The sequence below is a fragment of the Rhamphochromis sp. 'chilingali' genome (genome assembly GCF_963969265.1).
Source record: "Rhamphochromis sp. 'chilingali' genome assembly, chromosome: 21".
Taxonomy (NCBI): domain Eukaryota; kingdom Metazoa; phylum Chordata; class Actinopteri; order Cichliformes; family Cichlidae; genus Rhamphochromis; species Rhamphochromis sp. 'chilingali'.
Window position 1 is genome coordinate 17453032 of NC_137949.1, and position 68327 is coordinate 17521358.

Sequence of the window (68327 nt, forward strand, 5' to 3'; positions counted from 1 at the left end):
GTAAACAGTTGCCGGATTTGTACAAAAATGCATCTTTAATCACCATCAGTATGCTGCTGTTTGTGGTCATCTGGATTATCTTCCTCCCAATTTATCTGACCTTAACAGGGAAGTACAAACCTGCCGTACAAAGTGCAGCCATCCTCACTTTATGCTTCAGCGTTCTCGGCTGTCACTTGGCTCCCAAGTGTTATATTATGTTGTTCAGGAAAGAGCTTAATCATGAGAGCGCCATCACTGAGTACATTAGGAAGCATTATGAACGGAAGGGCATATCTGTGGTGCAGTCATAGACTCACACTTTCATGTAGGAGTTATAAATAATACTGATCTGCAAAAGAATCTGTCCTCCTATGATGAAATCATGACTTTCTTGGTTGGATGGAAATAAAGTATTTCATCTCATTCACATACACGGGAGTTTTCACTGTGTAGGCCAATAAAATGCTGCAGAACTAAAAAAAAAACCTCAAACAGTTGTTTTTTTTAACTAGTTGTTAGATATATAGTCATATACATCTAGCAGAAAAACTTTAGGTTTGGTAACTTTGGGTGAAGAAATCATAGCTCTTAAAATCTGCTAACATGGATGAGTTTGTATAGTTGCCATTTTATAGGCTAAATGTATAGTTTTAATCCTATTTTCCTTAAAAATCCAAAATAAATTCAAATTTGTGCACTTAATTGTTTTCTACAATCATTAAAGATGTATGCTGTGCAATCGCAAGGAACTGTTTAAAGAAATAATGAAAAGTGCATTGCCATGATGTTCAAATATTTATATAAACACACGTGTGTTTAGTCCTTAACAAATTTGTTAGACCACCACCCAATGTAAGTTCTCTAGCATATTGAGACGATCTCTCCACACAGTTACATATTCCATATGTACAGGTACGATCCCCATTGGTCATGGCGTGTGGATATTTCTCTTAGACACTCCGCACGCCCCACAGCTCACACATAAAACAGCTGCGCAACACGTAAAAATGGCCAACTTCCTGAAAAAGACAATGTTGACTCATACTGTTAAACTGGTGGGTGGGAGGGGGCAGTGGAGTTTCAGGGGATCATCCTCTATCACTACTCCTATTAACTGCATGCAAAGTTAAAGTAAAACTCTTCCCCCCCCTCAGCCACTAAATGGTTTTTCATTTATATTTGTGCAAAAGGAGAAGAAAACGACAAACACTAAGGTGGTCATTTATTTATTTAAAAAAATACAAAACTTCAGTTTCCATAGGAAAGCGTTATGAATATGCATTCCCATCTCTTTCATATCCATTTCAAATGTATAGTTAAAACACTGCTTCTGCTCATTAATACGATAACTGGAAAACAAATTAAATTTAACAAAAAAAAAAAAAAAAAAGAGGAGAAGGGCAGTCTGCTTTGAGTCCCTGTGCTCAAGTGTTAATCTTTAAGATTGATGTTGACTTTTGGGTAGTCTCTGAAGTCTGTTGTGTATATACATTATATATGCTGTTTCAACATGCAGAGTATGATTCATGCATATATCATGCCATGTGAGTCATATTCAAAATGTATACAGGAAATACAGGTTATAGTCAAAATCTACAGAGAAGCTTTGATAGAACAAGCACTAAATAACTGCTGACAAATAAATAAGCTTTGTCATCTTGAGGATTAACACTCTTGGGGTGGGGGGTATGTTCTTTACAGGAGTCGAGATCATGGAAAACTTAAATAATATAGCAGCCACTTTTGAGGAATTTAAAACCACACACCATTGCCTCTGTGCAAGTTACCAGCTGAGGATGTTCCTTCAGCTGTAGACAGAACAGCAGTTTAACAAAAGGGTGCACATTCCCTGACTTCTTATAAATATAATAAATAAATGAGAACTTGATATTGAATACTAAAAATCCAGATTGAATTTGAGTACTACAGAAAGAAGGCTACCAGAGGGCTCACTTAAGATAAAGGAGACAGAAATTCATTTCCCCCAGTTAACCCACAAAAAGATATATTTAATAAAACATAATTACCACACAAAACAGTGCACCAAATCGAAGCCTCTGGATCTTTAATAAATCTGCCTTCTTACACTGTGCTGTCAAGTCTGCTCAAAAAATTTGTTTCCAAATCAGGTTCCAGTGCTGCAAGTCCATACAAATTCCCTCCCTATACTATTCCAGTTTAAATAGGTTCATTGTGAACTACAGTACTCAAGCGCTTACAGACTCTGCTGGGAAACCTACAGCAGCAAATTCAAGTACAGAGCTTTGCACTGTACCTGGAACCAACAGAGACACAGAGTGTGATTCAGCCTCATTTCATTCAGGATTGATCTCGAGCTTCCATAAAGAACTGAAATGTCTGCGACACATCCCTCTCATTCTGTTAAGTAACTGGCCTGGAAAAGTTCACATACAGTGCTTAAAAAGTTTAGAGCACCATCCAGTGGAAGGTTTATGCCACAGCTGCCCTAATTAATACTAGTGCAAGTGCCAAAGATAATTTGTTTCTGTAATGTTTCATCTACCAGTATGTGTAATCTGTTTAATCAAAATATTTAATGCCAAGAGGTAATTATTGCCATCATGGAGCAGAAGGGAAAAAAATAAAAAATAAAAAGGCTATATTGTTAAAATGACAAATGTCAGTCATTCACTTGAATTCCTGAACGGAAAGGTTTCAGTGGTTAAATATTAGGTTTGATTACCTCGGACTCAGACTGGCACGGTGGAATCTGCCTGATAAATGTGACAGTAAGGATCTGTGCTTGGTTTTTATGACTAGTGGTGTGATAAATTTGTTAAGCACTGTACATTTTAGGTAACAGGGAAGAAAAACAAGAAAATAAAACTCCTTATACACAGAACCCTTGTCCATAAACTGATGCTAAATGTGACAAACATACTGCATATTTAAATCACATGGGCCTGGCAAGGCTCAGCAGACAGATCCAAGCTGCTCTCTCTGCCACAACAGGCAGGCACTTCAAACAGGTATGACTCTTCTGCAGGTGCTGGGATGCCCTGTGAACAGATCTGCTGCACAAGTTTCCTGAAAGACAATAATAAATGTTACATTAAAGCTGCAAAATTTCCCTCTTATGAATCATTTAGCCACACTTTGAGCCCTTGTGATACCGACTCACCAGGTAGGACGTGACATGACGTAGTGAATGTCGGGTCTCTGGAAGCCGTTGAAGGTGGAGGCTGCCGCCACTGTGTAGGCGCCCATGTTCTCAAACACCAACCAGTCGCCCACCTGCATGTCAGGCAGGCTACACTGCTCGACAATGCGGTCCAGACCGTCACATGTTGGGCCCCAGATGCTGCAGGGGTACATCACTTCATCTGGCTTTGGCTTCTAAAACAGGAATATACATGTGTTACACAGGTTTCACCTTTTTTATATTTAAAGATTAACTAATGCCTTTTTATATACCTTATGCAGGGTTGGCAGACAGTGAGCGTGGTCATAAAGAATGCAATTGAAAGATCCATACACTCCATCGTTGACATAGTACATAAGAGTCCTGTCACTGGTCCCTTCATCTTCCTCTGTGGAGGTAAAATTAATTTCATCACATCAGTATAACCAGTAAGAAACTTTTTTTTTTTTTTTTTTATAAAATCAAAGGATGATGCTAGTAGAAAGCATAATCTTTACCATCAGAGGCAAACTCCTCATCCATGATGACTTTCTTGGCAATGATGTTCACAACCAGTGTGTAAGCAGAGGCCACATAGAAGCGCCCAGGCTCGGCAATTATGTTAACACCACAGTCAACAGGAAAATACTTATCCAGGGCTGGGTTGATTACTCCTGTGATCTAAGAGAAGTATCCACATCTACATGTTAAACTTTTGCATTTTCTGAATATGACATTTAAAAAAAGTTCAAATGCATAAATGTGACCCATACCATTTATTATAATAAAGCAGTTACCTCTTCAAATTTAAGCTCTGTATTGTCTGACCCAGGAAAACCACCTCCAATGTCCAGGAGATCCATGTTGAAGCCCAACTCAGCCTAGAGTTCACAACAAACAGGGTTAAGTTGGCTTTATAAAAATCCACATAATTGCAGCTGTGTGTGCATTTCAGTCAAAACCTACCCCTGTATCAAACACACAGCGTGCATCTGCGATAGCCTGGGTATAGGTTTCCGGGTCGGTGCAGCCACTGCCAACATGGAAGCTGACACCAATCACGTCAAGCCCCAGCTCTTTGGCATGCTCCAAGAGACCTCGACAAGCTTTGAGAGGGGCCCCAAACTTCACGCTCAGACGGCAAACTGCCTTCGAGTCATCTGTGGCAATACGGAGAACCAACCTGAACACAAAGAGTTAAGAGGTGAGAAATAAATAAACAAAGACAAAGACTCTTTGTTGGAGACAGAAAAAGTCTTACTTGGCATTGTCATGGCAGCGCGCCACCTTCATGAGTTCCACCTCACTATCAAAGGTCATCATCTGGACCCCGTGGGCAGATGCATATTTTATCTGAGAAACCTGCTTGCAGGGGTTAGCATAGATTATTCTGCTTGGATCGACTCCCAGAGACTGAACCAGCTGAATCTCCGTCTAGAGGGCAGCAAAGTCAACAATGAGACAGTGCCAACTTAAAAATACAAGCTGCCAATGCAATTTCAGCTAATCTTCAGGAGTGCTTTGTACTGCATTGTTGTGAGATCATCTAATGCTATGAAAGCAGTTTCAAAGCCTACCTTGCTTGCACAGTCAAAGCCTGTTCCGAGGGTCGCCAGTGTCATCACCACAGCCCGGCTGTCGTTGCATTTGACAGCATAGAAAGGTCTAACACGAGGCAAAGCCCGAGCCCAGCGCAGGTGTTTCTTTACCACGTCCCCCAAGTCGCAGACATAAAAGGCATCCCTGTCATCCTGTAACAGGTGGGGAAAATAAAAAATAAAAATCAATACATGATTAATTACACAATAAACTAGACTGTACTTTTAATATTAGTGCATCAGTGCCAGCACAGGATGCTTACCGTCATGGACGACTCATTGATCTTCTGCTCAACAATGTCACGAGCAGAGAAACCCTCATCGAGGAAAGACAAGTCAAAGTCAGTGGGCGTGGCAGTGTTCATGGTTGCAAGAAGTCCTTTAGAATGGTCACTGGTGAACTGGAAAAAAGAAACTATACTGAGATTACATGCCACTTTGAGAACACCATGTCCTCTATGTTTTCAGTTACTAAAGTCCCCTTCATATTCCACAGATGAGTAATAAGATAAGATAACCTTTATTAGTCCCACGTGTGGGAAATTTGTTTTGTTACAGCAGTGGACAGTGCAAAGTTACATAAAAAAAAATTAGGAAAAAAAAATTCTCAAAGCACCAAGTGAACAGGTGTTTTTGATACAATATTATCTGAAAGTCATGCCCAGATGACAACGCAGTGTTTCAAATAACCAGATGTGGAACACTTACTTTGATATGAAAGAAATGGAATTTGGTGTTGTTGTCACTCAGGTGCAGAGAAGCCAAGGTGGCTCACCAGTGAAGTTAAACCCTTTCAAATAAGACTCAAGGCCAGGGCCTGCTGAGTAGCCAGTGTGTGATTTCCTTGAGTGAAGATTCTGCAAACAGGAGCAGTTGACAGTTTAACAAAAAGCTCATTAATGAAATGATGACACTTCAGTTTAACACATGACTACCAGTTATTCTATTAAAACTAGCATTTCTGAGACTTCAGGCATGTTTAAAATACACGCACTTAACTTTAGTCTCTAATGGCACTGGGTTTCATAATTCAGGATATTGCACAGGAAAAAGTCATTCAAAGAAAAGAGTGTTCCGCCTATTCAAGAATTTACCCAATTACAAAAACGTCCCTGCTCTAAGTTACATGAAGAGCACGAAAAGTAGCCAATCAGTGACTAACATTTAACGCCGACGTCACTATACCGGTTCCGCTTAGCCACATTCGTGCCATGAGGCAATTTTTGGTTATCATTAACTAACGCGCTTTGTTACATGAATAACAGGCAAGACAGTTTAACTTTACTCACCTAAAGTCTCGCAACCAAACATAAAGGACCCAAAAAAAAAAAACATCCATCACAAGCCAACCTCTCGGAGGGTACTTTTATTGTTCAGGCACACACACAAAAAGGATAATGCTAACAAGCTAACCACCCCATCTGTTTCGCTGGCCACGTAGTGCTGTTTGTTAACACTCTAAGATCCACAGCAACACAGTTTGGAATTAAACCAACATTTCAATTACTATAAAATAACATAGGAATACATAACATGTCAAAACTGTTCATGTGTTCGCGACAACTAAAAAAACCCTGCCATTTAATCTAAGCTAAAGACTATTTAGTCAAAGAAAAAAAAAAAAGACTTCCATTGAAGGATAATTCACCAAAAGACCCTTACTTACCTTAAAAAGCATTTACAAAGAGTTTGTCCATTAGACCCAAAAGCTGGGATAAAAAAAAGAAATAAAGCAGTTCCCCTTTACGACGAAGCTCGTTGCCAGAAGCGCAACCTCTCAAATACAGATGGAACTGAGTGTAAGCCGGCACGAGAGCCCGGCAGTATTTATAGAGCGCGCGTTTCCGCGGCAACGCAGCCAGCTGGAACCGGCCTCGCATCCACATAGGAACCGGTTTAGTCTTGTCCCCTTCATCCACATGGTGGGAAAGACAAACTTGGTTTATGACACACACATCATTAACAAAGGTAACTAAAGCTTTTGTAATAGCGTGCATATATACTATATATTAAATAACCTCTCCATGAGACATTAAAAACAAAACACACAACCATGGAAAACTATAGATGTAAATGAATTCTTACATAGATTTAGACACAAGACACAATAGATTTGAATTAAACCTCAAATTTAAATTTACTGGCTCGTTCCATATAAAATATGTCAAATCCGGGAAAAACTGATCAAACACACACATTTCAACTAATCAAACACACACATCCACACATATGCAATAACACTAAGTGCAATACTCATTTTCTGGCATCGTTGTATTTTTTACTCAGTTGTATACAGCATTTGTATTCTATTTTTATCCTATTGTATATTTTATTCTATTTTATTCTACTGTATATAGTATTTTATTTATTCGATTCTGTACAGTTGTGTATTGTATTTATTCATAACTTCATAACTTTTGCACTGTCCACTTCCTGCTGTGACAAAACAAATCTCCCACATGTGGAACTAATAAAGGTTATCTTGTCTTATCTTATCTTATCTTATCTTATCTTAAAAAAAACCTCAGCAGAAGCAGCTGTTTTGTTTGTTTTTTGTACAATAATTTAGTAATTTCCTTTATGAAGCCATTCAAAATTTTAATATTTTACAAGTTTAACAACCTTAGAGGATATTGCAGTGTGCCAAAACGTGGCACATTGTAACCCTCCATTTATTTTATTTATATGTTATTGTTTACAGCACTTTCAGTCCCACATAACTTATGAGGTGCACTGCTTGAAATCTTCAGGGTTAAAATCTATATTTAAGCTCTGTTAGAAAGTGCAACCAAATCAATTTATACAACCAGTCCAAAGGCAAATTCAAATTTTTTGTTCAGCATGATTTTTCCTTAACTCTGAGCATCAATTGCATGGCATACATCACAGTTGAAGCAGCAAATTGATTGTTCTACAGTAACAGAAACACAAGTAACCTGTGTGTTTTAATGATTCCCATAATGATTTACTGGAGAAAAAAAGAGTAAACTCTCAAGTCTCATATCACTCTCATATCACTACACGAGATAAGTGGCTGGTCAAAACAATTATAGCATTTAAAAGGTCTCCTTTTTGCCTGCTTTGTTATAACAGGTTTATATTTAACCATGATTCATTATGTGCCGAAGGAATTTTCTAATAAAGTGGAAAGGACTTTGGCATCATCATCACATGTAAATGTTTTAGAAGACTGTTTGGAAGAGTCCATACTAGATGAAAGCCTTGTATCACTTTCAGGGCCCAGAGAGCATAGGCCAAAGACAGGATACAACTCACGGACGTAGATTTGAGGTCTTAAAAGTGACGCCTTAAACCTGTATTCATTTTACTGGTTAGCAGTGGGCGAATCATCTTGTTCCAAAAAGACTTTCAGTTGTATAAAAAAACAATCTACCGCTCTCTTCATCTTTGAGCTAGGTAAACAATTTTCTGGTGACGTTTGGGCTCAATCACTAATATTAGGTCATGTCGACTAAAACCTGCTTTTAATTTTGTAAATTATAGTCCATCAGTGCAGGATAAACCTGGGTGTACTCACTGGTTGACAATTGTAAGCTTGTTAGCCATTAGGTTTAAAGTGCTAACATAGCAAGCTGGGGTTTTCTTTTAAATAAATTTATGTTATCTTTGTTTTTATGATTCAAAATGGGGAATGAATAACAATAAAAGCAAATAAACAAATCCACTAGCATTATGCCTTAACTTTTAATGTTAGTAAGACAAGCTAGGCTGATGAGTTACTGATCTGTGTCTAATATACTAATAAACTGATACTCGGAGATACTAATATATTCTTGTCATATATCGTACACTTGATTTTGTGTTAATCACAGAGATGCTCATTTATGCTGCCAGACTGCAGCAGTGTGTTGTGTCTCATTGGCAGTACAATCTCAGACCGTGACCTGACGGCAGTCTGTTTAGACGCACTCTGACGTCCTGACCTGTATAATGAGATTAAAGGAGATCACAGGATGACTCAGAAGTGTCAACACAAGCACAGATGCCAGAGCAGCTCTGTGAAGTCAGGTGTTGTGTGTATATATATATATGCAATTGGGTGAATAAGTATTTAGACAGTGAGACAATATTTGTGTAATTTTCCCTTTGTACAGCACCACAGTGGTAATTGTAACAGTGTAATTACAGCTGCTGTTTACGTAATCCCCCATTTTCACAGAATGATGGCACATTTTTATGTCCAGCTTAGTTCAGAAAAAAACTTTCTGTGAATAGAAAAATACACATCCCACTAAAAATAGTGTTCAGGATTGAAAAGAATACTTTCATGAAGCTTCTACTTCAAGGCAGTAAAATGCTTTTTAGCCAGACTCCAGACATTTTCCCCTCATTGCACAGTCTAATCAGTCCAAAGGTTGCTTTCATAGACATTTGGTTTGCAAGCAGACATTACTAAATGGAGGAAAACGAAGGATTTGGTTAGTGTGACCCAATAGTACATGTGGAAATGTTGCACAGGCATTTTGCAGGAAACTTTAGGACTTCGTGAGGACCACATACTGTTTCTGTGGGCTTAAGTTAATATCTTTTCCAGGTCTTGAGGCTGTAATCAGGACAGTATTTTACTCTTTGCACTACAGAGTTTCCTTTCAAATCTTCTACAGGGCTGGTGAATGATGTAAGTTATTCCAAAAACCTACAAAGTGAAGCCCTTTGTGGATTGGTCAGAAAGTTAAAGTGAGGTTTAGCAGCAACCTTGCATGATGACATAATCTTCAGTTATTTTCATACACGGCAGTTTTCCTTATAGTCGTGCCCTGAATCTGAACTTCCAGTAGGCATGCAGGGAGGACTCACGTCCTTTTCAGCCCCATGCCTGTCAGGCAGGAAGTGGGCACACATGGGGACAAATTAATTTTCAGGAGATGTTTATCAGCTTCTTCAAAATCACAAGATCAAAAACAAAAGAACATTAAAGCAACATTTATAGCAAACTACTTCCATGCACTCCAGCTATTCATTTCTTGTAATTTTTTTTCCCACAAATTGCCCATGATTCTCCCCTCTCCTTCTCCTCTTCCTGTAATGTCTGTATCTCGCTTTGTCTGGACTTTCCGTTAGCACGTCTGTGTACCAGTGTGGCCTCTCCCCCACATTTCCAAGGCCTTACCAAAAACAAGGAGCATAATTGTTACTGGCCACCCACAAGATACAGCACAGTGTTAAGGGCTTTGGTGCCTGCGTGGATCGCTGTATCTGGCTTTGTTATTTCTCTTCATTTCTTTTGCTTTTCGTTGTGCACAGATCAGCTGACAGACTGACAGTTTTAGAGTTTCTGTGTATGTTTCTGCAGCAAATTCAAATTCAAATTTTATTTGTCACACACACACAACCATACACAGTATGACATGGGGGTGAAATGCTTGTAGCTGTACAATGCCCGACCATTAAATGACAGAAGAAAAGTTTTACAATATTTACAATTTACAGTTTACTACAAAAATTTACAAATTAACTTAGGAATTTACAGTAAAGAATGTGCAAATAGCAGAAGAAATTATAAAGATAAGGATTATAAATTATAGGAATTATAGGATTATAGGAAATGTGTGGTGGTGCGTGTGGTGACGTGTGTGAGAGTCCAGTCTTATAGTGACGTGTTTGGGAGAGTCCAGTCCTACACCTGGTTCAGGGCCCGAATAGCCTGGGGGAAGAAGCTCCTCCTCATTCTCTCTGTTTTGGCCTTAAGGGAGCGGAAGCGCTTCCCAGACCTCAACAGTGAGAAGAGTCCATTGTTGGGATGGGAGAATAATAAGCAGTTGAGAATAAGAAAAGAATTTTCAGTTTTCTCACAAGAATGGACTGCAGTCTGGTTTGAACTAGTGTTACAGTTTGAGAGCATTTCTATTAAAAAGGCCAAGACAACATACATTTATTTGGATCCTTTACAGGGAGCCAAATCATTTTTGTATGGGTGCCATAAGGATAAATCCAAACATAATTTTTTTAATATAAATTATAAAAACAAAATAATATAAAAAATGTAAAGGAAATATTTTTAGTTCTAATATCTGTCAGCTTGGTAAAAAAAAAAAATGTTATTACAACTTGCCTGATGAGTCATTGATAGAGACTGGATGTCTACTGTCTACTGGAAAGTCCACCTATAGTCCACCTACATCTTGCCTCTGATGCATGCCCTCCATACAGTAATAATTAAAAAAAACCTAAAACTAATAGGGAAACTAATAAAAGCTAAACTGAAATAAAAAAAAACTACTCTGAAAACTAAATGGAGCTAGACTGAATTAAAAACAAAAAGTAAAAATAAATAAATCAAATACTGCTGTCAAAATTAACGCGTTAACGCAAATTAATCTGCCATCACGGTCAATGTGATTAAAATTTTTAACGCAATTAACGCATCTGAAGTGCAGAATGACTCAAAATACCTGAAATGTTTCTGTCAAAGCATTTAGAGCAGTTTGTCCAAGTAGAGTTACCATCGCACATGCGCAAATGGGCAGTTGATCTTGTAGTGACTGGCAGTTGAACTGAACCAGTCAACTCAATAGGGAAGATGATAAACGCATACTGGCCCTCTCAATGGGAAATTTGAGTTTAAAAAAACCAAACAAGACGGAACAATCAACCGACATAAAGTATTATGCACATTGTGCAAGAAGGAATTTTCTTTTCATCGAAGCACTTCCAGCTTCAAATATCACATTGACACGAAGCATACGTTAGTCTGCGATGCTGCTAGGACTTTGGCTAATGCGTCAGCCTGCTCAGTACTGACACAATACCAAGTGAATTGCAACAAACGGCAGACCTATTAATACACCTCTTATTAGTTTCACTATTAGTTTTAGTTTTTCGCCTCTGTCAGTGCGCCCCAGGGCAGCTGTGGCTACAGTGTAGCTTGCCATCAACAGTGTGTGAATGTGTGAGTGAATGGGTGAATGACTGAATGTGTAAAGCGCTTTGGGGTTCTTAGGGACTAGTAAAGCGCTATACAAATACAGGCCATTTTAATATTGTTGAGAACATGCACTTTACATAGCTTTGGTTCCTCATTTCAAGGACTTGAAGTGCTTCCCCCAAGAGTGACAGAGAGAGAGTGGATAAATGTTTACAGAGTTTTTTGTTAAGATAAATGTTCATGATGTTCAATAAACATGTTAAGAGCGCATATTTTCCCTTTTTTCGTGAGTCTGCAAAAAGCAAAAATAAATATAGAATAATATAGAATAAAAATGAATGATATTTAATCGTGATTAATCAAAATTAATCCACAGTAACGCTGCGATGAATCTGATTAAACATTTTAATTTTTTAAAGTTGTATTTCACAGGAGAGACCCTGTGTTAAAAGATTTAAGAAAACTATTCAAATTCTTTTTGAATTAGAGCATACATTCTTTGTATTTATTCTGCATTTACTTCAAATGTCAGTTACAAGCTTAAATATAAAGTTGAAAAAAATCTAAATGCAACCAAGCTATTAATCAAGTATTTGCGATTCATCGCGATTATATTACAGAAAATTATGTGATTAATTAGTTATTTTTTTAAATCTATTGACAGCACTAAAATAAAAACTAATTAGAAAATACAGAACTTTATTAACTCTTCAATTTTAATTGTTGATAAAGCTTTAAAGATAACTTAATATTTAAATAAAATAAAAATGTAAAACTCTGCGATAAACTGGAGACCTGTCCTGGGTGTAACCTTCCTCTTGCCCAAGGTTTAAGAGAAACAGGTTTAAGAGGAAGTATTTCTGTCACCAAGGTTCCAAAGTTCCACTTGAATTAAGTTGTTACTAGATGTAACACTGGTTCTATGAATATTACTGATGCGTGACAGCTGAATGGGCCACCCCTTGTCTCCTCGCCAGCAAGCATTCTCAGTAGTTCTTAATAGTCGAGAATTTGAGCTACTAATTGCTCTCATGGTTCTGGAATATTTTGTTTCTGATTCCATCCATCTATCACTTTGCCTTCTGTGCTCTTGCCTAAGTACTTTTTTTAGGTTCTGAAGCAAAATATATAACTTTGTTTTTTCACAAGAAAAAGAAGAATTATTCTTCTTTCAGGTCATGCTTGAACTGCTTTTGTCTTTTGAGCTTTGACCAGAGTTGCAACTGCAGTTATTAATTATGACTTGACAAAAATAAAAAAAAATAAAGAACAGGATAACAAGCGAATGTACATTCACTTTGTATAAATCTGTTGTCTAAAGCAACAGCTAATTCACTCATCCATTTAAATGGACTCGACCTTTCCGGCTCAGACTGAGGATCAGACCGGGAATCTTAATGTTTCCCTGCATACCATTTGGTGTAGTGGATGGTACCTGCGGTGTTTGTTTACATTGCTTCATTTCAGATTAGACAGTGTGACTTGCAACAAAACATGCAGATAATTTAATTAACTTAAAGCTCAGGTGAGACCACAGAATCCAACCCGACCGCTGCCTAGAGCTAAAACGATTGCAACACAACTAGGCACCTTTTACAGGAGGAGTGAGGTTACACACCCTACTGTCAGAACTAGTTTTATTACAGTATTGCATACTGAAATAAAGCAAGATAAAACAAGAATGGGACTACTGAGTATGACTAAGAAATTCCAGTGAAAGAATGTATTTGCATTTCCATTAAATCCACAGGCATGGAGAGGCTTGTAATTTAGGTTTGACTTTAAAGTGAGGCGTGTTACCACAATACATTAAAAAAAAAAGGCAATTAAAGGTTTGTTCTTGTGAGTGCTTGCTGACTGGCTGTTCATTGACAAGAATCACTGATGTGATCCTATTCCTGCATTCCAGGCAAGCTGTGTCAACTCGTAGATGAATGTACTCAAGATTAAATCTTAATCGTTTTTAGTGGACACCACTCAGTGAATTTGTAGCTGCAGGTTGATTTTGGAATTATTCAAATGGAGGAGAAGTAAAAAAAGTATCATGAAAAAAGTGATCTGAAAGATGAAGACTGTTATGTCTTTCCAGAGCTGCTGGTTCCATGAAGTTCTAGCTCGTAGGAATCCAGTAAGGACAGGTGGATCTCTAACGTCGAAGTATGTGAGAAAGACACACAAGGGGCAAGATGGTTTTGCAGAGTCCCCATAAAATAATGTCTGCCACCTAGGACATATCGAGGTGTCACATTGGCACATCACAGCCAAAGACTGTATATAAAAGATGACAGTGTCCACTGTATTTGAAGTCTCGCAAAATAAGCATTTTTGTCTCCATCATGTTAAATGTTTGGAGCCAGAAATTACCATGTTTGGATAAAGTATTGGTCCATACCGTACTTTGGAGCTAGGCGTTGCCAAGTGGTGGAAGGCTTTCACTTGGGTGGTCTCAGGATCTCATCCCTGCTTTTTGCAGATGATGTGGTTCTGTTGGCTTCATCAGGTAATGGCCTCCAGCTCGCCTTGCAGCCAACTGTGAAACAGCGGGAATGAGAATCAGTACCTCCAAATCTGAGGCCATGGTCCTCAGCCGGAAAAGGGTGGAGTGCCCACTCCGGGTCAGGGACGAGTTCCTGCCCCAAGTGGAGGAGTGTAAGTATCTTGGGGTCTTGTTCACGAGTGACTGAAAAAGGGAGCCGGAGATCGACAGACGGATTGGTGCTGCCGGTGCAGTGATGCGGATGCTGTACCGGTCTGTTGTGGTGAAGAGAGAGCTGAGTGTAAAAGCGAAGCTCTCAATTTACCAGTCGATCTATATCCCTGCCCTCACCTATGGTCACGAGCTGTGGGTAGTGACCGAAAGAACGAGATCACGGATACAAGGATGGAAATTGGCTTCCCCCGAAGGCTGGCTGCCTTCTCCCTTAGAGATAGGGCGAGAATTTCAGCCATTCGGGAGGGGCTCAGAGAGCCGCTGCACCTTCACATTGAAAGGAGCCAGTTGAGGTGGTTCAGGCATCAGACAAGGATGCCTCCTGGGCACCTGTACGCTGGAGAGATTATATCTCTTGGCTGGCCTGGGAACGCCTTAGTGTTAGAGGAGCTAGAGGAGGTGGCTGGGGAGAGGAAGGTCTGGGCTTCTCTGCTTGAGCTGCTGCACCTGCAACCTGGCCTCGGATAAGTGTAAGAAAATGGATGGATGGATGGATGGATGGATGGATGGATGGATGGATGGATGGATGGATGGATGGACCATTATGCAGAAGGTGCAACATGTTTTTGTTTTATGTATTAATACATGACTATGCACGAAGACAACACAGTGAGTCAAAATATTTGGAGGGTTACACTTTTATTCACTGATTAGCTTCGGACAACCAGCAAGACTGTGGTTTGGGGTAAAACATGTCCTTATAACAGTAAGCTTCATTGTTGAGACAAGTCGGCAGTTATAGCGATGTGTCATTATTGGCATAGCTGAGTGAATCATGCGCAGCAGCCCAATAACTTGTGCCTAACTTAGTCTCACTGTCAGCTTTGACATAACATTGTTATTTGGACCAGGAATGAGAACAGTCTGGTAAAATCTGAGAGCTGTTCATGATTTCCAGAATACAAAAAGTCGCAATAAAAGGACGTTTCTTATCTTAAACATGTCAAATTTACAAAATTACCACAACCAATTAAGAAATAATTTCAAATCTAATTTCAAAATCCAGTATAATAAAAAACATTATTATCATGCCTTTGAACATATTTATGCTCTACTTGCCCACTTGTCAGTGGGTTGTTTCAGCTTGTTCTCTGCTGACTCATCAATTTTTCTTCTTTCAGGGTTGAGTTGCTCGGCGTTTGTTCGCATGGTGGTGTGAGGACTGAGACCTCGAAAAAGAAAAAAAAGAGTGTAGGTATTGTCACTGCAAGATTTTTTTTATGCGTCCTGGGTTGGCCTGAAGCTCTGCGGACAGGCTGCTGCATCAGCACATTTCACTCCTTTGATCCTTTCGCAGAAAAAGTCCCAGACTGAAGAGAAGGCTTAAAGCTTTACACTTCATGCATCACAGTTTTACTATTTAGTCTATGAAACTTAGGATGAAAGTACAAAATGTTGCATAAATAATAAGCCACCTACTGAGGCCTGCAGAATCACACCGAGTTGGCATGTAATAAATTTAAAGAAAAATGGCACTATTGTACATCTAATTGATTTTCACATCCCCGCTGACCATGTAAGAGTTGCAGTTGGTGCTGTGAAGCCTTGGTTGTTTGGTGAAGATGGACAACTGGCACCAGGATCTAGAAGTGGATTTCATACCTAACTGCACACCTAACTGTACTACTGAGGGCCAAATTTACTAAGCAGTTCAAATTACTGAGATTCCTGGCTGGATGAGAGCAGAAGGTTTTGCATGTAATCTAGTAACAATGTGTAAATTTATGACCACTATCATAGCCACTTCATTTCAATAATGACCAACACAGTTCATACAAAGAGGAATGCAACTTATTAAGTTAAGAAGACCCAACAAGAACGCAAGCAATATAGAACAAAAACACTGCAGTGCAAGTGCAGGTTTTACACATGCATGTCTCTCCAGAAACAGTATGTCAGTTGAGATCAATGTGAGGTTGTAGAAGGAGAACCTGTATATTTTAATATATGGGCAAAATCCTGTGTTAATAAACCACTAATCTGTGTCCAACAGCTGACATGTGGGATTTATAGAACAGCACAAAGCATTATTTATAATCAAATCCTAATAATCATAAAATGAATGAAGTTAATGTTATTTTGTCACATGTACCGCATGTCTAAGCGCACACATTTGTACTGCATGCCATGAAGATGCAGGTATCTGAAGGAAAAATTCTGACTCACATTTCCCTGTGCAACAATGATTTCTTCAAAATCCCGAATTACATTCAAGAACACCTGAATTACACATTGGTAAGATTTACGCAGTATTCTAACATGAATCACATTATTACGCATTTCTATAGGCAGGTCAACGTGATATGTAAAAGAATAATGGAGTATTAAAAAAAATTATACATAAAAGCCAAATTGTGATGTTACAGAGCTGTGTGTGCACACTGCTGATTAAAAACATGCAAGGGCTTTTGTACTCTGCAGATTTCAGTGTGGAGCAATGTCTTTGTTGGGTATTTGTAGCTGAAGCGGTAGAGCAGGTCATCTACTAATCGGAAGGTTGGTGGTTTGATCCCTGGCTGCTCCAGTTTGCATGTCAAATATCCTTGGGCAAGTTACTAACCCAAAGTTGCTCTCCGATACATCCATCGGAGTATGAATGTTAGATAGAAAGCACTTACGTATAGAAAAAAGTGCTTGTATGAATGCACAGGTAGAGTAGAAGACTACAATATGAGAACCAGTACATTTACCGTTTGTAAAAATGTAATTAAAAACCTGAAACACTACAAACTCCTCTGTTGAGCGTGAAAGGTACGTTTATGGTATGTAATGCATCCATGGCTACTACGAATCTTGTTTTGGGCAAATATTCTTCCCTTTCATCCATCGCTCTTTGTTACTTTCTACATTGTTTCATAAAAAGTAGTACTGAGACCAGAAACATGTTGGGGCTCTGCTCTAAACATGGTGGTGAGGATACAGAGAGCTATAGTCTTTGGCAAAGCACTCACAGCTTTAAACAGTCCCGCATCCTAGTACTAATAAATTCAACGATCATAATACAGTTCTGTCAGGAGAAAAATATAACATGGTTTTCTTTGTTGTGGGTTCAACTTTACCCCACAAAATGTTTTGCAATCTGAGAGGGAAAATCCTACATATACATATTCAGTATTGACAGCTGTAGAAATGCCCCTGTTCACACCATTTAATAGCTAAACTGACAGGTTCTTGAGTTGTCCACCAATACAGACTGTAAATCTGGCTTTTAGCATGAACACACACTTTTCTTAATAGCTTTCCTCAATTCCTCTTTAGTAATCCTGATCCACCCTCCTTTCTTATTTTCTTCATGAACTCCTTCCGTCTTCTCAACACTCTCTTCACTCATTAGTACCTTTCCATTGCTGTCCTTAACCACTGGATGCACAAATATTTATCAGAAATGTAAAACATAAAATTAAATCGGAAACAAACAAGGGGCCACTATTCTACAACCAATCTGAGATTTTCATTGATCATTACATGGAAAAACCAGAGAAGTCTGAGGCTTTTAAGTCCAGCATGCATAAAGTCCCCAGATTAGTTTATGATATTTTCTATATCTTCTATACAGCGAAACAAAAAAATTAACCACACACATAACTTTTCTAGCAGATGTAAAAATACCTTCCATAACCCAAAATTAAATTCACACCTCATGATGACCTGCATGATGTTTCATCTTACATTCAGGTTCTTTTTTCTCTCTGCTGGCACTGGCTGACCCAGTTCTTGTGGCCTAATTGCCAGTAGTCATGGTGAAGCCAAAGCATTGTGAAAAAAAAATGAGGCCAATCTGGCTGGTACTACACCAGATGACATAAAAAAAAAATGTTTATTTGTTCAACGAGAAACGTTAGCAGTGTCCCCAAACAAAGGGGTCTCGTCACAAAGCCTTTATTGCACACTTACACAAGCCTAAAGCTTCCCGTTCACCCTGGAAAAGTTTTAAAAGTATATTACACCTGGATCTATTTACAAATTGAGAGGATTAAAGGAGCACGTCCTCATTTCGAGTAAAGGGAAAACTTAAGATTAAAATCATAATTTGATATCTTGGGGAGGTATGGGGGGGAGGTAGATGTGGAAGCACTGATAAAATTTGTCATATGGGTAGAGAAAAGAAAACCATCTCCATACTAAGGCATTAAAACACCCTTAAAACACCTCTGGACCTATTAACAATTCATATATAGTTTGACTTAAGAGTAAATGGATTGGATTTATATAGCGCTTTTCTAGGCACCCAAAGCGCTTTACAATACCACTATTCATTCACAATGAATAGTGGAGGCAAGCTACAGTTGTAGCCACAGCTGCCCTGGGGCAGACTGACAGAAGCGAGGCTGCCATATCGCGCCATCGGCCCCTCTGGCCAACACCAGTAGGCAAGTAGGGTAAAGTGTCTTGCCCAGGGACACAACGACCAGGACAGAGAGCCCAGGGATCGAACCGGCGACCTTCCGGTTACAGATGCGATTCCAAAAAAAATAAAAAATAAAACAAAAATGTGTCTTTTATTGAGTTTCAGCCTCCTTCACCAGGGCTTCTGTCTGCAGCAAAAAAAAAAAAACTGCTTATAAAAAGCTCTGAGTCAGTGAATCAAATTGCTGGATGTTGACCCAGATTCTAAACAAGCCTGATCCACATACACCCCATCCTGTACCACTACCTTAGTGGTAGACAACTAGAGACCCAACGTCCATGCCTACAGTGCTGTGAAAAAGTATTTATCACCTTCCTTATTTCTAATTTCTTTTATATTTGTCATGCCTAAACAAATTTTAATATTAGACAAATATCATTCGTGAATATAATGATTTTATTCATTAAGAAGAAACCGCTATCCAAACCTACCTGACCTTGTGTGAAAAAGTAAAGGCTGCGCCTTGTTAAATCACAAATAAAGATCTGAAAAGGGTTTCCAAGACATTTCTACGGTTTTGCGACTCAAGTGAACGACAGTGAGAATCATGATCCACAAATGGAGAAAACTTTCAAGCTTGGTGGACCTTTCCAGGGGTGGCCGTCCAACCGAAATCACTCAAAGACCACAATGATGATTCATTCAGGAGATCACAAAAGAATCCAGACCAACATCTAGAGCACGGCAGGCCTCACGTGCTTCAGTTAGGGTCAGTGTTCACGGTTCAACAAGAAAAGAGAGACTGGTCGAAAATGGCACCCATGGGAAAGTTCCAAGGAGAAAACCACTGCTGACCACAAAGGACACAAAAGTTTCTGTCATATTTGCCAAAAACATCTTGATGATCCCTGAGAACTCCTACCCTAAAGTTCAACTGCACTTGAGTTATGCAGGAGCAGTGATTGAGGTGCTTTGGTTTGACCTTAAAAAGGATGTTTAGGGTCATGCAACAGTGAGCCAAAACTCCTCCACAGCCATGTGAAAGACTCAGTGCCAGTTTATCGCAAACGCTTGATTGCAGTTCTTGCTGCCAACGGTGAAACAACCAGTTATTAGGTTTAGAGGACAGTTACTTTTTTCACACAGGGCCAGGTAGGTTTGGATGTTTTTTTTTTCCCTTAGAAAATGAAAACTTCATTTAAAAACTGCACTTTGTGCAGTTGTGTTTTTAGAAATCAATCCTGTTTCTCCCTCCAAGTAAGAAAACATTTGATTCATGCAACTTTTTTATCTTTATTAGATTATGGTGACCTGCTTTTAATGAATGCATCCGCCCACTACCTAAAGAGGCTGGATACTGTGTACCATTGTGCTGTACGTTTTATTACTGGTTATGGAAATCGTGTACATCATTGTTCTTTGTATGCTGCTGCTAAATGTCCATCTTTGCATATTCGAAGATTCTCCCATTGGTTGATCTTTATCTATAAATCTCTCCTTGGGCTGGTTCCATCTTATTTATGTGTTTATATGTGTAAAAACCACAACCAATACAGCCTTCGTTCTCACAATATCATACAATTGATTGTATTAAATACGGCTTTTAAATACGCTGCCCCTGCTTCCTGGAATAATCTGCAGAAGGAACTGAAATGATCAGAATTGGTTACCTTGAGGGAGTTTAAGTCCATTAAAGGAACAAGAAAATAACTCTTTTACTTTTGTTCTTAAAGTCACTCTTAATTTGATCTGTTATTTTATTTTTCACATTTGTACATAATATTGTATTTGTTTTAAATGTTATATACTTATGTGGTATTTGTATTTTGACTTTTGTTGCCATGATGCCAGGTCTCTCTTGGAAATTAGATTTTTAATCTCAATGGGATTTTTTTTACCTGGATAAATAAAGGACTGAGATAACTCAGGTTATCTTTGTTTAATAACAAAATCCCCATGTTACGTTTAATCATGTAAATACAATATTAATGTTTAGGTGTATTTTTTCTCACTTACATTTTGTTCATTTTAAACTATTCGTCTATACAGAGTACAGATTATGAGGCTTCTGCAGCAACTTTTCAGGGTGAAGTATGTGTCTGAAATGGATTTCTCCTGCATGAGATACTATCCACGCTGTCACAAACCTGATGGATTGTGGTGCAGAGGCGTGGTAACATCAAATGGTTGGGGTTACCACGCCGAGTGCAGAAAACAGCCCCCTTTCACATTTGAAAAGAGCCACTGCTGGAATAGAGGGGGTTCACACCATCAGCAGGTTGGAGGATGGGAAGGACTGATGGGAAGGCCTCCAGTTTCCAAGAACTGCAGTTGTATTTGGGGAAGGGGAAGAAGGTCTCCTCATTCATTTGTTCTCCTCTTCTCTCACACAAGTAGGGAGTGATCTGCTGCAAAGGAGGGAGGCTCCAATATTCTGGCAGATTATTTTATATTTTGATTTTCAACAGTAAAAACAATGGAGACAGGCAAATGTACCAAATATAATATAATGTAGTACAAATGTTTCTAATTCAGTGTTGGCTTAACAATGTTTCTGCATTAATAAAAAAACAATTACATTTTCATTCCACACATTCCATTCTTCTTTAGCTGAAGCAGGCTCCACCACGGAGCCACTTTAAGAAACGACGCCACAGAAAGCAGCTACATGCCAAGTCCTCTCAGCTCTCTGTGTTTAATTTCTCCTGGGCCCTCCTGCTAAAATATATGCAGTCAGGGTACTTATGGATAATGGCCTGGCATTATATTCATACAGACAGCGACATGGGTAATCTCTCTTTTTTTAATATGCTCTGAATTAGCAGAGAACAGGTAAACACATGACCCAGACCACCCAGGAGAGGGACGGGCTCGTCTGTGCAGCAGTACCAGTCTCTGCAGCACGTCTCCAGCCTTCCCACCACTGATTAAAAGCTTAAAGTCAGTACAATACTTCTACTCTTGAAGACGACTGCCAGAGCTGAGTTAATGGAACAAACTATTCAACTCTGACTTCAGGGCAAGGTTTCTGCCAGTTAGGCGTCAGTCAATGGCGGCCTCGTCCTCTGCCGCCCCAGCCTCTCCCGCGGCCCCTGATGCTGCTCAAGTGTCCGGCGGAGCGCCTCAGCTTCTTCCTCTCTTCGTGGTGCTCCCGCTCCGCTTGCTGCTGCTTCTTCTGCTGCTCCGACTGCAGAGGAGGACAGGAGGATGGATGTTAAACAAATGCAAGTGCTGCGATTCTACCTGCAGATTGATGATGTATTTACTGACTTGTTTAAGGTGAAGAACCAATCATATACCAACAATCCTCTCTGCATTTTCTCTAAAAGCGCTTTAGCTTGCTTTGTCTGACAATGAGATGACTTCAGACCAGCGAAATGTCATCCAGACATGGGCGAATTTGACATTAAGTAATGCTCAATTGAGGAGAGGGATTGTTCTTCTTAAGGATTATCCAAGTAACCTTACATTTATACATTTATCTCACTGGGAGATAAATGTATAGAGTCAGTGGTTAAATCTCTCTTTTTTTTAAAAAAAACCTTCATCTTATGAACATTTTCCAGATTTAAGTTCTGGATCCTGGAGACATCATAAGTGTCTCCATTATTTGCTCCTTTGTGAGGGATTGTGATGATTAAGTAAGCAGTGTACCTTTTTGAGAGTGAAGGTCAGCTGTTTGCTGCCCACTGCGGTGTCAGCCGTGCCACTGGTTTCGGAGTGCTCCTCTAACTTTAGCCGCTCCTCCAGAGAAGTCCTAGAAGAAGGAACGCATGATCGTCAGGCACAATATACAAAACAGTACAGACAGAGCGTTGTCATAAAGCGTTAGGACACAGACTATTAATACTTTACAGGTGGGGTGATTCTCTGCCTTTAACAGCTGCAAACCCTGAAGCAATTTGGGTTTCAAAGAGTGTCTCAAACAATAAGTCATGTAACACAGGGTACATTTCCAAAGACATACTTCTGTAGTTTCTGCTTGCGGGCCATGTCATTAAAACTTCTGAACTCCTCGCCAGCTTTGATCTGATAAAACTGCGGCTGACTCGTCTTCTTGCTCTCAGCCACATTTGAGCATTCTTCTCCTCCGTTCTGCTCCCTCTCCACAAGGACAGTGTTGCGGTCTGCGTCCTTCCTCTCCTGCCGCCGGCGGTCTCTGTCCTCCTGCCGAAGCAACCTCCGCTGCTCCCTCACCTCCTCCACCCAGCTTTTGTCATCGTCAGAGCTCTCCTCCTCGGAGCTGGCTCGCCCCTCTGGCTCCTCGTCGTTATCTTCAGGCACCTGCAGGGAGATGAAGCAGAGCAACAAAAAAATCACTGATGTGATCTGCTTCCTGGGCCCTCATCTTCCAATATATCAAGAAAACACAGCACGTGTATACACAGCTGGCTCAGTGAGGCTTGTAAACAACAGAAAAACATGTGATCATGTCCAGAGGGATTAGTAATGCGCTGGTTCTAATAATGGAAATAAATCTGAAAAGCCACTGTTTAGTTACACCCCCCCTTTTTCTTTTGTGCAAAAGTTTCAGCACATACTTGCTTTCTAAAAGGCCTGAACACTGCACATACACCAGTCTGCTGGTGACTGGGATCAGCTGGTTTTTCAGCTGATCGTCCATTGTTGCACACCAAATTAGCCATAGCTGTATCTGATTTTGTGCCCATCTGATTAGCCCATCCTTTCGGCTCTCAAGCACTTCTGTAAGAGTTTGAACCACATTTCTGTGGTGCAGATTGAAACAAACGAGATATGACAACCACCTGAACCTGTGTAAACATGGCATATGACCAGTGAGTAGTTGAAATTGATATCAGTCCCATTGCTGCTCTAAAAGCTCTAATTATGCATGCAGGTCTATGTTGTGTCTTTACATTGCCTCATGTCATCAGTAAGAGAGCCAACATGGCATTGAGGAAGCTAACAGTAAAGGTTCAGGGCTATTAAGGTATTTTACACCTACAACAAACAATTGTTCTTCTTTGGATGCTTGGGGGGTTTAAATGTAACTGCAATCACTCCCTCGCTTTTGTGTTTTCTGTTACATATGTGTGTATATGTGTTATCCTCCAATCAATGAACTCTTTAGCTGTTTTTGTCTTATTTCTCTCCATGAGTATTAAGATGTAATCATAATGAGACTGAGAGCAGGGCAGGGAGAAACCAGTTGATCATAAATAAAAGGTCCTTTTCATTTATTTTATTTTAACAAATTAGGACACCGTTTTTTTAAGTTGAGCCAAATGCTGACATCCTTAAAGTGAGGAATATATTTAACACAGTTATAGATCAACACTTGGTAACTGTGCAAAAAAGCCCTTTAACCTATTTTAGAAATAATGTTGTTAAATAGTTAAACTTTTATTGTGAACATAAATAATTGGTAAGCCAGAGTTAGAAAATACTGGCGGTGGCCAGTGGTACCCTCAGCCTCCTAGTAAATGTACCCAAGTTATGAATTTTGAAATCCTACATCACCTTGTTTTCGAGTTATCATTTTCACAAAATTTGCAAAAAAACCTGCCCGCTAACCTTAAGGTCAAGGTCACCGAGACTCAGACTCGTTTAAATTTTTAGTAGATGCACCTGTGGTGCTTGAAACTCCTAGGTTGCTTCATTCTCAAGTTATCGCATCCACAAATTTGGGTGTCAGTGTTGCACACCCACCTGACTGATGGGCTATTGCCAGCCTTTTATGGCTGAGGGGTAAAAACTAAAATAGGAACTGGTCAAAAAAAACTTTGAATTCCATGGCCTCCACACACAACAGGCCATCTCAGTAAAACGATGCAGTGTTACCTGCTCGTGCAGTAAAACACTGTGTCGTTTACCTGCTTGGAAACCATTTTACCTGCTCGGAAACAGCAGCCTGCTGAGCTAGCAGCCGCAGCTTCTTCTTCCTTTTCTGGCCGACTTTGGAGACGATGGGGTTGAGCAGGCGGAACTCCTCGCTCTGCTCATCCACCTGGTAGTCTGAGTTTTCGAACATCACCTTGAAACGGTCGTCTCCCAGGATGCTGGGGAGAGCCTGCGGTTTGGAAAAAGTCAACAAAGAGGAACATTACGTCATGAATTCTACGAAGCTGCCTGGAAGAACATTATGATCTCTGAATACACCGTGTACATTCACAATTAATCAAAAACATTGATGTTGTAATCTTGTTTTTCTACCTTGCCCTTCTTTTTCCTGGAAACCACCTCTGCTTCGTCATCACCCTCCTCCATCAGTTTAAGAGCTAACTCCTTGTTCACCTTCGGCAGTTTCTGTTTCAGAGAGAACAAATTGTACTTAGCACACACGAGAACGGAGAGAAAATGATCCAATCAGTTTGAAGAGTGAATCACACATTCCTCAAATTAACCTACCATTTATTAGCTTTTGCACTTAGTGTGACAGGATGTGAGTAAAGTTTTGAACTTCAATCCAGTACAATCCAGTTTAATGGGTATTTTAACTCTGTGGAATTCTTTTTATGTAGCTGATTCAACAGGTTATCGGGATTTTTAGCTCTGAATCTTATTTATTCAGGTCATATTTTCAAAAACAGATTGATCATAATAAATACTACACAGAAAAGTGTTGTATGAGGGCATGGAGGGAAAAGATAAACACAGACTGTCACAGGAGTCACACGCTGACATTGTAAGAAGGAGATGAATTATGTTTATTCTGCTACAGCTGTTGCACCAAACCAGTCAAATATGGACTAAATGGACTTAAATCTGAATGTTTGCTCGACCATAATGAAATTCAGAGGCTATAGCTGTTTCTTAGACAGCAAATGCTGATTGTTGATTCATCTTCTAACTATGATGTTTCAGTACTGAACATGAAAAAGCCAGTAAAATGAGACCTGACATTTCCATAGCAACTAGCAGAAAAACTAAACTCTCACCTTAACCTGAACTCTCTGTGTTCGGGCCTCCTCGATCTTCTGGCGAATCTTATCCTTGCGATATTCCTCGTACGCAAAAGGATTGACCATACCTTTAACCTACGGCCAAGCAAATAAACATTTGCAGTTTAGGTTTAGTGTGTCACGTTAGGATCAGTTTGAATTGAACAAGTCCTGACAAAAGTCTGAGATGTACACAAAAAGGATGATACCTTATGATAAAGTCTTATGTCCATGAAGAAACCGTGCATGTAAGCTCTCAGGAGGGATGATCCGATCAGGTGAGTCAAACCTGGCCATGAAATTAAAAAAAATAAATAAACACACACATTTTTTGCAAATACAATCTGCTGTAGTTATACATCTACTAAATGTAACGCTAAAAAATATGTCTACCGATATTCCATATACTGATTGCCACATAATGCGACTGAGACATTGACAGTAACCAGAGAATAAATTCTAATGACGTGTGTCACTGACTGACTTCCTGTGTCACCATCAAGAGGAGAAACTTTGTGGTTTAGTATGAAATCTTTCAGTAAATACACGTTCATGGTGCCCAGAAGATGAACCCAAATGATTTTATTGAACGTGAGAAGAAAAGAAAAAAGAAAAGCAAACCAGAAAATTTAAATTTGTTTACAACAACAATACCTGTTTACCTAAACACTGGTTAAGATATACATCTATTCCTCCCGTCCCCATCCGTCTTAAGATTTGTAACACTGACTGGCTCTAAATGTAGTAAGATGAGGGCTTTCGTGCTTTCCCCTTCTCCTAACGAGAGGTGACTGTTTGTGGATCAGTGAAATGTCTCAGGTACTGGATCGAATTTCACACATTCATCTTCCCTTCAGGATGAACTGCAAAAATCTTTGTGACCTACCTCTATACTATTCTGTATTACGATTACAACAGATCTGCACTTTAGTCCTTTTTTAAACATTAACATATTTTTACTTCATAAAATTATATATCTAAAAACTTTGGTTTTGTCACATTTCAAGACTTCTCAATAAATTTTTCAGACCCCAGTGAACGTGTGAGTAAATGAATATGGAAATGGTCAATATTGACCTTCTTTCCACGCCTGACTTCACCTTAAAAGTTGCACAAATACTCCCATGATGGGAGTATTTGTGCAACTTTTAAGGTGTGCAACTTTTTTATTACACACTTCCTGTGATGGGCCATCACAGGAAGTGTGTAATAGCGTGTGTAGACAAGGACACACTCTTACAAGCTGAATGATGAGGAACTTGCTCTTCTCAGAAACTTTCACAAGTGTGCTGTACTCAATATGGACATGTTACATAACAGGGCCGCATTACATGGCTCCTGTATACCAACAGTGCTGTTCCCCTGCCTACTCCCTCCTCTTCTTTTATCACACATCAGCCAATCATCTTTCTACTTCTTGTCATTTGATCTCTTTCCTGCTGAGCCTGCATTCCAGTGTTCATTCAACCCATCCAATATCCACTCCTTTGACCCTTCATGCTCCCCCTCTCTTACCCCTACACCCTACTTCTCTTACCTAAAGCATTTCAATCATTCCCGTGGCCTCTACTTAGACAGTCTAGCCACTCAAACTAACCCCCCTAGGCAGCGAAGTGGCTCACACTGATTCATAGTTTTGGATATAACTATCAGGGCTGGTATTAAAGTCACTCTTTGTGTAAAGATCTCTTGAGCTCTCTTTGCTTTCTAACCAAAAGAGCCAAAGCAAAAATTGCACACTTAGATTGAGGATTTTTTTTTTGCTTTAAAAGTGCTCAAATTTGGGCTGATTTACTCCAAGTGCTCTGCAGTTTCATGAGGTACAATTAAGGTAATGAGGTCTCACCCAGATTTTCCAGGTCCTTCCGAGTGACAAACTTGTAGTCATCATACACCGTGCTCTCCGGGCTCTCCTCCAGCTCCTCTGTTAGGTTGTCTAGGAAGGAGCACCATCGAGGTGCTGGGCCCAGAGCCTAAACACACACACAAAAACACATCCACCCGCTTGGTTCAGATTTAGACTGTTGAGTACTGTTTGTTGTTAGAAAAAAACTCAGCCAGGTCATGTTTCCATTACAGCAGAAAATAAATGTCCTTAAGGGTTTTCAGGGAATTGTAACGACTTGCAATGCAACACTGGTGATACAGGAAATGCAGAGTAGCAAAAGGTCGAGAAATCGCTTTTTGAGTATGTAGTTTTAAAAACAATCCTTTTGTGTGTTCACAAAAGTAAAGAAGAAGAAGAAGAAGAAGAAGAAGAAGAAGAAGAAGAAGAAGAAGAAGAAGAAGAAAAAATCACCCAAGAAACCCAAATTGGTCATCAGAATATGAACTTGTTTAAATGTTAGACAGAAAGGACTTGGGTATAGGAAAAAAAGTGTATGAATCGGTGCTCCACTAGAATAGAAAAGCACTAAGAACCAGCTGCTTCCTTCTTACCCCAAGGGGTTGCCACAGCGTGTGGACACGCACATTGATTTGGCACCAATTTTACATTGGATGCCCTTACGGAGACAGCTTTGTCAATTATTTGAGTTTGGGACCAGCAGTAGACGTAGACTAGCTTGTGACTCCCATGAAGATGGATTTATGTGTCTCCACCACAGAACCTCTGTTCCAAGCATTTCTCAGTAAAGTTTTCATAAACATTGATTTTGAAGACAATCAGTTAAAGCTGATGTTAGTTAAAGCATATATGTTGGTTGTAGTACAAGTCTCAGGGTCCAAACACCAGACACCCCCCTGTTAGGTAAAACTTCCTGGTATCCAAAAAGTGGAAATTGGCAGTACTGTCACTAACTTGCAGAACTCTTTTACTATGAACCAGCTCATAAGCCATAACATAAAACAGAAAGTGTGACACCAGAGTTGAGAAAACTGAGGTTTTCTTGAAGATATTATATAACTTAAGGTTAAATTTGCTTCCAGCCAGGACAGCATAATGGTGACCAGCAAACACATGTGACCACTCGAAAATTCACTGGGCACCATTCTCTACTTTCTCAAATGTAGACAACTAACATTACGAACAACCTAAAGAGCTTCAGGTCAGTAAGGGTTTACAAATAAGACCTGATTATTCTTTGCAGTTATTTTTAGGCAAACATGCAAAACACCCAACAGGAAACAGCTTTTAAAGTATACAATGGGGACAGCTGCAGATACCGCAGATGCACAGTCCTGCTTTTTTTGTGATCAGCTTAAAGTGTATAGTGCATAGTGATGCACTGTATTGTAGCACTTTTGAGGAAAAATCCACACATCACAAAAGAATATTTGCAGGCGCACATATCTGCCCAGAGCCCCACGCTCACCATCTAATGCAGACACTTAAATCTGTCACACTCTGACATTCACTACTGTGCAAAAAATTGAGCCACACTTCATTTCTTTACATTTTGCTTCCAGGGAGCCAGACTTTCTTTTTTTTTTAATTTAGGCTTTTTTTTCACCGATTTTCAGTGCAGTCCTTGTGACTTATCATATTCAGAGGAGTGTTTTGTTGATTTATAAGCTACTTAACACTGACCTATGAATCATTCAAGCATAAAAAAGGCATGTAACTCAAATGATGATTCAGTGGTGTGTCTACACATAACAGACAAAGAACCAAAGTAAACTATCTTTGTGTACTTTGGTTTTTAGCAGCCTGTTGTAAAAACACATTGTTTGTTTCCATGTCTTTAGTAGAATCTACAAAAAATGTAAAAAGATAACAGTTTTTGTAATTTTCTTAAAAGGAATGATGAAACCAGACAAGTTGAGGACAAAACAAGTAACAAATCTAAAAGAAAGAAAGAAAGAAAGAAAGAAAGAAAGAAAGAAAGAAAGTTAGTTGTAAATATCTATGGAGGCGGTTAGGTGGGAGTTGGTGATTGTCACCATCTTTGATGATTGTGGTTTGGGGCTTTTTATCAGTTAGAAATCTGATCAAAATTTAAGGAATTATGAACACAATAAAGTACCATCAGATTTTAATCCACCATGCAACCGTCTAAGAAGTGTCTGATTGGCAACAGCTTCAACCTTCATCATGACAACTATCCCAAACACACTGCCAGTGCAGTAAAACAACTGCTAGGATAGGAAAATACACAAGGGAAAGCTATCAGTCACAGACTGTTCACCGCAGAGCCCAGAACTCGAAATTATTAAAGTAGTGTGAGATCATCTTGACAGAGAGCAGAACAAAAGACAGCCAACATCCAAAGAAGAGCTTTGAATATCCTTCAAGAAGTCTGGAGAACTCCTCCTGAAAACTACTTAAAGAATGTACAAGAAAGAACTGAAGAAAGCTGAGTGTGCAGGCTGTGTGGAATTACAAGGATGATCATACCAAATGCTTACTTTCATTTTCTGCTTTTGTCACGTGTACATTTCAAACTCAGTCATCTGTTTATATCATGGCTTGCTTCAATAAACTGAAGGCACGTCTTCTTCACTTTGTAGTGACCGAGTTCTCAAAGTTCAAATATTTCGACTGGAGAACGCTGATCGAAATGCTGAGTAAGGAGTAACTGATTCGAAGTCCGATGATGTCACACCACTGAGGTCAAAGTCCAGTGTCCCTGTCATTGTTTAGTCACATCACTCCTGAGCTAACAAAGCTAACAGAGATCATCAGGGGTCACATGTGGAGACGAGAACCCTTTTTGGTTCAGAAAATGTCAGTTTGGTTGAAAATGCCCTGAAGTCACACCAACAGCATTCTACTGTTAAATCCTGGGAAATAGGAAAAGTGTTGAAATGAGCTTTTAAAGAAAACAACCATTTGTTTCTAATGTTTGCTAATCTGTGACTCAGATCTGCTTTTTCATAAACATGTCAACACCAAAAATCACATGTAATATGATCTTTTTCAATTATGTTTTAGTCTACTTTAAGATTTTCTTCCAAATCAGCTACAGGTCCAACTTTTCTGCAATACCACCTCTTTAAGAAATCAAGTGATTTCAGCATCACTTCCCTGGCCTGAGCAGCTGACAGGTGTGATCACAAGTAGCCTCTCGCATGTCTGCATTTATGTACATATTATATCTCCTCTGTTGACTTCCATGAGCCAGATCATGATATTGAGGGGGCAAAATTGTTAGGTGGTGAGCAAAGATTGTGTTGGTGTGGGCAAAAAAACAAAACAAACTGATCGCTTCCAATGAGTGCTCTCTTTCTACTGCAGAGTTGCAGTAGAAAGACTCTTCCTTGACTAGAGAGCTAGCTCTCATTACCATGGATGATATTTGATATGAACTTTGGGCCAGTTGCTCTCTGCCCAAGTTTGGGATTCGTGGTGAAATCACAGAGCGCTCAGTATAAGAGGTCAAAACAGGACTTCCATGGTGCTGTCTAAAAACAGCAACTGTCCTGGAAAATGTCGGGACATGCCTTAGAAGATGATACTGAATGGGAGGTCGGCTAATTTTAAATCAGGTAAGGTTTTCGGCTTGTATGTTCAAACAATGACAGACTCACCTTTTCTCATAGGACAAAAGGACCAAAGTTTACCACATGCATGGAAATCAGGGCTGGAAAGAACCCATTTACACAAAGCAAACCCTAGTTGACTGTACACACATATGCACACACACGCATCCACAGATGCGCGTGCATGCACTGACAATATCACATGAGGTAAGATCATATCAGTTCCAGAACAGACTGTTGATAGGGACAATTACTCATTAAGCAGAGGCCTCGTGAGAAGTCTGATCCCATGCTTTTCAGGCATGCTTCACTATTGAAGCTGGGAAAAAGTTAACAGGCCTCACATCAGGATTTTTATAAACCAGCAAAAACACCATCAACAAACTCGTGTTTGCTTCTTCTTATTTTTCACATCATTGTGTGTCACACCTGCAGTTCATCCCCGCCCCACAGGGTTGACAATGACTCGCTCGGTGACAGAAAACAAATGGCACGTGCGCACTCTTTGGCCAGCTCCTAAAGGTGACCTTGCATTGCAAAGCTGTGTGAAAAGCTGCAACATGAATCATTCTTTGGTGTACTGTAAATATAAATGTGACTGGTGTATGAGAATATAAATGTCTCTGTACTCACTGGGATGTAGAACGTGTTCATCTTGGGATCTTCATTGGCAGTGAAGAGCATACCTGCTCATGAACCAGAGAGCAGAGCAACAGTTAAAACCTCATCTAGTAATTTATAGGTCAAGTTCCTTCAGCACTGGTATATGAAAGACTGTCTGGGATCTGAATTTTCATATCGTAATGGCAAAACCCATTTCTGCTCTAATAATGAAGAGTTAAAAAAAACATTCAGGCAGCGAAAATGAACAAAAACAGAAGAAACTCAAGAAGCTGGTGCTGCTTTTCAACAGCTTTAGAGAACATCACTATAAGTTATAGAAAAATCTGAGGTTTTATTCCCCTTGTACACACTGCCTATCACACAGTAAAAGTGTGGGAGCTCTACAATAAGATGGCGCCACCCAGAGGTGGAGCTGCACAAAAAACTCTCGTTTTAAATACCAGCTTAACTTACAGGAATCATTACTGTTTCATTCATAGGCCTATTTAGTCATGCATAAAAGCTGCTGGTTGCGCTTCAACACACTGCAGAGTTTCCACAATGTTTTTGCTTCAGTGGGTTTCTAGATGGGTTTAAGCTTTGGCTGTATTTTAATATACCTGCAGGCATATTAAAAGACAGCCAAAGCTTAAGCCACCCACCCACCACCACCTGTGAATTTTATACATTTGTATTAATTTAATGAAAAGCACAGCACCTTAAACCCGACTCCCGATAACAATCGATCAGGAGTTCAAGAACGTATCACTGCTGCATATTTATGTGCAGTTATCTGATATTGTAATATTAAGAATGCAAGGAGTGGAGTTAGGGAGGATAACTTCAAATTAAAGTAAATATAGCTGGGGCAATGAGGTTGATCTGTATACAGCTGCTAGTTAAAAATCAACAGGTCATGCAAGTGGATAATGATAAAAGTAATTTTTTTCAGATGCCGAACGCTTGATCAAACCAGAAAAAAAACTTTAAGAGATCAAAGAGGGAACAGAAATGGAGACACGGAGGACAGCAAGTTCACCGCTATATGAAAGCAGCACACGCATATAATTAATCATTATATCAAATTAAATATTAAAATAATCGCATCATTCTTGCTTAATTGGAAATCCTGAAGCTTAATAAAGCACCTTGAACTGAACTGACATTGACCACCCTCCACAGCTCACAGCTGCAGCCACAGTTAGACTCTATGTGGGAAACATCCTATTGAATATTTCTGCAGTGCTACATCTGCAGTGTTGGTTCATGTAGTGGTCAAGCAGATGCATTCTTGATGTTCTGCGACTGCTCTCCTCAAACTTTGTTTCCAGCTTCCACAACTTAATTCTCACCTGAATTTGGGTAGACGCAAACACCGTTGATGTTGGTCTGAGGCTGTATGGAGGAGAACAACTTTCCCTGTGGAAAAGATATAAGATGGATGAAAGATGAGAGTGAGCATGAGTTTCTTGTGATCCACATAGTGAAAGCGCAATGATCTGTAACTGATGGCTGTTACTTACAGTGTCTTTGTTCCAGATTTTTATGATCTTGGAGTCAGAAGACACAACCAAGTCCAGCTGATTGTGGAAGTTGAGGGAGTTGATTGGCAGGTTGTATAGGTGATCTTTGACTAGAAGCGGCTGACTGGAGCGCAGGTCATACAGCAGCACCTGCAAGAGATCAGAAAGGTAAAGAGAGCTGTCAGAATCCTGGATGAAGCTGTCTGCCAAATGTAAAAACCAAAACAAAGAGAAGTGCAATTAAAGGCATGAGAAAGCATCTACATGATTAACCAAAAGCTCATCCCTTGACCTTATACTGAAAACTGAACTTGCGTTAACTTGTTAGCAAACTGCATGACATCAGCCACCTAATTGTCAGCTGATTAGTCACAGTAACTTCGCAGCCTGTGGGGAGCTGACAGCTCACAACAACAAACAAACACAAAAGAAGCAGAGAAGAATGCAGCCACAGAACTGTAAGGTGATTTTTGACTGCTGTTCAACAGAAAATGCTGTTTTGAGATTAGCAATAACATAGATAAAGAAAAAGAAGCTATCCTTCTGGTAACATGAATGTTTAGGCTCACCTGACCAGTGGTGGTGCCGACCGCCATGGTGAGGGAGCTGTTAAACTTCAGCGCACTGATGGACGGCAGAGCTTGAACTCTGTCGACAGTTCCAGAGAATACCATTTAAAGATGGGGTAAAACACACAGAAACAGGATAAGAAGCTGGATATTTGTGTTTTATGCCATAATGACACATAGCTTGCAGCATGGTTTTCATGCAGGCTGTGGTGAAAAGTGCCATGTGGCTGCATATGCGTCGTCAGGCTGAGATCAGCTTTCTGAGCGTGACAGTTTGCTCCTTACTCTGTTCCTTCGGCGAGGCTACTCAGGGCACAGTCCAGCTTGCCCACACGGTTACGGACTCTGGGGTCCCAGCACTCGACCCGTCCCTGGTGAGCCGGCAGAAGAAAAGTCAGAGAGTCGCACAAGTGAAAATCTGAGCTTTTCTAATTAACTAAACAACTTTAAAACTATTGAAAAGCTATAATAGGCAAGTTCTTCCGTAGGCAGCTCTAAATTTTATGTGAGAGGCAACGATTTGAACTTTAACACCCAGAAATCATGTGAAACACTTATTTTTGTCAGCCCAGCTGGTGTGTGATTCTTTTTAACAAACAATACCGAGCAGAGGCGAGAAGAGAAAGATCTACCGCTGAGAAATTCAAAAGGGAAAAAAATTAATACATTATTCAGTATGGAGCTAATTTTTCTACTGTAGCTAGTGACCTCTTGAAAAGAGAAACACATAATGTAAGTAAGCCCAAGCACTGGTGGCACAATGAGAACCGATTATGTAAAGTGCAAAAACAATATAAACAACTAAATAATAACAACCTTATATTAGCATTAAAAGGAGACAGTCACCGTTTCACACTTACCTCAGAGGATCCTGTGGCAAACAAATGGTGGATGGGGTTGATATCGCACACGTTGTTCTCCCTGTTTGAGAAGTCCAGGGAAAAAAACAAAGATTGGCTGAGGAGTTAATATCGTTAGTACCGACACACATAAAACCTTTTCACTGAAGCAGAAAACACTTACACAGCATCAGTCTGAAGAGAGTTAAGGAAACGTCCCTGCTCCAAGTTCAGTCTGAAAACCTCTGAACTGAAAGTGAAAACAACCACACTAATTAATTGAGAGACAGAAATAAATAAAAATACCCTAAAACTGCCAGATTTATATTTTGATATACATTTTTACCACTAAATCTTTTATCATCACTGTAAAGCAAAAAGCTCTGGTGTAACAGGGAAGACAAACATTGCACTCGGCACTTTAAACTCACAAGTAACATGCGTACCTTCACCCCCTTCTAGGTGCTTTTGTCCACTCTCCTGCACAAACTAACTCGGGGATTCTTGGCATGTCTGAGGACTTCCTGCCTTCTATTATATGTTAAATTGCTCTTTTACAGACAAAGTAGTGGATTTTTGCAAATGCTGAACCCTATTAATGCTTTAACTTTGCTAGCTGACTGCTATATCATGCACCCGAGGACTCTTAATCCGACTGTGTTCTCACCTCGCCCCCACAAAGTAGAGATCACAGGAGGGATAGTGGTAGGAAAAGTCCCGACCAAACTTGGGAATACGAGTCTTGTAGTAGTGTCCATGTTGAGAGTGAAATTCTACATGGCGGTCACAGTGCAGAAACACCAACTGCACAGAGAAGAATGACAAAAACAAACAAAAAAGCAGAGTGAGTTTTGAACTATCAGAATTTAAAAATGCTGAAAAAACTCAACATGTCAAAATAAAAGGGCCGCCCGCACCTTGGAGTAGTCGTCAGACAGGATGTCAAAGGCCACGACTTTCAGAGGAAGAAAAGACAATAATGAAATTTAGTCACTGTCCAGTAATCGGAGCTGAGCAAAGCCGGAGTCTAAAAACTTACCATCTGAATCTAGACAGCGCTCAAACTTCAGGGACAGCTGGTAGGTGTCATAGCAGCGAATCCTTGGTTTGTAAGTGCCTAGAACAAAAAAAAAAAGATTTGATCCTGTAGGCATCCCTGGACTCGGGCAGTATTACTTTAAGATGACACTAAGTGATGGTTCTGCTGCGTGAACTTGGGAGATGTAATGATCCTCTGGCACCTTTGGCTGTGACAATAGTTATAAGGATACTAAAAAGACAAGATGATCACTTTAACTTTTTAACTTTCAACCTGCCTCATGGTAAATAGGCTTTTTTTTAAAATTAACATTGTTAAATTTCAAATTAAGACTCACACATACAGTTTCCACAAAGTCCCATGTTTTCTAACAATTGCAACATCTCCCCCTGCAAAACGTACGAATCTCTGACTATCTGTACTGATGTATTATTAAAATGGTAGTAAAAACTGACACAATGGTACACTCACGGCGCTGCCAGCTTTCACAGCAATGTCACAACACACCAGGTTATAAAATCGAGAGGTGCACAACATGCAGAAATGGCAGGTGTGATATCAATTTGACATCAGCTTTGTCATCGAGTGCTGTTTGCCAACCTTGCCCTTTTACTGTAACCATCACTTTGGCCACCTTTTTCCTTATTTGTGCAAGTGGTTTAGGCTCCTTGCTCAGTTTCTGCAGGATGTGTGCCTCTGCTACAGGAGCATGTCTGTCAGTTAGCAACAAAAAATGCTTTATTCAGGGATTTCAGTGTGATGCAGAAACTGCTCGTTACTATCATGGCACTGCAACTTGAGCAGAGCACTGTTACGTTTATTGCAATATCAGAGAAATCTGCTACCTAAAGTGCGCTAGCTCAGCTGAGCTTTTTCAGAATGTGAAATTAATGCTCTCTGCTCCGACAGCTCTGAAATCAAGACACAGCTTTAGACAAGGATGACTAGTAAAGACCGAAGCTTTTGTTTTTGTTTTATTTTTCTATATGAAGCCAATTAATTTGCCTAAGAATTGTTTAAGAACTGCAGACTAACAACGGTCTGAAGAAAGCTTTTAACTACATACTTTCCTCAGAGATTAATTAAGTATTCTGATTTTGATTGACTCTGATAAATTCATGGACTTCTAGAGTTATTCCAGAGTTTTGAGAATAAAAGACTTTTAGGTGGAAATATAGCTTTATATCTTTTACCTGCTGCCAGGATGAACTGACCATCCCGGGACACTTTGATGGAGGTGCACACTGTGGGCATCTCAAAGTCCTGGATGAGTTCAATCCTGCGCTGAATTTCTGAGTAATGCAAAGAACAGAAGCGTGTGAGTAAAGACAAACATTTAGAAGGAAATCAATCTGTGTGTGAAACTGTAATTATAGCTGTCAACTCACCGACATCTTTCTTTTGCAACTGTCTCTTCTTCCTGTCCGACAGCCACTGTGTTAACAACACAAAGGTGATCAGGATTTAGCATAAAGAATAACATTCAACAACACAACTGCTTCCTCTTCTCTTAGTTTGATGGCAGGTCACAAAAATAAAGCTACATAGAAGGTAAAAAAGGTAACCTAAATAGTAAACAGGGTCAACAGTAAGAAAGCTCTCAAATGGAGCCGCAACTGTCAGGTGACATCAACGGTAACCCTTTAATAGAGAATCTGTCTCAGCGAGCAGACTGTCAGAAATTGAAAAAAGAAAACACAAGGACGCGGCTGTTTTGAATATGGAAAGAAGCATATGTATGGACTTAATCACCTTAAAAAAAAAAGAGCAGTTAGTTATCTCAAAATTCTGTTTTTCTCCGAATGAGCTTGACATCACCACTTGGACAACACCAACATCTCAGTTGTATTCCTTGTCTTTTACTGATTCCTGGTTGAGGTGGTCCGGCTGTATTTTGTTCTCAACATGTAGAAGAAAACTTAAAAGAAGACTAAAGGTGGACTTTATTCATCGTATGCAGAAAGCATCCTAATCAGATACATTAACCGTTTCAACAGGCTCCCTTAATTAATGAGCATTTTATTTTATATTATGATCTTTTGTCTTTTTAATTTATCATTTGCTCAGTTTTACCACATTTTACTGTGTCTGTGGAGCACATTGATCTGCACTAACCTGCCTGAAAGATGCCTATAAATAAAGTTTGTAACTGCTAAATAGACATTTTAACGTTTTACCCAATTCTCATGTAGTATCTGAAATGTTAGACCTTTGATCCGTGATAATACCCAAATAATAACAACTATCGCTGCTGTAAATACAGATAAACTTTGATTAAATCTTCGGAGTATGACCTCATCTACGTCAGTGAACCTCTTCCAAGCAGCGGCAGATTTTTTCCATTTATTTATATGAATAATTTCATTAAATGGCGGTGTTAATAAGTATGAATCCAGCTATGACATTTCATTAATACAGTGTTAAGAACACTCATCTTACGGCTAGCTTGGTTAGCCGGCTATGGTGAAGGTAAGCAGTAACTTCACAGGTATGACATGAAGGACATCAGGAGCAGGAAGTGTGCTTCTTACCTCTGGAAGAGACTTCCCGTAGCTTAAATTGTAAATTTTGACATCATTCACGCTGGAAACCTGCATTGTAGAACGAGAGCATAACACTGATGCTGCTGCTACACACCGGTGAGCTGTGCTGAACCCACGTTGCTACTAGAGGAGCAAAAACAGGAAGTGGAAGTGAGTTTAGAGAAACTGGGTCCGAGTAGAAACTGCACAGACTACACAAAGTTCCGAGAGGTTGAAAAACGACCAGTTAGCTACGTTGTTTTTCACTATTTAATACACATATATAGTTATTTTTTGTATGTATCATATACCTGTTTTAACTAGCTGTGTTTAATTTAAAATGTAGTTTAACTTTAGTTAAAAATAGACAACAAAACAAAAACAGAGCATTATAATTGTATAATGTATGTATTGTGATTGTAAGCCCAACAAGGGACAATGGTTGAAAATTAGCAATAGCTATAAACTTATGTGCGTTACATCAGTTTTGTGTTTTGTAATTGGACTTTGTTAAACTTCACTGTCCCTTTTAAATAAATAAAACAATAGCGTATAGCGAAAGGGTTCTTCCTGTTTGTTGTTGGTAAATAACAAACTGCTGGATTCAAAAGAAAGAGAAAGCCCAGTCACATTCTCCTGTATTTTGCTGCCCTGTTATGAATAATGTATTCAGTAAAGTATTCAAAGGAGGATGTCTGTGTAGGTTCTCAGTCATCCAGGCCATGGTAATCTAAGGAGCTTGGAAAGAAAACACTTAAGGAAGTCCAGTCGTTTTTCTTTCCAAGCTCCTTAGATTATTCAAAGGAAGGATGTCCAGAAGATGAAGAAAGAAGACATGTGTACTAGGAACCTAGGTACAACAAATAGAGAGGTGGTGAAGCCAAAGGAAATGGCTTATAGTGAGGTTAGGTTGGACACTAAAGAAGGAGACAATTTATAATGATTGGCTAAAGGCAGCAAGACCAATTTGAAAAGAATGTGCAACAGGTTGGAGTGATTAAGGACAGAGATGGAAATGTACTACATGTACTACACGGGGATAAAGCTGATGAACCATACCACGGATATATGGGAAAGAGTTGCTGAAACAAGCTAAAGAAGAGAGGTAATGATCAATGAGCAGCAGTATGGCTTCCTGCTGAATAAAATCACTACAGATTTAATGTTTGCTTTGAGAGTGATGAAGGAGAAGTTATAGAAAAGGCCATAAGGAGTTGCATTGTTTCTTTGTCGATCTACATAAATAATATGATAGGATGCTAAGAGCAGAACTGTGGTACTGCATGAGGAAGCCAGAAGTGTCAGAGAAGTATGTGAGGGCGATGCAGGACATGTATGAGGACAGTGACACTGTGGTTAGGTGTGCGGGGTGACAGATGGGTTCAAGGTGGAGGTGGGATTACATTAGGGATTGGCTCTGAGCCCATTCTTGTTTGCGGTGGTGATGGACAGGCTGACAGATGAGGTCAGGCAGGGGTCTCCATGGACTATGATGTTAGAAGACAACATTGTGATCTGTAGTGAGAGTAGGTGGGAAAGAGTCTGGAGATTTGCAGTTATCCTCTGATTGGAAGAGGAATGAAAGTCAGTAAAAGCAAGACAGAATATATGTGTGAATGAGAGAGAGACAGGTAAAAAGGAGAAGCTGCTATAAGTAGAGGTAGAGAAGGTGTACAAGTGAAATACCTGGGGTCAATTCAAAGCAATGGACAGTGCAAGAGAGAGGTAAAGAAGGGAGACAGGCAGGGATGAGTGGGTGGAGATGAGTGTCAGGGGTAATTTGTGACAGAAGAATAGCAGCAAGAGTGAAAGAAAAAGGTTCCAAGATGGTAGTGAGACCTGCTGTGATGTAAGGTTTGGAGATGGTGGTACTAACAAAAAGACAGGAGGTGGCAGATTTGTTTTCATTGAGAGTGATCAGAATGAAAAAGATTGGAAATGAGTACATCAGCAGGACAGCTTAGGTTGACTATTTTGGAGGTAAAGTTAGAGAGTCAAGATGAGGGGGGGGGGGGGGGGGGGGGGGAAGCTATAAATAGATATAAATTATGTTAAGTTTAATCCAATGTCTTCAAATCCGAGTCTTGATAATAGTTTATTGTTTTATACTCCTTCTTATACATCCCAGTTTCTCCTTTCCTTCCATTTCTGTGAAACCATCATCCTATTTTTTTTTTCTTTTGCCTGTCCCGTTTGGTTCTTTTGCCATCAGAATTGTTGTCTAAAGGCAAAGAAAGATGCCCAACGGATTTACTTTACCAAATTGACCATCCCAGCCTTGCCATAATGGTCCATTTGATTCACCTTTTATTGTTTATTTTATTTTCACTTGCTGAATACGGGACAGATTTGACTGGGGGAAAGAAAAACAGCCGAGAAGAGGGACGGGGGAGAAGGGCAAAAAACAAAAACCAACAGAATGGGCAGGAAAAAAAAAAGAAAAAGAAAATGCATATATCGATCACCTGGATCACCTGCTGAGAAAGAAAAAAGAAAACAAGAGTAATAGAATAAACAACATCACAATGATATATGGGAATATGACAGTAAATACTAAATATTAAACATTATTGTGCAGCACATAAGATCAACAGAACACAGTGTGCTTTGAGGTAGGAGCCAAAAAGGGTGTAGTTTGTGGGTGTGATCACCCGTGTGTACACCTGTGAGTATGGACGCGCTTGTTTTTTTAAAAGGTTCCTTCATGTAATGATCTGCTAGAGGGTGTGGGGGGGCCACAGCCCCCTCCTCCAGGGCATGAAGCAGGTATGGAGGAGATCAAAACTCCAGACAAGAGGCCCCCAGAACACAAGAGACCAAGGAAGACCAACAGAGGGGCAGCCGCGCCACTGTCCCAGAAAGAGCTGAGGACAGTCCCAGATGAGGGCTCACTCAGCAGCCGCGGAGCAGAAGCCAGGGGGAGTTGCAGTGACGCGCCTGTGAGCTCCGCCGGCAGCCAGCTGTGCCTGAGTGACCGAGCCCCAGGCCGAGACGCCGGGGGCACCCCACCTCCGAAGTGGCCCGAGCGAGCCCCAGGCTCCAGGCCCCGATAAGCAGCCGCCAAGGAGTGAGCCCACCCCCAGACACAAAGAACCACCAACGCACCGATGTGAAACCATCATCCTTTTCTTACCTATTTCCCTTTGCTATCGCCATGTTTCCTTCAATTTCTACTTGATTATATTCTTGACTTCTGTCTGAAGCTGAAAACTAAATCAATGAAAATGCTTTTTATGGCTCCTTAGCTGGAGTTTCATTTCCTTTAATGCCAAAATGTACAATCTCATAAAAATCTAGCTGTAGAGCAAAGAGTCCAGAATGTGGACTCTTTGTTTTTGTGAGAGTTTAAGCACTATACATTTCACATTTCAGTTGAATATTGTAGACTATTTTATTCTTATTCTTTTTTTCTTATTCTTCTTATAGTTTTCATTTATAATTATACATATCTAAATTATTATTTTTGCTAAATGAAATGTGATATGTTCATTGAACAGAAGTGGTCGGGTCATTTATTTAACAGCGCTCCAGTGTTCAGGCTAATGGGCTATTTCACATATACAATTGGACTGTATCATTTAAATGTTCTTAATAACATTGGCATTTTGTCCAAATTAAAAATGAGCTTGAAGAGGTTTATTTGTGAGTTTATTGTCTGAGGCTCTTGAATACTTGCCTTTATATCCTCTTCCTTATATTTTTCCTCTTTTATCTTATCATGGGTGGAACTTTGAATGTTGCTTCAGTGTTATTGTAATGCAGTAAATAACGGTTGGCTTCATTTTGGAGGATGTTGTTTATGTTTCTGGTAAGTACTTCAGCTTTTTACCTCCACTGTATATATAAGCCAAACTTCCTTTGTGAAATTAGAAATATGTACAAGAGATTATACAGAGATTATTTGTTGGCATCAAAAAGATCATACCATTCTTGAACCGTCCGATTCATTTTAATCAGATCTTTATGTTTATCTTTACGAATTGGACTTATATTCTTCGCGCTCATCGATATATTAGTCAGCCACATCCACACAAACACACACAAAAATGGCGACTATTTTGTTTTGTGCTCAGATCACCTGGAGTGATGTAACTGCTTCTGGTGACAGACAGCAGAGGACAGTGGGCTGGCTGTCAGCCAGTCTCAGGTGGAGCTGCTGCTCAGACTCTCCAACACTCACACGGGGACAGGCACAGCACAGTCATGAAGATAACCTGAAGGTAAGCCTCTGCTCTGAAAAGAGGTTCCTCTTTCCTTTATTGCATTATCAAGGCAAGAGCTGAAAGAACAAAATCCTGAGCACAGGTGAATCATGCCATTTTACAAATCTGCCTTAGAATAAGACTCTACATATTTCAGTGGTAGAGTTCATGTTATTATAAGTTTGTCTGCTAAGGATCACAGTTTGGTGCCAAAGGCAGTACCTGTGGGAAGTCATGACGGACTTTTGGCTGATTTCTGTTCCACTGGACAAAACAAGTTTAACCAGTGTAGAGAAACTCAAGCGCACCATTGCCAAAACCAACCTGGCCTCCTCCTGCTGCAAGTTCTCCATTCCAGATCTTAAGGTGAGGATGTGCATCATCTGAATGATAAAAAAAATGGTATTGTGTCTCAGCCCTAACAAAAACAAAGAGTAAGTGGCGCGAGTGTGTGTTAACTCTGTGTTTGTAGCAGTACAGGAGAGTGATGGTGTTTGGTGTCTTTCTCTGATGAAGAGGTAAAGGCTCAGGTTGCTCTCTACAGTTTGAGGCAAAATTTCCATCTGAATCGTTTCACTCAACGTGATCAATGAGCATCTTGTCTTCCAGGAAATGCATTTCCGTATCATCAAGAGTTCAGACATTAAGCAGCTTTAGATGTAGTGATTGTAAATGCAGGGTCTTATGAAGTCAGATTTATTAAACGCAGGTTGCAGTAACATTAACTGTGCTGTGTGTGCCATGACCTCAGGTGGGAGTACTGGACAGTCTGCTCAGCGTGTCAGATGATCTTTCCAAACTCGACACGCTGGCTGAAAGGTAAAAAAGCTGAATGTGCTGCTCTCAATCTGTTCCTGCTGATTAATGAATACGTTTGTCTCATTAATCATCGCATGTTTGCATTTTCATGTGCGGCTTTGTTCCTCATTAAGACCCAATGATTCTGAGCTCCTGTGCAGTCTGTGCCATGATTAATTGATGGTCAGGGGCAGCTATCGGTTAGTTTTCCCTCCTGCTTTTAAATTCACTGCTGGTGCATTTGAGCTGACACAGTGCAGACTTTAAAGAGACAGTTCACCCTAAAGTAAAATGAGTATTAAAGGTAAGAACTTAAACACAAAGAACCCCATAAATCCAACTAAAGTTAAAAATTTACTTATGCGACTGAAAAAAATAAGGAAACAAACTGGGAAAAGCAGGACATGGGCCAGAAAAACAGATTTAAATGCTAGGAAAAGTGAAAATCATAACAAAACTTTAATTATGACAGCAGATACTTTAGACTAGTTGCATTAATTAAAACTATGAAACCTATAATTCACTACTAAGTAATTAATATCTTACTAGCGAAAACAGTAAGAATTTAATTATCAGTTTTTGTCTATTGAAAAGTAAAATCTCAAATATAAGAAATGCAGTTTGAGTTACATGGAAAACATAGAACATGGAAAAAAACAAAACAAAAAACCACAAAGAGGTGTGAATGTCAGTATTTTCAGGTGTTGAAATGTTGAATTGCACAATGAAAATGTAAGAAAGAACTTCACTAAGTAAAAAAGTAAGCATAACTTATGTTGCTGGTAAATGCAGCCATCTGCAACCCTGAAAACCCTGAGGATGGATGGATGGACAGACCCTGGTGATGTCATCCACTGAAGTCTTAATATGAAGCGTGGAGCCCAGACTTTTTTGATATCATAATTTTGCCATTTAATTAAACAGTTGCACAACCATTGAAAGAATTTGGATGTGATTGTATGTGTATTACTGCTTGCAGTGAATTCATAACATAAATAACCCTCCTATCTGATTCAAATAATTATAGTTATGTACCAAATAAAGACTTTAAACTAGCCATTAAGCCCATCAATTGATCAGGAAAGTGTTTAGATGAGAGTTGTGGACTTTTTCCCCCATAGACGTTTATACTACCAGAAGCCTTTTGGCAGCCAGTGGACTCAGGCCTTGCTGGCCATTTGAAAGAATGCAGGTGCGAGGCACTTCCGTTTTGGCTTAATTTTCCAGACCTGGAAACTACGGCCATCTATAATAGAATCTAACAGGAACACTTCTCTGTGATGGTCTGTTTCTGACTTACTGAAGAATAGAAATATGACGTATAGGCAAGCAAGCGGGTGTCCTTGAAACACCTCAGCAAGATTTATGAAAAACTAAGCTAAGTGAGCAAAATCATTGCTAAAACCGAGCTCACTCGAGCAACTGGTACACTTGCGAAACTATATAAGAGGCTTGAAAACAGGCAACAGGCAAACCAAGGACAGAAAACAGTTACGTCACACTTGAGGAGCTCTGGACAGTGTAGAGATCTGCACAGAGACAAGTTAGGCAAGCAAGCAAGCAGAGCATCAGGGGAAGTCTTTAATGCAAAAAGATTTCTTTAGTTTTATTCCTTACTTTTTCTTCAGTCTGAGATGTTTCTACATCAGCAGTTCATTGTGCAGGAACTTTATGCAAAACATATAAACACTGTGTAATGATGGTGTTTCTCCTGTCGCCTGGTCAGTGTGATCAAAAAAACATGCCAGTGTATGAAGGAGGTGCTGGAGTCTAGTGACAAAGTGCTGGAAAATGCTTTGGCCAATGGAGGTGAGTCACACACAAACACACACGCTGAGAGTGTTAATTATCTCATAGTAAAACTGGATACAGGCCACATACACACTGCTATTAAGACTAACAGCTACTGAAAAACTCCATTAAAGGCCTGATGCTTTTACTGTAGACTAATGCTTGCAGGCTGTAGGAGAGAACAACAGCAGACCAGGCTAACCAGCATGTCTGATTACTCTCCCCCCATCAGACCACAGCAAGAACCAGAGAGCAGCCCTGTCACCCCTGAAAGCTTACCTCAAGTCTCTGAGGGGTATTTTATCTGCTCTTTGAGCTGGAGTGCAGTTCTGTGTGACTCCTATTATAAACCACATCTGTAGTATCTGCTTGATTTTTTTTTTTTAAAGACATACCAAACCCTAGGTGTGTTTAAAGTTGTGTCATTTGGATACACAACTTGTGTTTTTTCCTCTCTCTCTTAGTTGACTTGATGAACTTCATGATCAAGTTTCAGTGGGACAAAGCAAAATATCCTACATCTCTAACTCTCTCCAGTCTGGCAGAAATCATCAACAAGGTACAACATCATAAAAAAGTGGGGATGATAATTAATGACATAAATATGACAGCAATTTATAACTAAACTCTTGTCAAGACACAAAAAACACAGCAAAGTCACAGTTCACATGCTAACATATTTACCTGTTAGCATACCTTCATATGCAGTTTTATATGACTGGGCGATGTTATAAAATGTTTACATTAGAAGTTACTTACATATTTTATTCATAATCTTAATGAACTGACTCACTTTTCTGATATTTGAAGTATAAAAGCAGTAGTAAAATCCCAACACGAGGCTATAAATAAACCACAGCTAACAATCATCACAACAAACTCTTACATTTTCATATTTTCAAGCCAGAGTTACACTAGATATTGAACAACTCTTTACACAGTGTGTCACAGAAATCCTACTAATGGCAGAGTAAACTAGATTGTACTACTAGATTGTAATTTCACTACATTCAGTTACATTTAAAATGAATAAAGTAGTGCTGTCAGCTAACACATTAACGAGCTAACCACACTAATGCGTTGACGCCATGCAGCCCCACGCACGGGGCAATATGCGCTAACTCGCTAACGGAGACTTGCCATGTTAATGGGGTTATGGCGTTAACGTCATTTTAACGAGATTAACGCTGACATCAGTAGAATAAAGATAAACTTGCAGGTTACATTGTCTTAAAATTGTTTCTGTATTTAGTAAACGCATTACATATTTGATGTGTGTGCTGTTAAAGCTAAATACTACGAGGGAGAAAAAATACTCCTAAAATTGAAAGTGAGCACTATACAGCTTCTCCTGTTTAAGCTCTGTCCACCAGAACAAGTCACTGCTGATTTTTGACATCACACTTAATTCAGACTTTGTTCCTCCACTTCAAAGTCCTCTGTTTTTAACCATTTCCAACACTTTATTCAAATTATAAACTCTGAAAAGACGTTTGGCAAAAACCAAAGCTTTTCCAAAGGCTGAAAACAAATTCTGAAGCAGCTACATGATTCTAGTTCCCTCTCAGATGGTAGAAACATGTTGCCTACCCAAGTTTTAACACCTGCATGTGTTTCAGGAAGTTTCGCAGGTGGAGGCAGAGTTAAAATCACGTTCTGCAGCGTACAACAGTGTGAAAGCGAGCTTGCAAAACCTCGAGCACAAACTAGAGTGAGAAACATTAGTTATATTAAATAGAAATAAATCCCTACATTATCTATAGATATGCATGTTTACATATCTACATACTAAAGTGGAATTTCTGTCTCTGCAGTGGCAATTTACAAACTTGCAGTCTGAATGATGTCGTGAGGAAAGAAGACCTGGTGGTCTCAGAGTACCTCACCACTCTGCTGGTAGTGGTGGCCCGGTCAGTGACACAACATGACTATGTTTTTCTGGGATAGTCTTAATATTAAAATGTTTGTTTCTGCATATTTTCTGGTCACAGAGGGAGCTACTCGCAATGGGAGAGGAGTTACGAGTCGTTGTCAAAATTTGTGGTTCCGCGGTCGAGCAGGTGAGCTGTCTTTATGCACTCTTGGCCATGAGACAAACAATTCTACTCGATCCAAGTACAAGTGCACCGGTAGCTGCTCTCAGCATCCAAAAGGTCAGGCTAAGTAACCGCAGGTGTTTCATTACCGGCAGAAAGTAAGAGTCTTTTGGCCTGGATCTGCAGCAGCGAAAAGAAAATGTCTTTTTTGACAAGTAAAATGTTAAAGTTGACATGAAAAAAATAACTTTGTCATAGCTGACGTGCAGGAAATAATCCAATTTCTATAAAAAAAATAATTTCATCCAAAACAGGAAGGGGAAATTGTGAGGGTCATACCAAGTGACACAATACCAATGACAAAAATTGTATATGCATAAATAAATCGCAAGTTAATGTTTCAACTCAATGTAGGGTGTCTTCCTATCACTTGTGCTCATGTTTGTTAAAATTGTTACCAACATAGGACAATCTTGCCAGGAAGAGCCACTGGGGGGGCCAGCAAATTTTGGGAGGTGGCCAGTGCCCCCTTTGCCCCCCTTGGAGGCACCCCTGATCCAAGAAATCTACTTATCACTTGTAAGACACTCTTTTGTCAGTATAAGGCCTAGACAGCTAAATTGATAATTGTTTAACTTCTAGAAAATAACACTCCACATTCCATCTTAGTTTTTGTAACATTCATACACTTACTGGCCACTATATTAGGTACAACTTGTTGTACTGGTGTAGATTCAGCAAAATGCTGGAAACATTTCTCAGAGATTTTGGTCCATATTGACAGGACAGCATCACGCACATGCGTCAGATTTGTCAGCTAACATCCATGATGCAAAACCTCATTCCACTGCATCCCAAAGGTGCTCTATTTGATTGAGATCTGGTGACTGTGGAGGCCATTTGAGTACAGTGAACTCACTGTCATGCAAGCATTGGAAGCAGCCATCAGCAGATGGGTACACTGTGGTCATAAAGCAATGGACATGGTCAGCAACAGGTGTTCAGATGATACTCAGTTAGTTTGCCAAGATAATATCCCCCACACCATTACACCACCACCACAAGCCTGATGACAATGCAAGATGGATCCATGCTTTCATGTTGTTTATGCCAAATTCTGACCCTACTACTTGGTTTACCTAACAAAGTGGCCGATGAGTGTTTTTCTTACAGTGAACCTGATTTTGCCCATGTAAATCCTATCAACCTGCTATTACATTGTGATCAGTCTGTTAAGGACTCATGACAAATTCCATATAATTCAATTCAGCGTTATTTATATAGCGCCAACAGTTGCTTCAAGGCGCTTTATATTGGCTTAATAAACACAGACTTGAAATGAACCTGCAGCAATAAGTTCAAATGCAAGTAAACACTACTTGACTTACTCCTTGTTGTCTTTTACCTTGTTGCTACATCTTTTCTATTGTTGTCTTATGTGACTGTCAGGAAGCTGTATGAGAACGGAGAGGGGGGAGTCTTCTCAGTGACACTTTTCAAAAGAGCTGTGTGTGAATTCAAAGCCAAAGCCCAGGGAAGCAAGTAAGCAGGATGGTGTGACAGAAAACACCCAATATAGTCAAATCTGTGTTGTCTGTTTGAATTACCAAAGTGTAGCCTCTGGTCCACACAGGTTCTTTGTGCGGGACTACAGCTTTGATCTGGAGGAGCAGAAACAGCGGGAGATTATGCAGCTTAGTTTTCACAAAAAGGAGCAATATGTGAGTCAAACATTACACACACTCTCTGAAGGTTTTTTTTTTTATGTTTTATTAATGCGCTTCTCTCTTTCACAGGGAATCTTTGTACGCTGGCTGAAGGTGAATTTCAGTGAAGTGTTTGTTGCCTGGATTCACTTGAAAGCATTGCGGGTGTTTGTGGAATCAGTCCTGAGGTCGGCACCTGATGACAGTGATGATTTTTTTTTCGTGAAGAAGGCTCGCGATTGATTCATGTGATGATATTGCCTTTCAGGTATGGGTTACCTGTGAATTATCAGGCTCTTCTACTGCAGACTGACAGGAAGCACTCGAAGAAACTCAAAGAAGAACTCGCTTCACTGTTTGTGCATCTGGACCCCACCGCCAGCATTACTGATGTAAGAAGCCATAGTGTTATAATGTTGTCATTATAGTAATGTAAAGCACAGACATACAGAAGATGGATGCACCAACATTAGTTGGAAAAGCCACAAATTGAGGGATTTAACTGACAACATCTTGTTTGTTGAAGCTGGGAGGGACCATATATGGATGAAAGCATGAAGTTGTCATCTAATGCTGGCCTCGTCAGTTGTGTGCTACATAGATTTATCACACAGACACAGATATCTGAAAATTAGTGGAAGGAATGATCTGGGCCATTTTGTACGGTATTCATTGTGTTGTCTTTTGCAAACATACCCATGATACTTTCCTTAGTAAAAGATGAAATGTCCACCTTAATGTTGTTCTTTAAAAAAAACTGTTAACACTAATGGGAAACATGGTGTATCCAAGTGAAGCTTTTGTGTGACTCAGTAAATCAAACAGAGCCTCAAAATTATGAGTTTGGGTAGAGTTAGGCAGCAAGGTGGCTCACAACAACTGTGGCCAGGTTAAATCAGCTTATCAAATAGATACGTAGGAGAATCTGATCTGCACTGTGTTACAGATGAGCTCATTTGCTGGGAGTGCTCGACTTGATGGCCTGCCTGAACTAATCCTGATAAACTAAAAATGAGCTTTTTGCAGGTAGACATTATTTAAAAATTTCAAACCTTATTTTTTTCAACAATATGCAATCTCATAACAGTTGAATTATTTGCTATTTAATTTGATTGGAAACTTGCTGTAGTTTACTTTTTAAATAAGAGTGTTTCTACAAAAGTAGCACAGACAGAAGTATGAGATTTCATTTTTGAACAGTGGAACATTCGTAGTGTACTCTTGGACCCCTTTTAACTGTTGTAACAGCTTTTACTTCTCTGGGTTTGACTGTAAGCACTTTCCTCAATGTGCACAGTTATTTTGCTGCTTGGTGATGTAAAATGTAAATTTTTACCTGAACCTTTTCATGTAGCCTGTTTTTTTTTTTGTTTTTTTTTAGGTTAAAAATATTAAACATTTTGAAATCAAGACTCAAGCAACAACAAATAACTTAAAGCTAAATGTTTTCACAAATTAATTGTGCATGATGTGCATCTGCTGCAGGCAGGATTTGGATGCAAATGCAGAAACACAGGAGACAGGAATAAAGTCAAACACAGGTTTAATGCTGCACTCATACAAAATAGAAAATAAAAGCTGGACAGGAATGAGAAATCCAATAACTAGTGAAACAGAGCAGGGCCACACACAGAACCATGAGGGAGAACAAAACGAAGACCCCACACAAATTGAAGGAATATGGATACAAGGTGATTAATGCAAACAAGAGACACCTGGGAGGACAGCTGAACCCAACTGAGGCAACGAGACAAGGGATGTGAAACTTAATACAAAGCACTAGAGACAAATAAGTAATAAAATAAAACAGGAAGTAACTAAACACGGGAACAAACTAAGAAATAAACTGAAGATATTTAACAACAGCAGAACCCAAATGACCAAAAAACGGCAAAAGACCCAAGAACATGACAGAATTATTGCAAATAGTTTATTGGGTAAAATTGTATCGTTATATAAGACCAGTGACAGACCAACAAGTGAAGTGCTTTCCCAGATTGTTGATGTCTGAGTGAGGAAGAACCTGTCAGCAGTCAGCAGGAAATAACATATCTCTCAGTCAAGTTCACTCGTGACCTTCGAGACAACAGAGAGAAAAAGGAAATAATAAAAACATACAAACTCAAGCTGAATTTAGTGAAACACTGCTGCTGGTTCAGTGTGTGCGTGACTGTTTTCTGTGTCTGATCTGCAAACAGGTGAGCTGTGACATCCCAGGACTCTGTCAGCAGGAGTACTTCTCCTACATCTGCTTTCATATCAGCACCAACGTGTTGGACATCAGCTAGCTGTCAACAGCAAGACTGAAAGAGCAAGCACCCACAAGCTGTGGTTTGTTCCCATTCAGTCACTCACAGCCAGAAACATAAAGACCCCGATGGCTAAAATAAAACCGGAGAATATAAATATATTGTTTTCAACATTTCCCTTAAAGGAGAAAGATGTAAGGTGTAAATACAGGAAGGTGTAAATAATCCTTGGGTTGTCTTCACCACAAAGCAAGCTGCACGTGTCCTGTGTTTGTCATGTGCTGCACATGGAATTGTGGAAAACCTTAAAATATGTGTAATATCAGAGGGATTTTTTTTTTCAGGGATTCATTTTAAAACTATATGTACTGTAAATATTAATGTCGGTTTCAAACATTTTAGGTGAGCACATTATTTCTAGAAATCTTACAGCTTGCACAAATAAAATGGATTTCTTCATTCACCATTGCCTGTTATTCTGCAAGACAGCCTAGTACATTTAGAAATGCATTATCCAGAGAATGGATTCATGAATCACTTGTGACCCAATTTAGATCAGAATGTTCATGTGTTGCAAGTCTCAAAATCTTAAAGTGGGGCCGTTCTGCTCATTTTCAACTCCATAGTGTTTTTCTGGATTCCGGAGATTATGTATCGGAATTTCAGGAGTGGGACCACGCCTCCAAACACACTCCTTCCGGTTGTCATCTATATATCCGGTTGTTCAGTGATGACGCGACGAATCCTACTTCCGGGTCTAAAGTAGTCTGCGTTTAATATGGCATTTGTGTTGTTAACATGTTTAATGTTATGTATTTTCTTCTATTTGATCTCAAAAAGCTCCTAAAACAGTCAGTGATCACTGTTGACCTCCCTCGGCTTTTATTACCGCTAATCATTTATTTAAGCTCAGTTTTTAAAACCTTAGGATGTAACTACAGCCCAGCCCATGCAGCAGTATATGAATGACTAACCTCGTATTGTGGATGGATTATCTCAGTTGTTCTCCTGGCTGAAGTTTGGTCCTTTTACAGCATCCTGCCATGCGATTACATTTGTTCCTGACCACCGAGAACACTCACGGTAACTTTTATCGAGTGGGAAAAAAGTTAGCTTGTTTATATTATGCTAACATAGCTGTGTCGCTAGCGGTCACGTAGCACATCATTATATACCAGCTAGCCAAACTTCAGTAACCCTACAAACGTCACTGCTGTTTAGCTTTCTGTCTTCATTTATGTTGGAAGTGATAACAGAGCTGTACGTTTTAATTTGTTTCCAAAACCCCGCAGTCAGGACATGCTATATTGTATTTAGATAGAAGCTAGCGAGCTATCTCCCTGCTAACTTCTAACTCCGTTAAATGTCATAAATTCCGTTTTCATGGATGCCTGGATGTTAAACTCAATTGTTACACCTGGTAGAGCAGAACGCTGATCATTTTATTAAAGATGAAGACTTTAGACAGTTTTTCAACTCTCAGTAATGCCATAGTGATCGTTTGATATATGGACCTGCAGCGGAGTTTAGACCCAGACACGGCTAGTGACGTCAGACTGAACAACCGGATAGGTTCCCCCCAGTTCAGCAAACTGTTCATTGTCGTTTACGTGCAAACAGGGTCCATTCTTGGCGAATACCTTTAAAAACAGCTCATCTCTTAGGAGTAATGTAATTTTACGTTAATAACTACTCAACCTCGGCATCCATCGCTTTTCCTCCGGCGGCGCTTCCAAAAAACCGAATGCTGAGGACCTTCTAGCAGTTTTCTCGCCACCCTACATACGGTCTGCTACATCCATCCATCCAGTCGGTTTATCTCCGCTAAATCCAGTCATGAAGTAACTCCGGCCGCCCGCCACTTCAGCGAAAACCAGCGAAGTCGCCCGCCAGCAGAACTCACAGCTCCTCTCATGTTGCTCCGAAACGGGTCACAGGCCGGGCGAGTTAGCCACCAGCGCCGAATCCACGCTTCCAAACAAATCGCAGCTCCAACAGCTCCACCCACCCGCCAGCGCCAGGTAGCAGGGGGAAGCTCAGCTCTGTTCTCGTTCCCACTAAAACCATTTAATGCAAGCTGGAAATCTGTCGCTAGCGCCATACTCTCAACTGTTCTCCATCGTCGTGATGTTTCCATCCCTCCTTTTGCTAAATGCTCATCCAAGTTGGCACTGGGTTGCCCAGTTCTTCCCTGTCCGCCATTCGCAAACGCAGCAGCAAGCTCCCTACCACTTAATTGCCAGTTTCTCAGGAAAGAACACACACACACACACACACACACACACACACACACACACACACACACACACACACATACACACACACACACACATACACACACACACTCCGCAGCAAACGTGGGCAACGAGTTGCCAGGTTTGCAGCCACTCATCCCTCCTCTGCTAAACTTTGCAGCAAACCTTGGCACCGAGTTGCCAGGTTCCCAAACTCTCATCTGCTGAACTCTGCAGCAAATGTTGGCACCGAGTTGCCAGGTTCTCGGCCACTCATCCCTCCTCTGCTACAGGTTCTCGGCTACTCATCCCTCCTCTGCTACAGGTTCTCGGCCACTCAACCCTCTTCTGCTAAACTCTGCAGCAAACATCGCACTGGGTTGCCAGCCTCTCAGCCACTCATCCCTCCTCCACAAAATTCTGCAACAAACCTGGCACAGAGTTGCCAGGTTCCCAACCTAAACTCTGCAGCAAACGTCAGCACTGAGTGGCCAGGTTCCCAACCTCTCATCTGCAAAACTCTGCAACAAACCTTGGCACCGGGTTGCCAGGTTCTCAGCCACCCATCCATCCTTCGCAAATTTCTGCACCGGGTTGCCAAGTTCCTTTCTCCTTCGTTCGCAAAAGCAGCAGCAAGCTTTTCGACCATCGGGTTGCCAGTTTCTCAGCATAGTTAAGGGGGGAAAAAAGGGCACAGAGTTGCCAGTACTCCTTCCCTCTGTAGCAAATGCAGCATGCTTCGGGCACAGAGTTTCAAGGTTCACTGCCTCTTCCCTCCTCGGCTAAACTCCATAGCAAATGTCGGCACCGGGTTGCCAGGTTCCTTTATCCCTCATTCGCGAAAGCAGCAGCAGCTTTTCTACCATCGGATTGGCAGTTGTCTGCATAGACAAATAAATAAAAAGGCACCAGGTTGCCAGGTTTTTCTTCATCCCCCATTTGCATGCAGCATCTAGCTTCCCTACTACCGAACTGCCAGTTTCTCCGCTTCTATCATTGCAAGCAGCAGCAAACCCTTCTAGCACAGTGGTGTTAGGTTCTTGCTATATCTGCCATGTGCAAACCGCAGTGACAAGCTTCTTACCCCTGAGTTGCCAGTTCCTGTCCATCCATCATGGCTAGAGAATCCTTCAAGCTGGTTCCTTCTATATCCATCATTCGTAATCACAGCAGCAATCTTCTTCCACCACGTTGCCAGTTTCTCTGCATCCGTTATTGCAAAGCAGTAGTAAACCCTTCTGGCACCGAGATGCCAGGTTCTCTCTTTATCCCTCATTCGCAAATGCAGCAGCATGCTTTCTGCACCGCAATGCCAGTTTCGCTGCCATCTTTCCTGCCTTAGCAAAGTAAAGGTGAACCTTCGTGGTACCGAGATGCCAGGTTCTGTCCTCTATTGCTCCTTTTAAGACATCCAAACTGCGTCGTGCACATAATTCTTCATGGCGTCCCTTCATTTCTCATGTGCTTTCACTAGCATCATCAGGCATTCACCCTCGACACAATCATTCGAGACTGCTCTCTAAGTCGACTCACAGTTCTGACTGCGTCTGAACGGCTTATCATCTCCCACGAAGTCCAGTGGACTCGCACTCTGCTCTCGGACGATTTTGGGGGTTATTATTATACGGATTATTTTCCTCTAATCAGTCTTTCATATGGGCTCAAAATGTGGTCATAAATATTTTGTACTTGTAAAAAAGATTTGTATGTGTAAAAAAGATTTGTGTGTACTTTCAATTCATCAACTCTTCCCGAGCTGGTGCTGTCACTTCTGTTAATTCAGAAATCAGCTCAGTCGTTATTGCTAACTTATCTGAAGTAATTAACCAGCTAAGCACCCCGGTGCTGTATAAATAAGTCGAATCGAAAAATCAAATTATTCCGCTGACGTCTTCGACCTTCGTATCGCACAGTTGTTACTGCTTCTAGGGGGTGCCTTTGGGGATCTGCCAGGCCCAGGAGCCGTCGCCAGTCCCCTTCAAGGCCTTCCCCAAACCGCAGCTCAATTCATGTCCAAGCATTCACCTTTACCTACTAAAACGCTGTCAAACCTAAAATGACGACGTGGGCCCAGCTAGTGAAATAAAGTACTTTTGCATGATTCACAGTTCACACCTATGCTATATCAGGCCTTGGTGCAGCTTCTTAGATCCTCCCCCCTTTACAACTCCCCCTTTTTAAACCATCTTTTTTCTCACTCGTTGCCTTTCATAAATAGAAACTTTGAGAGCAGGTGAGTGAGGCTGCTGTGTTCAGAGCCAGATCTGTGTGCCTGAAATGACCATATTTGGAATTTCCCCTCAATGATATCACACAAATACAAGGGTGAGAAAAGAGCTCCTTTTGCCATTCACTATGAATATCCACTACTGGAACTGTACATGTATCTAAAAACAATAAAGAAAAGCAAAACAGGTTCACTTTGAAAGTAGTCACCATGTTGTAACAACCCACGGGCAGGGATAGCTCAGTAGGTAGAGCGGTCAATATTCAGAGTAAAATTTCTAATCAGTTTTTTTTTTAATTAGCCAGTATATTTTTTATAGTCTGTACAATCACCAGGTGGTGTTGCCAATTAAAGCAGTACTGACATTTTTGCAATAACAACATGCAGCGTGTGGAAAAACACTACCGTAATTCGGTTTTCTTAGGCTTTAAGGTGGGCTGTGATCAAGTGCTTAACAGACATCTGCAGCCAACTCTGCTCAACAGCTGGAGACCAGTGGTGCATTTTCCAATACTATCATTCTGTTTAGTATGTTGATTGATTTTGTATGGTTTACTAAGATTTCATATGCCCCAGTAGCAAATATGTGAAATGCAATATGCCAGCAATTGCTAAGATGCCAAGATATCCTAATGCATCTGGTTGCATTTAGCAGTATGCACGCCCACAAGTTTTTCCTCTGATATAAATAATATCTGATCCATGTGTTGCCTATTACAAGATTACGTTTGGGGACTCAGTATCGTCTGTGATGCAGAAGGTAAATTTTGTGCTGCAACAGGTATGAGAAGGTAAACATTCACAGTGTGGATTAAATATGAAGTTTGTCATAATTGTAAGCATACTACAGCAGCATGCACCTCTGCAGTAGTGATAATAAAGAGGACCTTTGCATGTATTTAATGTGTTAATAAGAAGAAAAAAATATCATCTAAACATGTTGCTAACTGGATGAAAATACTCTTTGTACCACTAGTAGTATATAGCAGTACTAGTTTACTTCAGGGGTTCCTAACATGAGCTCACAAGGGTCACAAGCTGCATTTCAGGTTTTGTAAGATGATTAACAGCACACCAAAGAAGAAAATATAGTTTTGTCAAATGCTTACTTTTTTTTTACTGTTGAACTTATGACTAATTCTTGTTTGGCCTTGGATTCTTATATGGTGTTTTATGTGGACCAGTGTGAAGCTTGAGTCAGATTACACCAAAGAAAAATCTGCAATGAGAAAATATAGAAAGCCAAAAGCACTGCACAGTTGGAGGGAATAAAAACTCCAATAAACTAACCAAATAAACTAAACACAGGAAAGATTGGAAAGGGAGAAAGATTAGATGACATCCTTACTGAAAGAGAACACACAGTCTATATGTATACGTACACGCCAGGAAGTGGGATAATAAGGTGTGGGTAAACTCAACTGAAACAATATCAAGGATGAAAAAAGAACAGTGAAGAGAAGTAAAAATACAAAACACCACACAAGGAGCTAAAATTTGAAATAGAGAAGTCTCCTGCTTTTGGTTTACACCTGTAAAAGGAAAACACTCATGAGCACAGGGAAGGTAAAACCTATACACATACAACAGAAACCAAGAATCACCTGCAGGCACCGCAATAACCTCAGCTCATGTTGGCACCTTGTAATCAGAGTAAGGACTTACCAGCTTCTGAAACTGAGATTTGGAGTTTACGTGCACAGTGTAACTTATACTAAGGAAAAGGAAAAAACTCAACCGCAAAGTTACTCCAATGGATACGAGTCCACTAGCAGACCTCACCTATGGAAGATACTGTTTTTTGTTATTGATTAATTAATTGATCAGTTTTTGCAGTCAATCACAAAGACAAAAACATTAGGATCATGAAAAAATATAGCTAGTGCTTCCTTAAAGTAGCATAAATTGTAAATAGTCAAGTGAAAGTGATACAAAAAAATAATAATTGCGTTTAAATGAAATACTTGAGTAAATGTATTCAGTTACTTTCTACAGTTGAATTGTTATTCAGTACATGGTCACCAGAGAGTGCACTGTCTCTGCTGTGTGCATGAACCATTTTATCTGATGTCTGATATAAATAATATCATGTTTCCTGCTGTAAGATTACCTTTGGAGACAGTACAGGAGCTGATTGGTGGATTAATTCCATTCTATGATGCACAGTGTGGAAATGTTAAATTTAGAAAAGTATCAAGTGAAGAATAAGGATATAAAGCCATTCTGCACAGTTTGTGTGTTTAATAGTTAATTGTGTTGTTTAATTGTTTCTGAGCTTTATTTAGGGCCAAAAGCTTTACTGTATTACTGCAGTGATAAAAGGGAGGCCTGCGATAGAGATGATAGGTGTTGAGGTTGTTCTCTCTTAGTCCGTGTGTGTGAAAAAAAGAGAGCGAGGGAGAGAGAGAGAGAGCGTTAGAAAAAGCTGGCTGCTCTAACTCTGCCATTCAGTGCGCCAAGCAGTCTGGAAGAGAAGCATTTTACGCGCAAGCCATCATGGGCATTAACTCCGGTTAGTAAGCTTCATTTTTGCATTTTAGGATCAACAAGTATTGATCAGTTGATAAAATGTGGACAATTCCGAAGCCAAACTACAGAGCTGGTTTGTGCGCCGAAGGGGAGATTGCTGTGAACATCGGCGGAGTCAGAGTGGTGCTTTTCGGGGATGTTTTGAACCGCTACCCGGAGAGCAGACTGGCTGAGTTGGTGAACTGCTCAACTCAGAATTCCGAACTTATCTCGACACTTTGCGATGACTTCGATCCGGGCAGAAAGGAGTTTTACTTTGATCGAGATCCCGACGCGTTCAAGTGCATCATCGACGTTTATTACTTTGATGAAATCCACATCAAACGCGGCATTTGCCCCATCTGCTTCATCAAAGAGATGGAGTTTTGGAAAATAGACCAAAATGTTTTAGATGAATGCTGTAAAAGTTACTTAAGTGAGAAGGAGGAAGAGCTGAAAGAAATTGCAAACAAAGTTAAAGTCATTTTGGAGGATATGGAGGTGGATCAGTGCATCACGCGCACCCAGCGTTGCCAGAGGTTCCTTTGGAGGCTGATGGAGAAGCCGGATTCCTCTTTGCCGGCGCGCATCATCGCTATCGCATCCTTCCTTTTCATCTTGGTCTCGGCAGTGGTGATGTGTGTGGGGACCATCCCGGAGCTCCAGGTGATGGACGCTGAAGGGAAACTGGTGGAGCATCCGACTCTGGAGGCGATCGAGACGGTGTGCATGTTGTGGTTCACCACGGAATTCTTTCTGCGCCTTGCCTCGTCACCAAACAAGCTGCGCTTTGCGCTCTCCATCATGAACATCATAGACTTTATGGCCATCATGCCTTTCTACGTGGTCCTGGCCCTGACTTACCTCGGCACCACATCCATCATGGAGCTGGCAAACGTACAGCAAGCTGTCCAGGCCCTCCGCATCATGCGCATCGCGCGTATTTTCAAGTTGGCGCGCCACTCCTCTGGACTGCAAACTCTGACTTACGCGCTGAAGAACAGCCTCAAAGAGCTGGGGCTGCTGCTTATGTATATGGGCGTGGGCATCTTCGTGTTCTCAGCGCTGGCCTACACTATGGAGCAAAGCCACCCGGAGACTTTATTCCGGAGCATCCCGCAATCTTTTTGGTGGGCCATCATCACAATGACCACAGTGGGCTATGGCGATATCTACCCCAAAACCACTCTGGGCAAGTGCAACGCAGCCGTGAGCTTTCTGTGCGGGGTGATAGCCATCGCGCTGCCCATCCACCCCATCATTAACAACTTTGTCATCTTCTACAACAAGCAGAAAGTTCTGGAGACAGCGGCGAAGCATGAAGTGGAGCTGATGGAGCTAAAGTCCGGCAAGGAGACGCGCAGGAGAAATAGCTATTAGGAGAAAGGAAAACTCTGAGAAGAAAAAAGAAACAAAGACTGAAGCAGGAATTTATTAACTGAGGTGTGACCGAAACAAAAGATTAAAGAAAAAAATAATTAATTCGTTATATTTAGTAAATATATCAAAGGCCCCCAGATAATTCTTTTTTATGAACTCAACGCCTATACAGAGTAACATAATTGTCTTTAGTCCTCTGTCGCTTTGTTTGGGCCATTTTCAATGTGTTGCTTTTGCTTGTGGCCCGTTTATCTCCTTTTGTCATTGTGAAGATTGTTGTCACAGAATTAAAGCTTCTGCATGTGAAAAAATATTGTGCATGTCCTCAGAAAATCATTACATCAATATGAATGAGAATAAAGGCAAATCAGTTCGTCATACACTCAGTTTAGTTAAATACCAGCATGACAAACAATTAGATTAGTCTTTGTCTCTGGGAGAATAATTAGATTTATAAAAGGACCATAGAAAATTTGTACCTATTTATGTTACAGTTTGGTACCTTGTACCTTTTTCCTGAGGGCATCGATTCATGTTCTTTACAAAGGATGTGATTTTTATCCTTAGTGACTTTCAGACTCTGCTTTATCACTGACCTTTCAAATATCTCCTGGAGGGAGCAGTTCAATTATCTTTCCAGCCCTTTTAATCCAATTTTGAATTTGGGATCTGAGCTTGGTAGAAAGGTTACCAAAGCCTGTAGTAATGCTATAAAATACAATAGATTCAACAGTTGCCCTATAAAATAGTAACACAATGCATTTATCCATGCTATGGACCCTGAGTCTTCTCAATAAATGCAAGCGCTGACTAATTCATGCACACACATACAACCCACTGTAACTGACAATCAAAGTGTACAGCTAGATACTTAAATGCTGTCACCTGTTCAGCCTTTTCTTTGCTAATTAAAGTCAGACTGTGATCTCTAACAGATCTTGGAACAAAGATACCTTTCTCGGTTTTCTATTCATTTAAACATCGGGCTGTGCTTCTTACACCAATCCTTTCAATCTAATTTTTAAATAGCAATATTTGAATCTTTGGTTAAGAATGACCATATCATCAGAAAATATAATCACATTAGTATACTGATTTCTACAGCTGTTTGCAATGTGTGCAAATCAAAGTTAAAATGTGAACCTGTTCTTTAATAGAAGTCATTTTAGTTCATGGGCTGCATCCAGCACAGTGTAATTTCATTTTACAACCTCAAAAACCTCCAATTCTCCCCATTTCTTTTACTGTAAAGAAGTACATTTTGAAAACATTCACATTTCAAGAGCCATCAAACACCTGATAAAGAGTGTGATAGGAAAATAATAGGGAAGAAAGATAAAGCAATAAATCTGAGCTTTTCCACGTTTAGTCAGTTTACCGAGGCATGGCACAGCGTATTGGAGCGGTGATCTCACCTCAGTGCTGAATGGCAAGTAATGGTTAAAATCTTCGCCAGCGAGAAGGATCGAAAACTGACAATGACTCAGATCTCTGACTCAGATCAAAATTGGATGACCACTCTCATGATGGATCGTTTTTCAGGACCTGCAACACAATGCTCCTTGATGCAAAATACAGCAGAAATCCAAAATTGCTGCCTGGTTCTCTGCAATTTTTGCCATTTGCTAAACTATTCAGTAGCCTGAAATGATGGGCTATTTATGACTGTAGGTTTGACACCTGTTTTAAATGGACAGTTTATCACCAAAAGTCAAATTCGCATATTTTCCTCTGGCCTGTGCTGCTAGATCATTTTAGTGTTCGTGTCACAGCTTTGGGGACATATGGTTTTAATATAGTGCTTTTCTACTTTACTTGAGAACTCAAAGCTTTTTATACAACATACGTTATTCATCCTTTCATACAAGCATTTGTTTTTCTACACCTAAGCACTTTCTATCTAATCTCACACACATACGGAAAACAGCTTGAGGTTCAGTCCCAAGGATACAACCAGGAATAGAACCACTCTACCTCCTGACCTCCAGCCACCCCAAAAGAACAAAAAAAAAAAGAATGGAAAACACATTAGAAATTATACATTACTTTACATTTGATACTGGTGCTCAGGTGACCTTTTAAATATATTTTTAAATAACTAGAATAAAAATAGAACTTGGTTTTCATGAGTCAGGTCATGATTTCTGAAAAGAGAAATTTCTGGGTTTTTCAAAACGTATTTCTTTGATGTCTCGAGCAGTAAAAGGGAAGGATTATTTAGTTCCATTATATTCCATTATATGTCAGTAGTAGCAAGACTGTGTGCTTGTGTGTGAATGACAGGGAGACGCATGTAATAGTGAGGCTGGGAAGACCAGAGATAGTGACGGTGGATGAGTTTAAATAACTGGAGTCAACTGAGTAGTGAAGAAGAAAGGTGGAGAAGAGAGTGCAGACAGAGTGTAGTGGGTGGAGATGAGTGTCAGGGGTGATTTGTGACAGAAGGATAGCAGCAAGAGGGAAAGAGGAGGTTTACAATAGTGAGACTTTTAGTTAAGACTGGATCAGTTCTGTGTGTTGTGTTTGTCAATCTTACATGACTTTATTTATGTAGTTGATTAGATGTATAAAATTGCTTGTTTTACTCACTTCGCAGGGACATGAATCTCCTTTTCTGGATGAAAAACTGAATTCATAGTGCAAATAATTTTTAAGCCCTATACAATATTTTTTTAAGGTTTCGCCTGAAGCAAACGTTCCTACATTCTGTCACTAACAGCTCAACAACTTTGCTGCAAAACCAAACAACCGCAGGCTCCACAGATCAGAGATACTCGGGAGAATTTTGAAATAAAATTTCTCCCTCTGTTCCATCACCAGGCTAGAGTGAGACTTGAAAAGCTCCAGTAAATAACATCCCTTTAACAATGAGTCAGTAAAGACTGATGTTACAGAGCCTGTTCTAAAAATTCTCAACAGCAACTCGAAATGTCCAGATTTGATGCAACAGAAATGAAGCACAACAAATGCTGCATCCATTTCAGTCGTAGTGGGCTGCCTCTTCACTCAATGAAGGCTGTGTTGTAATTACACATATGGCCTTGTCACGTTGCAGGGGCTGACAGGATGGAAAGGGGGGCTTTTAATTAATTTTCATGCAAACTAGGTCTGCCCAACTCATGGGTAAAATGATTCAGTTCTGCAGGAGAAACAGTCCTGGTTTAAAGATGATATGCATGATATTTCTGTCTGGTAGCATGCTTGCAGTGTTGGATAAAGTGATTGTAGATGAATAAATTCTTGTAGCTTGGCCCAGATACAAGAACTGGAAACAAGAGTATAAACAAAAGATGGTGTGTAAAGTACTGACAGATTGTATATGAAATATACAGACTCAGTTTTTGGGTGTGAAAAATGGCTTAAAGTTAAATTCTTTTTCATGTCCAGTATGTCAAACTGTATTTATCTATCTATAGATAGATCCACCTATCCAAGATAGATAGATAGATAGATGGGCCTTTCTTGGCCTATGACCTCAGTTAACATTTTCTTGCTTTTAACTCTTTTTCAATGCAACATGTTTTTTATTTTATTAATCATAGCCATATTAGAATCAAAAAGCAGGGTTTGCTTTGGGGTGTGGCTACCTTGCAGCTGAGTGCTACTGCCTGAGTGTGCAGTGCCCCTTAGTCCCTCAAACTTTCCCTAGATAGAGACTGTTAGAATCAAAATCAAGGAAAATCATGATGTGGGTGGTGACTATGTCCATCATTTATGTACAATTTTTATTTATGTGTTTAGTGCGTCTGTTTTGATTTTTAAGAGTGAGGACTGAAATGCAGGACACATGAGGCATACAAACACAATAGAAAGGACGTTTTGATAGCTGATGGAAGCTTACTACCTGGCACACAAAGTCCACAGGACTGAGTCAAGAAAAACAGAAATCCAAAAGTGCACAAATACACAAAAGAGCAAAGGGAACACAAAGAGTGCAAGTGCACAAAGGCCATCATGCCTTTGTGCACTTGCACTCTTTGTGCAAGTGCACAGTTCAAAGAAGTCAGACCAAACAAATAATGTGTTGGAAAAACAGAGGAAAGGTTTAATCCTCAAAAAATCCACACAAAATATGTTTCAACATTCATACTGACATCTTTTGGTGACATGGCTCCAAGTGTATAAGCATTGAAAGGCTCCCAAGTGAAACATATTCAGTAAAAGTATATCACATAGTTTCTGTGCATTTGAACCACAACATGGTTAGCTCGGCAAACTGGCACATCCATTCACACAGATTACACACAGAGTAGCAGAGATGCCAAAAATGATGAAGTAAAGAAAGTTTAACAGAACAAAATTGCAAAATTAAGGTTCTAAAAATGCACACCTCTGAGACCTTGACAAATTTTTCTGCTGATTTCTAAACAATCCTACAGCTGCTGCTTTTAAGCTCCCATTGTTTGTTTCTTCCTGCAGGCATGCACAGGAAATATAACAATAACTGCTTGATTAGCCAGACCCGAAAAATGCTTTACCACTGAGAGTGGGTGCAGGATATGTGCAGGAACGGGTCAGTATTTTCTGTGATATAAATCAATGAAACTGTTGATCCTGTGTGTGTGTCTGTCTAGCTGTGTGTGTGCCTTTGTGTACATCTAGCTGCCTGTCTGGATCTTCATCTTCATGCTGGTCTTTAAGTTTTCCGTGCTTATCTCTCCTTGTGCATTGCATTTGACACGAAACAGTGCAGTGGTCTGTTAGAAACTGCCATCCCCGCTGGGAAAACACTTCAAAGTAAAGCTACATACACCCACACACACACACACTGAGTGCGGAAAATCACCCCACCCCACCTGCTGTTCCTCTCCTTCTCCTTCTGACTCCACTGTCCTGCCTCCACCTCCTCATCCTCCGTCTCAGATGATGATCTGTCAGCTTCACTGGCTCAGAAAGCACTATGTAAAATGTTTGTGCTGTCATGTTTTCAGGGCGTGTGACTCAAAAGTTTGCACCTTCAGATTTTTTCTAAATGTGTGCTGGACTTTTTTAACTGTTCATCACATAGTGTGTGTGTGTGTAAGGATGAAGGGAAATTGATATTACTTAGCTGACTTCAGCCAAATATAGCACTTAATATGTTATGCATCAGCAACCATTACAGATGACTCAGTCTCACTCCCACCGCATGGCAGGGACACATTCAGGTTTGATTTACAAGTTGCTGACCAGAGTCTGCAGCGACCTTCAAAGGTGGATCAGAAAATCTGCTCTAAACAGGAGGATATAATTCATCTATTTCCCCTCAGATATGTTTGATCATTGGCAACCTGTAAACAAACATCAGAGACTCAAGAGCCTCCTTATCGAACCTGGATTGCCCCAGGGAGCTTTGATGCTTCACACCAGATATCTCCCACAATCCCCAACCTCAGAGTCACCATGTGGATCTTGATGGTAAAGTTGCTATTTTTAATTAGCTCCATTGGTAACAGTAATCTAGTAATGCATGCATGTAGGAGTGGGTTTAGGTAGCTGAATTCTCCCATGCTCATTTTTTTCAGGTACTTTTAAAGAAATATAATGCAGCAAAATGAGTCTCACGTGGCAACTAGATCTTAGAGGAAAACAAAAGGGCTTGTATGTGTTTCTTTTTTTGTTCTTGCTAAACACATTATGGATAAATGGAGATGATCTAGACATCCCTGGTGTGCACTGGAGTTTCCTTTGCTTGAGTTCACAGCTGTGCACATGACTATCATCTGTTGATTTCTCCGAACACAATATATTGTTAGCCTAGAAAAAAACTGAAGGAGTCCTTTCCAATCTTACACTAAACTCACCAGAACCTAAAAAAAAATCTACCTAATTTAATGCTTCTATGTGGTTGCCTCTTGAGCAGTTTTGATTTTAGGAAGAATCACATAAACACAAACCCTACCACAAACATAATGTTCTTTGCGGAAGTAATAGCGCAAACTTTGTGTGTATATGAAGTCAGAAATCCCTGCCCCTTAACAGGCTGTAAACATATTTATTATTGCTGTAAAGTCAGGATTTTAAGAGAAAAATCTGTGGTGACTGACTTCTGCCTCAAGTGGACATTAGAAGAACTGCAGTCTTTGTCACTTCAGCGTGGGCTTCATTTTTCAGCTATGGAGTTTGTTGTTGTTGTAGGAGTTTGTTGTTGTTGTAGGAGTTTGTTGTTTGGCTTTTTTTTTTTTTAAATTTAGTGAATACACGCGTATAAAAATTAGATCAATTTGTGTAGTATCTTATTTTTATTCTTATCATCTTATCCTATTCCAGTGTTTTTCTGACTATTCTATTCTATTTTGTATTCCAGACATTTTTCTTTCTTCCTACATTCTCTTAAAATCCATATGATTGAGCCTTTCTTCTGTTAATCAAGCCTGAACTCTTGGAAGTATACCACTACTTAAAAAAACTGCTATAACATCTGTACTACTCTGACCAGTTCATTTTTAGGGGTGTGTGGAAACTACCTGAAACTATAGTATTAAGAAAAGATGTGTATTTTCAACATCATCACACACTGATCCAACAAAAGAAATTATTCTCTTTTCCACTCTGTGTGTGGGAAAACAAAAACTGCAAGGAAAACAACCAATCCCAACTATGCAAATCTTAGATTTTCCTGTTAGGCTCTGCAGTGTGCATGTCTTTTTCTGGGTTTGACATTATAATAATAGAACATCAGCTCAACAAAGCCAACTCTTGCATCTTAGATCCTAGACCCTCTCACCAGTCTGCAGCAACACTTCTGCCTCGGGGTTTGTTCCTGCAAATATGACTGCGATGTGTCAGATTTAAAGGGTTGTTCGATTTAAACATGCAGCTCTTTGATTTTGCTGTCTAGTGAGACAAAACAGAGAAAAGTGTTGGTGTCAGTCGAGTTCATTGTACTCAATTTAAAAGTAAACCTTATGTCCTTTAGAGAATATCATGCATAACATTAGAGCATCACGTACCCATCTGCTCTTAATTCACTCTCAAAAAAGGACAACTAATTTCCTTCGCCAGCAGTGGTCTTCTGTTGTCATGGCTCCAGTCTTTAAATAACAGTCTTGCTCTTATTATTCTGCCTCATCGAAGCTTTTTGCTTTCAGACTGGACTCCCACATTGAATGCACTCCGCAGTTTATTGTAATAGATTTAATAGAGCAACAAGGTGGGTTTTTTCCCCCCATCTAATGCACGTCAGAGGAATGAATCATTACAGATATTTTTAAGGTGCTACTGAGCTGGAGATGAAAATAGGAAACAGGGTTGTATTACTTGAAATCTAAGCAAGTCTCTGTGTAATAAGATTCCTTCCACTTGATCAGATATCAGCACTGCACTGGGAGACAGGTTACCATCTGAAGAGCAATGCTTATTTCACACTTTTATTCAAATTCCCACCAGGATTTTTAAGTGCGCAAGCAGTAAATGCATAGCATGATCTGGATCTGTGTTATCTATGTGTTAAACTAATGTCAAGGATCCTGGCTGCTACACCTGTGCTCAGTGTTTGATACTTGATGGGGAAGAGAAACACAGGTGTTTAAATGAGCACAGTTTGGCTAATAAGATTATTTATACTTTTGGATGCAATTAGAACCTTTTTTTTAAGATGCAAAAAAATGAAAGAAGCTTCCACTTGGGTTTAGGTTCGTCTTAGAGGGTATTTGAAAAGGTAAAATATGAAAACTAGGGGCTGAAAGCTAAAACACAGCTGCACCAGTGATTTGGTGAATGTTAAAAGATTAACTGCACTAAATAAAGGTTCCTTTTCTCACCTACACAGTATAAACAATGCACTATTCCTCACATTACAAACATTTTATGCATAATATATAAAACCAACAAACTGCAGTCTGAGCACTGTTGATTGTGTTGTGTTGATTTCAAAATTACTGCCAAAAATGCTGATTTTGACCAGGGTGGGGAACTGGTGTGCTATTCGTGATGCTATATGAGGTTTTGACTGCTTAAAAAATTAACACAGTAATATTTAAATACTTGAAATATATGTTTTTTTCACATCTTGAACAATTTCACCTAATCTGTTGCACTGTTACAACGTCTCTTCCATTCATTGAGATTTGTGATCCATTGTTTATGCACAGCTCTTCTAAGGTCCCAGCACAGCCGAGGTCTGGACTTTGACTGGGCCGTTGCAACACCTTCAGTCTTTGCTGTTGCAGAGTTCCTCATGAGCATGGGGTCGTTGTTCCATTGCATGACTCAATTCAGCTAACTCAATTCTATTCAATTCAATTTTATTTATATAGCACCAAATCACAACGCCTCAAGGCGCTTCATAGATACAGAGAAAAACCCAACAATCATATGACCCCCTATGAGCAAGCACTTTGGCGACAGTGGGAAGGAAAAACTCCCTTTTAACAGGAAGAAACCTCCAGCAGAACCAGGCTCAGGGAGGGGCGGCCATCTGCTGCGACCGGTTGGGGTGAGAGAAGGAAGACAGGATGAAAGACATGCTGTGGAAAGTTTTAGCTGAAGTTGAACAGATGGTCGGACATGTGACTCTAGAATACAGATCAAGGCTGGCTGGGAGTTTTAGTTTCTCTATTTCTCTCTCTCTCTCTCGCTCATTTTTCAAGGCCATTCTCAGTTTAATCTCTTTCAGATGTCCTTTTACGTCTGTTCCAAGCCTCTTCATCAGCTATGATCTTTACCACAGCTGATGATCTCTACCTGATCATTATGCTAACCATGGTGGTAATTATGCTCTGTCTTTGTTAACCTAATATTCCATTCATTAACCTCATTTCTCCATCTGCCTCTTAGTTGCCTGTCCATGTCCTTCCTGCAGTTCTGGTTTCTCACTTGTTTGCTGAAATCTCCAGTTAACTTCACCTGCCTGCCCTGTTGCGTCCAACTCACCTGTCTGGATGCCCGTGTACCAGCAGTCAGTTTTTACTCCTCTTACCTCCTCTCAAATAATTCTTGTTGCCTGTTCAATAAATCCTGGATGTTTTGAGTTTGTCTGTTGACTCCAAATCCCTTTCATTCAGTTTCAGGGTCTTGTGGCTAGAAACAAGCCCAAATCATCACCCCTCCATCACCGTGCTTGACAGCTGGTATGAGGAGTTTGTGCTGTGTCGAGTTCTCCATACATGGCGCTGTGCATTGTGGTCAAACA

At 40.0% G+C, this 68327-nt stretch overlaps 5 protein-coding genes across 5 annotated transcripts in view; 3 read left to right on the top strand and 2 right to left on the bottom strand.

The window, feature by feature from the left end:
* LOC308389656 (G-protein coupled receptor family C group 6 member A-like) overlaps positions 1-293 on the top strand; it is a gene marked incomplete at its 3' end in the record, with an annotated part of 19579 nt that extends 19286 nt beyond the window's left edge. The window contains exon 7 of the mRNA XM_080871147.1: positions 1-293. This exon is cut by the window's left edge and continues 636 nt beyond it. Within this exon, the coding sequence (XP_080727273.1) occupies positions 1-293 (293 nt within the window).
* Positions 294-1257: 964 nt separating this feature from the next.
* On the bottom strand, positions 1258-6546 carry odc1 (ornithine decarboxylase 1). Its single transcript, XM_080870521.1, has 11 exons — positions 6389-6546; positions 5431-5579; positions 4986-5123; positions 4702-4875; positions 4386-4558; positions 4091-4307; positions 3922-4005; positions 3643-3805; positions 3418-3533; positions 3125-3339; positions 1258-3030 (listed from the first exon to the last, which is right to left on the bottom strand). The coding sequence occupies exons 3-11, from the start codon at positions 5085-5087 to the stop codon at positions 2892-2894; spliced, it is 1383 nt and encodes a 460-aa protein (XP_080726647.1). The 5' UTR covers positions 5088-5123; positions 5431-5579; positions 6389-6546; the 3' UTR covers positions 1258-2891.
* Positions 6547-21096: 14550 nt separating this feature from the next.
* On the bottom strand, positions 21097-38238 carry nol10 (nucleolar protein 10). The gene is made up of 21 exons (XM_080871383.1): positions 38094-38238; positions 36951-36996; positions 36756-36854; positions 35563-35640; positions 35441-35478; positions 35191-35327; positions 34708-34773; positions 34545-34605; positions 33970-34055; positions 33685-33763; positions 33116-33265; positions 32945-33011; positions 31623-31675; positions 27415-27541; positions 25778-25857; positions 25566-25664; positions 24841-24933; positions 24521-24697; positions 22634-22950; positions 22321-22423; positions 21097-21853 (listed from the first exon to the last, which is right to left on the bottom strand). Exons 1-21 carry the CDS (start codon positions 38157-38159, stop codon positions 21713-21715), a joined length of 2163 nt encoding a protein of 720 aa, XP_080727509.1. The 5' UTR covers positions 38160-38238; the 3' UTR covers positions 21097-21712.
* Positions 38239-42193: 3955 nt separating this feature from the next.
* atp6v1c2 (ATPase H+ transporting V1 subunit C2) lies at positions 42194-50905 on the top strand (the record flags this gene model as incomplete). The annotated part of the gene is made up of 14 exons (XM_080870933.1): positions 42194-42304; positions 42481-42652; positions 43038-43105; positions 44811-44893; positions 45108-45170; positions 45340-45434; positions 46495-46586; positions 46690-46785; positions 46867-46935; positions 48361-48453; positions 48545-48632; positions 48708-48805; positions 48886-49009; positions 50816-50905. The coding sequence occupies exons 2-14, from the start codon at positions 42521-42523 to the stop codon at positions 50903-50905; spliced, it is 1191 nt and encodes a 396-aa protein (XP_080727059.1). The 5' UTR covers positions 42194-42304; positions 42481-42520.
* A 6990-nt stretch (positions 50906-57895) lies between these two features.
* On the top strand, positions 57896-59215 carry LOC308389533 (voltage-gated potassium channel regulatory subunit KCNF1-like; the record flags this gene model as incomplete). The annotated part of the gene is made up of 1 exon (XM_080870990.1): positions 57896-59215. One exon carries the CDS (start codon positions 57896-57898, stop codon positions 59213-59215), a length of 1320 nt encoding a protein of 439 aa, XP_080727116.1.
* Positions 59216-68327: the final 9112 nt, after the last annotated feature.

Excerpts from the sequence above, each read along its gene's own strand:
- odc1 (XM_080870521.1), bottom strand. The coding sequence starts at position 5,087 with ATGAACACTGCCACGCCCACTGACTTTGACTTGTCTTTCCTCGATGAG. Across the intron at positions 4,876-4,985 it reads TCAATGAGTCGTCCATGACG|GATGACAGGGATGCCTTTTA; the intron begins GTAAGCATCCTG and ends CACCTGTTACAG. Across the intron at positions 4,308-4,385 it reads CGCTGCCATGACAATGCCAA|GTTGGTTCTCCGTATTGCCA; the intron begins GTAAGACTTTTT and ends CTTTGTGTTCAG.
- nol10 (XM_080871383.1), bottom strand. The coding sequence starts at position 38,159 with ATGCAGGTTTCCAGCGTGAATGATGTCAAAATTTACAATTTAAGCTAC. Across the intron at positions 33,764-33,969 it reads AGCCTCGCCGAAGGAACAGA|AGTTCAAGCTCTGCCGTCCA; the intron begins GTAAGGAGCAAA and ends AACTGTCGACAG. Across the intron at positions 24,698-24,840 it reads CCAGGAAAAAGAAGGGCAAG|GCTCTCCCCAGCATCCTGGG; the intron begins GTAGAAAAACAA and ends TCCAAACCGCAG.